Below are 72,089 nucleotides of genomic sequence, written 5' to 3'. Positions count from 1 at the left end.
AGATACAGGTGTTCAACATTAACAATTTACAAGACTGAGACTGGTTATAGCTGATAGCATGATAACTATTTCTGATTATGGGACTCATACAAATAACGGGTTATACACTGACTGAGACTCATGTGATAACAATGCATAAGTCTATAAAGATTACGTGTTGAGTTCATGATGTTCAAAGTGACAACCATGAACGAATTCTGTAACTGCAACCCTATAAGATAATAGTTCTATATCATATCATGAAACTAGGGCTAAACTATATTCTGAGCCAAATTGCTGACAAGTATGAAGAATGATACGGAGAATCATGAATATTCCCTAACGTAGATAGTTAGCCTCACATACCTTAATTCCTGCCTTTGAGCGTAATACAATGTTCGTCAACCCTTTCAACTTTGATCTATATCAATACAAGTCAAAGGGATTCTATATTAGCAATAATATTCATGCTTTGGTCATCTAAGCATTTTATCAAACACTTAGTGGGCATAAAGCTCCACAATCTCCATTAATGGTGTTTCTTCACCCAATTCTCATTCTATTACTTCTAGGTGATTCTACAATCTCAATTAGGTGTAATTAACATCATTCTCAATTACGCATATCATTATAACAATTTCAAGTCAACAATCCAAAACCTTACTATAGTTCGTGTAATTCTCTTTACTAAACCTATTTACTATTCTCCCAAGAACTCATCAATTCACTATTATGAATGATTAGAGTGTAGAAGCATTACCCTTTTGACGTCCAATCCTCTTGAATACGAGGTCTAGGGTTTCCACGCCCAACAATAATGTTCCACTCACAACTCTATTAATTAGAAGGGTTTACTCAAGTTAGAAAGAGATTAGGGACTTGAATTCAACCTAGAAACATGATAAAAGTTACCTTGGAGGGTTCTTAAGGCTTGGGACTTGTTCCCTCTGACTTTAGGGTGATTTTTCGTGACTAGGGGTGTTAGGGAAATAAACCCCAAGCTTAAATATAATCAAAAACGCGAAATCCCGACTTTTGACCCGAAACCCGACCTGCTACGCGATGGTTCCGCGATGCACATGCATCACACGACATTCTGCAGGTCGATACTCAGATTTGCGTGATCGATCCGCGATGTGGGTCCATCGCACGCGCCCCCACGCATCCAGAAAAACGGCGTGTGTCGGTTCTACGCAGTGTTCGGTAAAATGGTCATAACCACTTGTACAGAGCTCTGTTTAGGATCCACAATATACCGTTGGAAAACTATTTCAAAGGGATACATCTTTCATGTTTTAAGTTTCTCAAATTACCAATGGATTTTCACGAAATTTGACTGGAAGGCAGACGTATCGAAAACTTAGCCGATTCTATAGAATTTTAAGTGCCTTACTATTAGCCATATTGAGGCGATCATATCTCCTTGATCCAATCTCTCATTGGACTGGTACTTATATCGTTAGAAAGGTATTTCTACGTACTACAACTTTCCTTAAGGGTACTTTCCCAAATTCCCAACTAATCAAGGAGTTATCGCTGCCCGAAGTAGGCCTATCAGCCATTTTCGCAAAAACGTTCCAACCTTCAGTTTTTCCACTAAAACTCTAATGATATGAGTCTAAACTTAATTCTAAGATATGGGGTGTTACAACAACTGCTTGCATATGCACAAGATGTGAAACTTTTGGTGCAACCTGCGACTGGCAGGTTATGCTACACCAGATGCGATTAGCATCAGACGCGCAGGGGCATTTTTGTCCAGAAATTATTCCCGTTTTGGCAAGTCTATAAATAAAATTCTAGGGTGTTGGATTCATTATTCTACGTTTTCTGAAGTTTTCTTTTTATGGAGCTTATTTATTATTGGAGGTTGAAGCTTTTAAGGAGATTCTTTATTTTTGTCATCTTCTCCATTTAATACTTTTGTAAGCTTTATGAATACTCTTTATGTTATTACTTTAATTTTAATGAATATTAGTGGCTAAACCCAATAGTTAAGGTTGTGGGACCAAATGTGTTAGTTATGTGATTGGGTTTCATATCCATACTCCATTTATATGTCAAAGGTGTTTTTTATTAACTCTTCAAGCTTTAATGTCTTGTGATGGTGTACAACATTACTTGTGCCTAAATACCATTACTTTGCTTGGAAAAGAAACTAGAGGTTAGGAAAAGATTTAATAGCAACGATTTGGGTCATTACATCCATCTAATAGCTTGAGCTAGGAATATAAAAGCTAGTTGAGATTAAATGGGTGTTCTCATATAAAACATTCTAAGGCTTGGAAAAGCTTAGAATGAAATTTTCTAATTTGGTTGGAAATGTTTTGGCAAGAATTAAGTGACCCTTGGTCTAATACATTTATGCATATGAATGAGTTGAAGTGATACCCAAGTGCATTACTTTCCATTGGAACCACAACCTTAGTTCAACTTCCAAATAGTTAAATCTCATATTAACAAAACATAGGCATAATGGTCAAAGACAAAAATCAAACATTGTTATACTCCCCTTCCCTCGAAATATAGATTAAGAGTCAAGCGTTACACTCAACAAGTATATGTCTTCATTGTATTCTCTGTAGGATTCGACCCCAACCGCTTAGTCCTACTATTAAAAGTGTAATTTGGGCGTATCACATATCTATGAATCACAACAACAACAACAACATCCACAAGTTAAATACCTAGAATTCCATCCACCATTATTCAAGAACACTCTCCCAAAACAGTCTATAAACCAACAATAGCTCCAACATGATTTCTAGCTCTCTTTCCACAATTTCTCCATTCAAAAAGTTGATTAAAGGCTAAAAAAAGTCAAGAATATGTAGACGAGATGTAATCTTACCTCAAACACACAAGAACAACTTCAACTCCAAGTTGTTTCACCTTGAAGGAAACTTTAACTTCAACACAATAAGATCAATCCAACTCTAGCAAAGGTTTCCTAGCTTCTTGATACACTTGTTAATTTTATTTGCCTTGACTTTCGTCTATTTTAGTAGGGAAACTTAGGGAGAGGGTTTTTAGGAGCTTAGGGTCTGTGTAAGTTGCGAAATGATCAAACAATGAAGCAAAATGAAATTTATAAGCTTCACTTAAATCTGACCGACTAAAAGTACAGCCACCATGTACGGGCCGTACATTCATGTATGGTCTGTACTTGGGATGAAATTTCTTGGAGTTTCTATTTAAGAGGTACGTGACCCTTCACCAAAAGTATGGGCTGTACTTCCATGTATGGGCCGTACAAATCTGCCCCAAATTCGATTTCGTCGAAACATATTCTCTTCAATTCGTTTAACTCTAAACCTTCCGATACTTAATAAATATGGTTTTAAACTCTCATAGACTTAAGTTCAATCATGAATCCCTGCTCATAATCGCAAAAAATAATCACGCCCTCCGAGTCAAACTTGTGTGGCCTGTAATATTTTTTAGTTTGTGTTTTTGTCATTCAAACCATGCATTGATGGTTTTGCTCATTGTCGGCCAGTAATATCAATAGATGGCATACATGTGTACGGGATATACGACTTCAGGCTACTAATTGCAGTTGGAATAGATGCGAATGAATCTCTATTCCCTCTGGCTTTTGCAATTGCAGCTAATAAGAGCACATAGACATGAGTATATTTTTGACCTACTTGAGGCAACACCTTATTAAGGATCGATGGGTATATGCGTTATATCAGACAAAAATACTAGCATATTGAGAAATATGTGTGACTTGCATGGGTGGCAGCTGCCCTTTGCCCACCGTCGTTATTGTTTAAGGCATTTGAAGGAAAATTTTCAGAAGGCATATCGAAGCCCACCACTGAACAATTAGATGTGGTCGACTGCAATAGAGTATCGGGAGAAGAAGTTTCATATGCAAAATGGAGTTGATTAGGCGGGCGGATGAGGAAGCCTACCACTGGTTGAATAAAATCGATAAAACAAAATGAACATTACACAAAGATGAAGGTAGGAGATAGGGGGATGCTAACAACAAACAACTCTGAGTCATTCAATAGCTTGTTGAAATCTGCACGGGACTACCCGTTACTGCAATGGTGAGAATGACTTTTAAGCAAGTTGTGGAGTGGTTTGTGACTAGATCAAAAACGGCCAAAGGATTTGTGGCAGACAGTCTGAAATGGGTGCCAAAACCAACACAGCTATTTGAGTATCACAAATTTAATTGTCAGCAACACTCAATGACTTAGTACAACCCGGCACAACATATATTTGAACTCACAGCAAGTGTGAACCAAGGTCGTGGAGGTAACATTAATAAAATTTGTGAGATGTCAAGAACATGCACATGTGGAAATCATACCACATGCCATGTTCTCATGCCTTCAAGTTTTTTCACACAATTGGAAAGAACGTCTCGCAATATGCGGCTTCCGAATATATCATGGAAAATTATGCAAAAGCATATGTCGATCGATTTTATCCACTTGTTGATGATAGTTATTAGCTACCAGAGCCATTTTCCATGGTTGTTAACAAAGCATTTATCCGTAAATTGAGAAAGCGAGCACTCACTCATATTCCCAATGTTGGTCATGATAAGCTTAATTGTCCCTTGCAAAGTGGCGGTGGAAGTAATTCTCGTGGCGGAAGAAACTTTTACAGTGGCCGCACATCTCGTGGATGTGGTGGCGGAACATCTAGTCATGGGCATGAATTGATGAATCTATTTAAAATTATTTTCTTTGATGATATATTTTAAGTAGTTTCGGTTTGTTATTAATAATGTACTTTAAGTATTTTCAGATTGTTATGAATGATGCAATTTAATTATTTTGATATTGTTATGAATGATGCAATTAAAAAATAACTTATCTAAAAAAAAGGATAATGACATAACAATGATAAAGTCTCGTAAAATACAATGATTAAGTGTCGTCACTTTCTGGGACGACCTCATCATCATCATCATTTTCATCTTCCTCTTTACTCACTTTCTCTTCTTAATTGACTTCCCCTGCTTCATCTTCGTCATACTCATTGTAGTCTAGATCCTTACTATCATCATTAGGAGAACTTCCTTGGTTTACGCAACAACATGGCACTCCACAATCTCAGTATTGTGGTAAATATTTTGGAAGTCCTATCCATTCTTGAATAACTGGATAAGAAGAATCTCACTAAAGGTTTTTATTTTCTAACAGTTTTCAATGCTCTTCTTCATCCACTCCACGAAAGGTAAGATTGTCCAAAGCCTGACACATGTCTAATGTTTTTTGCATTTCTAAAATTTCTTTCATCAAGTGTTGGATGATTAGTATGTGGTTCATCCTTGAATTTGGAGGTTTGAAATGTAGCCGACAATACTTGTGGCAGGACCAAATTATGCCAATGACATAATACCTCATAATCACACCTTTTCGAATATAATTCAACCTATTGGAGCTTTTCACCCCAAATTCGAACTCCCTCGGATTTTGAGGAGTGTGCATCGCCCTCAATGATGTGTCCATCAACTTTTAAATTAAAATGGATACAAAGAGGTTGACTTTCAAAGGGACGAACAACACCATACCATTTTTCATCTGATAAATTTGTGTAACATCCTAATATATCTTTTTCAAAATAAGATTCAATTGTGTTTGTTTCTATCCTACCATGGGAATTCCTTGAGCTACCTTCGCCTCTTTGTCTATTTCTAAATCAACTATTTACTGTAATATTTCTAGGCATTCTGAAAATGTGGGTTTTTTTTACCTCAATGAATACAATTATTGTTGTGTTTATAATGTCATAAATCCACAATGCATAACACATGTAAAATCAACGTTATATAAGTGTGTCATATAAAGTGGTCAAACGCGTGCATTGTGTTGTCAATAAGTGTTTTCATTCAGAAACGTCATAAATCCACCATGCATAACGCATGTAAAATCAACGTTATATAAGTGTGTCATATAAAGTGGTCAAACGCGTGCATTGTGTTGTCAATCAGGGTTGTCATTCAGAAACGTCATAAATCCACCATGCATAACGCATGTTAAACCAGCGTTATATAAGTGTGTCATATAAAGTGGTCAAACACGTGCACTGTGTTGTCATTTAAAAACGTCATAAATCCACCATGCATAACGCATGCAAAATCAGCGTTATATAAGTGTTTCATATAAAGTGGTCAAACGTGCGCATTGTGTTGCCAGTCAGAGTTGTCCTTCAGAAAGGTCATAAATCCACCACGCGTAACGTATGTAAAATCAGCGTTATATCAATATGACTGCTAGCGAGTGTTATATATAGTAATTGACGAATAACTAGCAACCACACAAATTAAATCAAGTTATTATGTCATTCTTTAACCAATTTGAAAATATTAGTTGCATTACATTGTTCTTTCCAGGAGACATATTCGAAGTAATGGGTAGGACATATGAATTGGGTGAAAATTTTGAATACTCGAATAGCCCGAACGAGAGACACAATCAATGTTACAACAACACAATGACAGATGAGTGAAATTGGCGTGTTAGGGAGGCTGCAGCACTGGGACAAAACTAGAGAGCATTTGGACTTAAATGCCCAAAACGTTGTGCTATGTCAATGCCTCATGACACTCCATAAGAGTTGAATTTTGGTCTTAATCATTTTCACAAAGAGAACAGCCGAATGAAAATACGTTGCATTAAAACTGGATATAGTCAAAATGATTACGTCACATTCAAGTGGGACTTGGACTTTGAGATATTTGATGACGATGATTCCCCAGGATCTTATTAATATTTGTTTTAAATAGAGTAGGTGTTGTCATAGTCATGATCCCACGACCTAAAAATGGAAAGAAAAATACTAACCTAACTAAAACTAATCTGCTAGTAATTCAAAAAAAAAAAAAAACCATTCCCAATTCCCTTCAAATGCACGTCCCTCACCTCATACACACACAACTACACGTTTTTTTTTCTTTATTTTTCTTGAACCTATCCTAAACAAACAATATTTCCTTCCCTTAAAAATCTCCTCAAACAATGATCCCTAGATAGCCCTACTCCCTCACGTTCTCTCCTTTCAGTTTCACACATACATACGACCCTTCACCACATTACCCTATATAAACACACTACATACACGCACAGTAACACATTACAGAGAAACGTAAAACACAGCAAACAAATAAAAGAAGGGTTTTCTTGTTTTGAAAAATTAAGTTTGAGTTCGAGGTTTTTTTTTTGTGGTTTCGAGTTCGTGGACCTAAAAGTTAGATTTTGTTAACTTTGGAAATCAGTAGATTGTAGCTGTTTTCTTGTGGGGAATTAATCTTCACTAAAGGTAACATTCAATCCTCTTTTATATGGTTTAATTATCATGATTATATGAGACCTTATTCTAATGTTACGAAATTTTTCTCAGATTTCGCACATGTCTAACTGATTATTATTCTTCAACGGTATAAGATGAAGTATGTTGAATTTTTGTATCGTTAAATCTAGAGTAAAATTGGTAAAACGCATGATTATTTCTTGCATGTGTTTGGTCCATTCTTAAACTTTCTCTAATGTGAGCTTCTTGGTTATTTTAATTTGATGCTCACGTGTTATGATTCCATTTCATTAATATTATCTCCTTTATGTGTTTATCGATTGTGATTAAATGCATGCAGTAGTTTTAAAAATTGTCATTAGCTTTAGTTGGGTTTGGATCTGTCTTATTTTAATTTAATGCTTGATGATTTCGAATGCTTGAGGGTTAGGATTTCCGTTAGTTTATTTAGACAAAAATAGAGAATATGTTAAAGAATTAAGTGGCGGCCCATGTCGTGTTTAACAAATTTGTTTAGAAATAAAGTGTAACAAGATGACAAGAATGATAAATTAAATCTTAAGAGAAATATGAATTAAGGCATAATATAAAGCATTATAGTATAGTAGGGGACCTTTGTAGTTTATATTATTGCCTAACTCTAAATATCATCCTGTTCCAAATTACCAGAAATTTTGTCAATATTTTGTATATTAATTAATTATAATCAAGCATATTATAAAGTATTGTTTATACCGTACTTATACCATCAGACTACAATTAGACTTTTATTGTTATGGTGTCCTCAAAATCCATACGTAATTCATATTCCTAATTGAAATTAGGAAGAGAGAGATTAGCATGGAACTCCTAATCTAGTAGTGCAGAGGTGTAGTGGTGTTTTAACTTGGATATGCTATTGTATTGTTTGAAATGAAATGCTATATTTGTTACAAAAGCTGTTATTTTCACAACAATTAAGAAGTTTGTGCTCTTTTGTACATAAGTTACTAACAAATGTTCAACCGGGTAAAATTCTCCTTGATTAGTACATGAAATATGGTGTTATGCTATTGTGTAAATTAATTGAAACTTGACCGAGATCTTAATTTAAAAGGTTATGATAGTGCTTATGATTATCATGTTTATCTTGGATAGTATGTTAAACATTGACTGATAAGCTGCCGATTTCTCATTTTTGCATAAAGTAATTACCTTGACGAGTTTTTAATTTTGCAAAAGCTAATAAAAAATGAGACAGTTTTTTTTTTAATAATTTTAAAATAAATAAAGAGGCGGTAATTAGCATTCTTAAGCTCATAAGTATAATGTATCCCAAAATTAGGTTAGCCAAATATAAGTTGATAAAGCGACCGTGCTAGAACCACGAGATTCGAGGGGTGCCTCACACCTTCCCCTCAGTCAATAGAATTCCTTACCCAAAATAATAAATAGAGTCATTTCCTTTTGATTAGGGATTCAATAAGGTAACTTGGAACACTAAAACTCAATTCCAAGTGGCGACTCTGAATAAATAAAACAATCCCTTCTCAAAACGTCACTTTAATTGGAAAACCCCTTTTTAAAATAAATTCAAACTAAATTTAAAATTTATTTTTTGGTAAAAAAAAAAGAGGTGTGACAGATGGCGACTCCGCTGGGGAATAACCAGAATTTGAGCTTTATAGATTGACTTGCATTTGACTTTCTTTATTTCTGGGATATATTCTGTGTTTGTTGGCCTAATGTGCTATTTGTTGCTTATTTACCACTTTGATATTATGTGACTGCATGTATAAACTGTCTTATCTTGTGCACCTCTCCGAGTCTCCGAACACATTCACCATTGTTCATTGTGTGTGCGGGTACGCTCCACAAATTTTTCTGTCTGAATGAGCCTGTGGGCGGTTACGCTCTTGGTTTAGGATAATTAGCAGTCACACATGTTAGGCAGGGTTGGACCACCAGTGAAGCCAGAAAATCTCTACTACCTGCGTTCTGGCCTTTCCCAACTCGAGTTGTCCGCTCGGGTAAGCTAGTCTAGACACCTTCTCCTTTAGGATGTTAAACCTAGCAGAACAAGCCACTAGTAATGATTATCCCTAGTAGGCTACGCTTTATTAACATCACGTGCATTTGACTTAGTGGGACTCGACACAGGGGTTGGGTCCGTCTAAGACAGGTATCCATTTCAAAAGACCACCATGTTCATTTTATGTGTTGTATGAAAACATATTTATTTGGAAGGCTTTCGCATGTTGACCAGATTTTAGGGTGATTAGGAAGAATAAGAGAGAAATAATTATCCTCCATTTTTAAAAGAAAAAAAATCTTGTTTTGCAAAAAAGGTTGAAGATTGTTGGTGTAAAAAAAAAGTTTTTCAAGAGTCTAAGCTAGTTTCATGAACTACGCGTGTCTGATTCTCACCATTCAGTCTGATACGTAGGCAACCTCCCTATGGTTCGACCTCACCTTTTAAAAAAAAAAAGAAAAAAAAACTAATTTTAAGTCTTTTATGTTTTCGTCAAGATAACCACTTTGTCAATCTTGTCTCCTATTCGATCATTTCACCAATAAAGGTTGATTTTGCAAAAATGATTACTTTATTTGTTGTGTTCCTTCCTTCGTCTGTTTTTGCTAAGACAATTTTAAAACTCTCCTCGAAAGTATAAAAATATTGTATCTTGCAAAAATAGTCCCATTAGTCAGTTTTACCCTCCGTTTTATCGTTTCTTTAATTAGTCTTAAAACCTCCTATGAAGTCTGTCAGAGTTTGTTTCGGAAAAAAATTTATTTACTAAGGACCCATGTCTTGGCCAAATCTACTGTAAGTTTTAAAATTCCTCATTCTTTTAAGTGTTTTTTTTATGTACTCGAGAAATTGGGAATTTTGTGTCTTGGTAGGTTTCAATCTTGATATTCTTTCTTTCCCTTTTCCTAAAGGAACAATATGTGGCTACCAACTAGAGGAGTGTGTGACAAAAGGCCCAGGGTCGAAGGGATACCAAAGTTCATGATTGTCGATGAAATACCATTGAAACGGTGGCAATGGTGGAGAAACATGGAGGGATATGACCAAAGGCAAGTAAAAGTTCATTTGGGGCATCTGGTGCATATGGTGGAAATCAAACCTACGAGAGATGTGTTTGAGGCACTGATTCAGGTATGGGACCACAAGAACAATGTGTTTCGATTCTCGAACTGTGAAATGACACCGACCTAGAAGAAATTGCCGGCTTCATGGGGATAGGCTCTAAGCTCCAGGGTTCTGATCTTTGTAACAAAAGACCTATAGTTCCACAGCATGTGGATGGAACTATGTTTCTGAACTATTTAAAAATCAATAAAATGAAAGAAGCAAGTTTGGAAAGCGGTTGGTTTCTTTGATGTTTTTATACGAAAGGTACGGGCAAGAAGAAGTATTTGAGAAGTATTTGGGTCAACTTAACAATAAAGGGGAATTCGAGACATGGAAAACACATAGACGCTTTGCTTTCATGGTTGCGTTCCTAGGCTGTATTGTTTTCCCTGAGCGAGATAAACAAATTAATATTCGTCTGGCTGGAGTAGTATAGGCGTTGACTACGATGGATAACCCCACTCTCATACCCATGATTCTTGGGGACATCTTCCGACCACTGACCAAATGTAAAGAGGGTGCTATATATTCTGAGGGATGCAACATTCTTTTACAGATTTGGTTCCTCAAACACTTCTATCGTCATCATTTTGCACCAAAATTCAATGCTGATTGGGTGAACTACATGTCCGAGCATGAAGAAAGGGTCAAGAAATGTGATCTACCAATCGGTATCAAATCTTGGTAGGAAGAACTCTCTAAGTTGACTGCAGATAAGCTTATTTGGAATTAATACTGGTTCCTCACGCATGAAGTCATTTGTATGTCCTCACATCATCCTTTTCTTGTACTGATTGGGCTAAGGGGTGTCCAATCTTATGCCTCGCTTCGGGTTATGCGTCAGCTAGGTAGACTTAAAGAAATTCCTCGAGAGGGAAACATGTGTGTATTTATGTATGACACTCCTCCAGGCTTTATTTTTTATAGTGATGGAATACTGAACATTTGGTATGGAGACATAATCTCTGAATTGAGAGAAATGGTAGAGGATCACGACAGGGGAAGAGTAGTTCCTGGGTACCTTTCATGGTTGCGCAAGCCGTCCCTATCAGAAGAAGCATCTAAGAGGTCTAGGAAAAGAAAGTTGGACAGAGAATCAGAGGTCAGAACAAGAGTTTGGCAGGCCCGTCTGGAGGTTGAACATGAGTATCGAGCAAGATTAAATGAGCAACAGGTTGTATTTAGATGTGGAGAAAAATTATCAGTCCACTATACATGCTCTCGATAAAGAGCTAACAAATGCCAGAGAGTATTTGGCCCAGATGGAGGCAGAAGTGGATGCTAGAGTTTCGACAACCCAAAAAATAGTTGTGAGGAAACATCGCTCTATAATTCAGACCTTGTATAAGGACTTAGGCATTGTCACGCAAGCTGGAGATCAGTTACAGAGGGAGTTTGATGAGAAGCAAGACCTTTTTTATGCAGAGAAAGCGTGTTTTGAAGACGAGAAAGCTCAATTCTTGACCCTACAAGCTCGACAACAGGCTGAATTTGATAGAGAAAGAGTTCGGTTTGATGTATAAAGGAACCAATGAATGAATGACCGAGCAAGAATTTAAAACTAGCTTGAATTAGCATTGAATAGTGAGGCAGGTATAAGAGAGATACTCGCCAGCAACAAGTCCGAGACTTAAAGCGGAACTATCAAGATGTTAGAGAACATGTCTACCATTTAACTGTTCATACTGCTCAAAGTTTTCTGGACTGTCAGGGGATGGGTTATGATCAATTTCCTAGGGAGATACCTACTTCGCACGCCACTTCACAACAGAACTGAAGCAGATATACCGCATGTCAAGGGGTCAACCTGGGCCAGAAGCACCGTGAGAAGATATGCATTAGTTCACATCCAAGATCGAAGATTTCTCAAGATTGAATTTTAGTTATGATTATTAGGAGTTTTAGTGTAGCAGTTGCATTTTTCAAACTGACTCTTTCCGAGTCTTTGTTTTCAGTTTGTTTTTGGATATTCTAGTCTTGTTCTAGTCTTTTCGAGTCTAGGGTGCCTTTCTTTTGGTTATTTTTCTTTACGTCCTTGTATTGGAAAATAATAATTTGAAAGTCAATAAAACGATATTGTTTGTTCTAAAAAAATAAAAATAAAAATAAAAATGAAAAAAGAACCCAAATTTGTCCGTTATTTTTCATGAACTACGTAATGATCTAATTCATGTTTAACATGATACGTAGGCAAACCTTAAATGGGTTCGATCAAAATTCATTCAAAATCACTGAATGTGAGAAAAATAAGTAAACAATATAAATGAAGTGTTGAAATGAATTCACCCAAAAACCGGAATGAAACTGGAAAGCCTTCTGAAGCTTATATTAGATATGAAATAATTTAGGTACATGGCATACAACGTGTGATCAACATTTGCAAAATGCTAAACCCTAACTTGTTTGTTCTTGTCTTAAAGATAAGTTGAAAAGTGGTTGGTTTATGGTCGAACTGGCTCCTCACGAATACAACACAAGGTCAAAAGGAAAAAGGATAATGGCTCATAAAGATGGAAATGAGTCAGAAAGTGAAGAATCTCGAGGTCAGTTAGTTCAACATGAATAAGCATCAGCAGAGGAAGTAAGGATGTTGAGGCAACAAATGGTTGAAACGTACCAGGCCTGGATGAATAGACAAGCTTCACTATATTAAATTCCCGAATTTTCGGATGTGACTATGTCTATTCCCCCGAAAACCTAGACAAGTGATCCACCTTTCCCACCTGGGTTGGGTCCAAATGTTAACATATCCAACACTGCAGGAACTTTTACGGTGCGTCCTTCAAATTCATCCTTCAGAAATAACCCACTTTTCATTCCCGCTGTACGAACTACTATAGTCCCTCAACCAATGTTGGTACAGAAGTCCAACAATGAGTCTCAATCCAAAGTTCATCATGATCAATATTACTCTCCTGAATTAACTTTTAAAGTCCCAGACTCATATAACCCCTTTCATCAGAATAGTTTCCCCATCGAAGTTGAGAAAATGGCTAAGGACGAGGAACAAGAAGAAATGGCTAGGAAAACGAAGAGTCTAGATCAAAATGTGAGAAACATGCAAGGGCTGGGAGGTCAAAAAAGCATCTCATTCATAGATTTGTGCATGTTCATGTTGTATCCCGCATTTTGCGCATTCGGAAAATTTGAAATAATTGTGACAAGTAAGAGACAAGGCCAAACTTTATCTTATTCAATATGTAAGATGTTTATGAAAAATATTGATGTGGAGATGTCGAGGAAGGATAAGGGAAAAATTGAAATTTTGAAAATTTGTTTCATGAATTATAATAACATTGGGCTTGGAATAAAAAGAAGAGAGGAAAAAGGCCCAATTCTATGGGGTGGCCGGTTGGGCCAAGCCCATGTAGGGGCCAAAGTGTGTAATTAAAAAAGAGATAGGGGCCATTTGTTATTCATTAACTCAAGAAGCTTCAAGAAAAAGAAAGAGAGAGCAAGAACAAAATAAAAGAAGAGAGAAATAAAGGGGAGGCCATTCGGCCAACCCCATGGAAATTTGGCCATGGGAAATCTTTTTCCAAAAATTTGTTTCTTCATGTATTCCTACTAATTTGAAGGCCCTCTTTAACGTGGTATAGTTGTCTCGGAAGATAAGTCATCCGTTTTATCGTTTTTGCACTTTGGTCAAGTGAAGAGGTTGAAGAAAAAAAGGTAAGATTTGATTTCTTTTTATGATGTTATGAAGGCTTGTTTATGTTGTAGTATGTAGAAATGGGTAGAATTTATTGAAATATGGAAGTTTGCATGGTGGATGTGTATGCATATATGTGGCCGTGTGCCTATGTTGTTGTATAGGCAAGACAAAATCATTTTTATGTAATATTCTAGTTGTGGTTATTGTGGATTCTATATTGACAATGAAAGTGGATGAATTCATGAAGTTGTAGGTGTTGAAGTCTTGGCCGTGTGGTATGTATGCTGTGTAGGAAAAGTGAATAAATTTTTATGTAGCAACTTGATTGTTGTTGATATGTACTCTATGATGAAAATGAGAATTTGATGACTTAAATTAATGTTGGAAGTGGTTATGGGCTGATTTAGAAGCTAATGTGACTATAGTGTTATTTCTTGTATTTGTGCAAATAATGTAGTCAACATGCTAATTGCTAATGTGGTTCATGAATTTGGAAGATGAAAATGTGTTGTGAAAGTCCACGTTGGAAGTTGGAAGTTTTGGGTGGAATATGGTTTTGGTGGAAATGTTGGAATATTGTGTAGATTGTTTAAAATATTCTTGAATCATGTTTGAATGATCTTGAACTAGTAAATGAATATGTAAGCGTTGATATTGGGTTGAATGTACATAGTTGGATTGAAAGTTGATGTACTATGTAGAAAAGAAGATCACTTATGTTAGAATGAATTTTGAATAAATTATCGACGTTGGAGATGTGATTGTTGATATCGTTGTTGATAATATGGCCGAGTTCCATTCTCGGGTTTGTTGTTGTTAGATTAGCCGAGTTAAATTCTCGGGGATGGCGCATTTACAGGGGAAATGCTGACGAAATTTCTGTAGACAAATGTTAATTCAAGATTTAATTCCTAAGAGCTTCAAATTAATGTTTGGTAAATGTGACCATTTGTAGATTTTGGAGAGTTTGGAGCTTGAATCTGAAGTAGCGTAAGAAGCGGAAAAGGTATGTAAGGCTTTACTTTTCCTTCTTTGGCATGTCTTAGACCTATTAGGTTTGGATACGAGCCTCGGGGGCGATCCTATTCCTAGAAATCCGAGTTTGAATTTGACCCTTTTTCATTCAATAGAATTGAATCAAACTCTTCATGCCTTGTTGGAATAAGTGCTGAAATATCTATAACTTGCCCAAATGGAACCGAATGGCACTAAGACCTTCATAAGTGACTCTATGACGCTTAATGTATGAAATCTGTGTATGCCCTCTCGACTTGACCCGAGGTGGGCCCGTAATTCCCGAGACCTATTTGTGTTGTCTTATTTGATTCATTTCCGTACCATAATTAAGGAAAACTTTTGGCTATTGTTCCGAGCTTGTTGTGATTCGTATACATCCTCTGAAATAAGCATCTAGAAACTTCGATATAAGTATTCTGACACAAGTAATCGAATATAAGAATTCTGATATAAGCATTCTGTTAAACGTATCCTGATATGAACATTCTGATATGAGTATTTTCATATGAGTATCTATTAAGTAATTTGATATAAGTATTTTGAAATAAGTGCTCTGAAGTGAATATTCTGATATGGGTATGTAATTTGATATAAACAATCCGTTATGAGCATCCTGACACAAGAATTCTAACATAAGTATTCCGATACAAGTATCTGGACCCCAGTATTTTGATATAAGTATTCTGACATACGTATTCTGATATAAGTATTCTGACATAAGTATTTTGATATAAATATTTCGGTATAAGCATTCGGTTATAAGTAATCTGATATAAGTATTTTTATAGAAGTATTCTACTACAAGTATTATGACATAAGTATTTTGACACAAGTATTCTGACTCAAGTATTTTGATACAAGTATTCCGACATAAATATTCTGGTATAAGCATTCTGATATAAGCATTCCGTTTAAGTAATCCGTTACGAATATTCTGATGATGCGTCGGTTATTCCAGTGAGTCTTGATTTATGTGCATTTAGTTTCTCACTACTCTGCTCGTGCATATGTCATGGTTTCCTTCGCCAAGTCCCAGGCCGGTATGTATCGTGCGAATGGTTCGCCGAGCCCTTGTTCAGGGGTCGGGTTCCATAGATGCAATTTCAGAGTATGATGTATCCGATGCCGGGGTACTGTGGTATATGTCCGTCCCCGGTCACCGTGTATATAGAGTGGGATGTGTCCGGCTCCGGGGTACTGTGGTATATGTCCGTCCCCGGTTGCCGTGTATATGGAGTATGATGTGTTCGGTTCCGGAGTACTGTGGTATATGTCCGTCTCCGGTTACCGTGTACGGTTCTGGGGTACTGTGGTATATGTCCGTCCCCAGTTACCGTGTATATGAATTATGATGTGACTGGTCCCAGGGTTCTCGTGGTATCTGTCCAGTTCCCGGGGTACCGTGTATATATATATGGAGTATGATGTGACTGGTCCCCGAGTTCTCGTGGTATCTGTCCGGTTCTCGAGGTATCGTGGATCTGGTTCTCGGTTTCTCGTGGTATCTGTCCGGTTCCCGAGATACCGTGCATGTGTTATGATGTGTGACGGAGATGTTCGGAGATATGAAATCTTCTGGAGTATGATGTATTATGGCGTCAGAGACGGGAGTGGTGACCATGTTCCTGTGCCCTATGCATGACCTTGATATGCATCATTTGTGATTGAAAAGTAAGTATTCTGATATTCTGGATAAGCTACTTACTTTCTGTATTTCTTCTGATGTATGGTGTTATATGATTTACCGCATCCCTCACGGGAGGGCCGGGGCACGTTGCATGCATATGTGATACATGGTTCTGGCATGTATGATCTATGTTTGGAAAGTAAGTGTTTTGGTACTCTGAACGATTTTCCTTACTTTCTGCACTTCTTCTGGCGTACAACATCGGTATACATGATTTGCACTCTGAGCGATAAACACCCCGGTATTTTGACTAGTGTACACTCTCTTTACACTGTGATTCCGATTGTGATTCTGTCTGTTATACTTTGTACTTCTGATTCCGACTATGACTCTGTTTACTGTATTCTGCCTTACATACTCAGTACATATTCCGTACTGACCCCCTTTCTTCAGGGGCTGCGTTTCATGCCCTCACAGGTACTCCCAGATGAGTTGAAGACACTATAGAAGACGTTCCCGCGAAGATGGCAACTCCATTTGCTCCTGGAGGACTGCCGAGTCAGAAGAATATGTGATATGGTTTCTGGTTAATGTTAGAGACTTTGCAGATAGAATCGTGGGTATGGTATGTCGGTTTAGTAAGCGGCTCCATCAGTCGATGTGTCAGTTTGTATTATGATATGAATCCTTCTTAATTACAGATTTTGTTAGATTTGATAAACAAAGAAAAAAAAATATGTATATATAATTCTGTAAGTTCTACTATGTGTTACATCCTATTTGGTTTAAAAGTCCGAAAGCAGTATGTACGTAGTATGACTTCGTGGGTTCGCTCGGCTCCGGATATGGGGTCGGGTGCCCATCACGCCCTAGGGAAATCAGGGTGTGACAGTTCCCTAATGTTCATCTGCCTCTTGGGTTCAAAACTCCGAAATTTGAGAAGTAAGATAGTCATGGTGACCCCATTGCCCACTTGAAGATGTATTGCAATCAACTAAGGGGGCAGGGAGTTGCTTATGCCATATTTTTGAGAAAGTCTAGTGGGAATTGCCTCAGAATGATTCATCAACCAAGATATTTCTAATTGTCCTACATGGGATAACATGGCGTGAGGCTATAACATCGATATTGTGCCTGACCACACTTCTCTCGCCAGTATGAAGAAAAATCCTACTGAGAGTTTTAGGGAATATGCTATCAAGTAGAGAGAACAAGTTACCAGGGTCAAACCACCAATGAAGGAGTTAGAGATGATTGATGTTTTCCTCCAGGAGCAAGAACTTGATTACATCCACTACCTAGTTTCCGCAGTAGGAAAGACATTTGCTGAAGCAATTAAAGTTGGTGAAATGGTTGAAAATGGCATCAAGTCCAGCAAAATTATGAGTCAAGTAGCACTCAAGGATACCATCCAAGCAATTCAAAATGGGTCTGGTGGTTTGGGAATCGGAAAAAGGAAGAAGAGGGATCCATGATGACGTCAGGGTCCAATGCTGCTCAAAAGGGGGGACAAACCACCCTCATAACCTAGTCCAACAAGGACAATCCAACTCGCCTTAACATTTTTATCCGTATCAGGATCCCTATTACTCAGTTGCTCTGCCCCAATATGTGGTTTTCAATACCCAGGCATATACCCGACCTCCTCAACGTCAAAAATAGAGGGCACATGCCCCACAAGGCTTTCGTCCCCAACAACAGAATTGTCAAGAACCTTATAATCCACGTCCCAAGATCGATTATGTAAGAAAGCAAGGACAGAGGGACAACTTCACCCCAATTGGAGAATCATACACAAGCCTGCTGCAAAAATTGATACAATTGGGTTTGATTGAACCTATCATGCCATATAATGTGAACCCAAATGCAAGAGGTTTTGACCCCACTATCAGGTGCGAGTATCATTCTAACACTCAGGGTCATAGCACGAAAAATTGTTGGACTTTGAAGAGAGCCATTGAGAAGCTAATTGATGACAAAAGCAATTGTGATACATGACGAAGAGGCTCCGAATATCACCAACAACCCATTTCCTGCTCACAACAATGCTCATGTTGATGGGATGATTTGTGACAATAGGGAATACAAGAAAATAGGCAAAATAATAATGGAAATTGACACCTTAAAAGAAGGGTTAGGTATGGCGACAAAGTCCGCGCAAGAAGCACCATTGATTGTAAAAGGTGCAAGTTCTAATGCAAATCTCAGAGGCTCGGGGAAGCTGATATTGTATGTCCCTGGATCCACAAAAAAAAAAGATATCAGTCACTGGACCAAAATTATATGTTCCTAGTGGTTTTCCAAGGTGTGGTCAAAATCAGAATAGTTTAGGAAAGCTAATAGAGCCAATTGTGATAAAACAGAAGACACAACTTCTAGTGACAAACATGAATACTGTCCCATGGAACTATCACAAAACCCCTGTGACTTACAATGGCAGAGAGATCATTGAAGTAATAGATGAAACCGATGGCTTAACCCGTTCTGGAAGGTGTTATGCTCTAGAAGAATTAAGAAGGGCCAAACAAGCTAGGGATAGTCAATTTCCAGTGAAAAAGCCTGTTACTGAAGAAGAGGCTGAAGAGTTCATGAAGAAGATGAAAGTTCAGGATTACTCTATTATTGGCCAGTTAAGGAAAGCTCCTGCTCATATCTCATTACTATCTTTGCTCATACCTTCTAAAGAGCACCGTCAAACATTGATTAGAATTTTGAACGAAACATATTTTTCGGACAAAACAACCGTGAGTCACCTTGAAAAGATGGCTAACAAAATATTTGAGGTGAATAGAATCACTTTCACCGATAATGAGTTGCCTGTGGAAGGATCCAGGCATAACAAGGCTTTGCATTTTACTGTAAAATGTGAAGAACATTATGTGAAAAGAGTCATGATTGATGGAGGCTTGGGTGTGGACATATGCCTCCTTTCTACTTTGCAGAGTCTGAAAATCAACATAGACAGAATTTGCACTAACAATGTGGGCGTCAGAGCTTTTAATGGCGCAAATAGAGACACCATTGGTGAGATCGATCTTACTTTGACAATTGGACTTGTTGATTTTGGGATTATGTTTCAAGTTATAGACATGGATACCTCCTACAACTTGCTTTTAGGGAGGCCATGGATCCATGCAGCCAGGGTGGTTCCATCTACTTTACACCAAGTAGTCAAGTTTGAATATGAGAAACAAGAAATCATTGTTCACGGTGAAGATGATCTTTCAATATATAGAGACCCATCTGTCCCATGCATCGAGGACATGGAAGGTTGTGCATCCCTTGTATATCAGACCTTTGAGATAGTGGTTGCTGATCAGTTCATCGAAAGGAAGTCTATCCCAGAGCCTCGTCTCTTCTCTACTTCAGTCATGGTGGCCACACAAATGCTGCAAAAAGGTTATGAGCCAGGAAAAGGTTTGCGAGTGTCGTTGCAAGGAATTGTTGCCCCTATCTCTCCATTTGGTAATCAAGATACTTTTGGGTTGGGTTTTAGGCTAACTAAAGCTGACAGGAAATGGGTAAAAGAGCAGAGAAAGAAGGTTTGGAAACTGCTGAAACCAGTTCCTCACATTACCGAGTCCTTTTCTAGATCCCGACTTGAAGAGAACCATGATGTGTCTGTCCAAGGTGACATGGACAAAATGTGTCAAGGTCTCAGCGAATTGTTCTATGAGGTAAATTGATTCAGATTGGTGAAGGCCCTAGCCATGCAGATGTGCAACCTATTGGCCCAAATGTTAAGCTTAGTAACTGGGAAGCCACTCCTCTCCCTACAAGGAAGAAGTCTTGGTAGAATATTTTTCTGCTTTTTCTGTATTTGGATTATTCTCAGGGTGGTAATCCAGATAGTTTAGGTTCTTTGCTTTGATGTTAACCCTTCTATCCTTTCTAATTCAATAAAATGAAGTTTCAGTTTCTTAGTAAATTCCTTCTTCTCTTTTTCCCTAATTTTGTTATTTAATTTTTATTTCAGTTTCGTTAATACCAGCTTTAATAACATGACATGCATGCGAAGTTCACGTCCAGATCTTAAAGAGCTGTCTAATCTCGAAACAATAAATCAAGAGGTTGATGATTATGATGAAGAAGAGGCTTTTGAGGAAATAAAAAAGGAACTGGATCAATTTGAGAATAAGCCTAAGACTAATCTAAATGAAACCGAGGCAATTAATTTGGGAACTTCTGAAGAAACTAGAGAAACAAAGATAAGCATTCATGCCGAACAAAAGACCATAGATGACATAATCTAGGCTTTGTTTGAATATAAAGATGTGTTCGCTTGGTCTTATGATGACATGCCGGGTTTGAGCATTGATCTGGTAGTGCACAAACTTCCCACATACCCTGATTTCCCACCAGTCCAACAAAAGTAAAAAAAAATAAGAATGACGTGAGTGATAAGATTAAAGAGGAAATCATGAAGCAATTGAGTGCAAATGTGATCAGGGTAGTCCGATTTACTACATGGCTAGTAAATTTTGTGCCCGTACAAAAGAAGGATGGGAAGACCAGAGTTTGTGTTGACTATAGAGATTTGAACAAAGCAAGTCCAAAGGACAACTTTCCCTGCCCAACATCCACATTCTTGTTGACAATTGTACCAAACACGAGATTCAATCTTTCATGGATTGTTTGCCGGGTATCGCCAAATTTTGATGGATGAAGAGGACGCAGAAAAGACCGCCTTCACCCTCCCGTGGGGGAACTTACTATTACAGGGTCATGCCGTTTGGTTTAAAAAATGCGGGGGAAACTTTCATGAGAGCTATGACTACTATCTTGCATGATATGATGCATAAAGAAATCGAGGTATATGTCCATGATGTGATCATTAAGTCAGAAACTCAAGCTGACTATGTGCGTGATCTAAGAAAGTTCTTTGAAAGATTGTACAAGTATAACCTCAAGCTCAATCCAGCCAATGTATGTTCGGAGTTCCATCTGGGAAACTTTTGGGCTTTATAGTTAGCTGGCAAGGAATTGAATTAGACCCCTCCAAGATAAAGGCCATTCGGGAATTACCGCCCCTGAAGAACAGAACTGAAGTCATGATCCTTCTTGGTAGGTTGACCTACATTAGTAGGTTCATTGCTCAACTCACCACTACATGTGAGCCCATGTTCAAGCTATTGAAGAAGGATGCCGCCGTCAAGTGGACAGACGAGTGTCAAGATAATTTTGATAAGATTAAGGAATATTTATCGAACCCTCTGATGCTGGTCCCGCCAAAACTTGGTAGGCCTTTTTTTTGTATCTATCAGTGATGGATAATTCCTTTGGTTTTGTTCTAGGACAGCATGACACCACAGGCAAGAAAGAACAAGAGATCTATTATTTGAGCAAGAAGTTCACAAGCTATGAGGTAAAATACACGTTTTGAGAAAGGACATGTTGTGCCCTAACTTGGGGCACCCAAAAACTGAAGCACTATCTTTCATCCTGTACGACTCACCTTATTTCTCGAATGGATCGTTTGAAGTACATCTTTCAGAAACCCATACCGAGTGGAAAGTTGCCAAAGTAGCAGATTTTACTTACGGAGTTCCATATTGTCTATGTCACGCGCACCGCGATGAAAGCACAAGCTTTGGCCGATCATTTGGCAGAAAACCCAGTTGATGATGTGTAACGACCAGTTCGGTCGTTATTGCATTTTTGACCATTTGGCCCCTTTAACCTATCCCCAAGCCATATTGGTACCATTTTGACCTGCAAGGATAGTTGGAATGGTTCCTTAGGCTTTGGAGTGAGTTTTAGTGTGACTTCTGGAAAATTTGGCTTTTAAGTGAAAATCGTTTGACTCATAGTTAACTTTTGGGTAAATGGACCTTTTTCGAATATCCGTCAATTCTGAGAGGATAGTCGTTTATAAATTGTATGTATATTCAGTTCGGTTCCCAATGCAATTGGGTGCATTTTTGGGCTTGGGTTAGAAAGTTGATTTTACGCCATTAGGGATTTGACTTGAACCACGAGACATCCATTAGGAATTTCGAGGACACAAGTGAATTTGTAGCATATTTTTATGTATATCTGCATATTTGGTTTGTATCCGGAAGCTTCCGGGGTGGTTCTGGGTGTCGATTTCAAGTTTGGAAGACACCAAAATTTTCTGGTGTCTGGTGGGCTCTATAGCGGTGGGGTGACCGCTATAGCGGCCTGTTGACAGCCAAAATGGCCGACGAGCAGTGACTAGGTATTTAATGATATAAAACCCCGAGTCTTTTCATCAATTTATTATTCCGAAAGAGGTTCATCTTGGGAGCTTTTCTAGAGGTTTCTTAGGGTAAACTCTTAGAGGTAACTCATCTATTATCTCTACCTAATCATGATTCTTAATTTCACCTAGTTATCATTAATCTATGCTAAAATCTTCCAAAAGTTATGAGAACTAAATGGGTCTTGGGTTATCTTCTTCTAATAAACTTGTGAGTATAAAACATTGTTTCGTTAATGAAGTTAGCATGGGTAGCATGGAGTTGATGGGTAATGAATTTAGTAACTTGAATCTTCCATCTCTAAGGCTTAATTTGTGCATTGAAGGCTAGGGTTTATGCCCAAATTTGGGGGTTTTCTATATAATTTGAATTTTGAGTAATTGTTAGCTAGATTAGCTGATTGTTGTTGGGAATTGAACATCTAGAAAACTAATTCCATGATGAGAGACTTAGATCATTATTTTAACTTTATTAGTTTATGAATCCTAGTTTATGGGTTAGACTTTGGGGATTTAATAAGAGTTAAGTTTATTAGATGCCTTCTTCGTGTTTCTAATTCCGCATTCAAATATGGTAGACTTTGATTATTTTAAGGCTCAATGTAAAGAAAGGGAGCAAGTTTGACTTGAGATTGCTGCTAGGCCTGCCAGATAGGTTACGATATATCCCTATGGTGAGAGTTCAACTAGCGAAGCGTATATTTAGATTATATTGTCGGAGATTTCATATAAACCTTCGGGTATGAAGTTGGGTTGGATGTTTCCTTAGGGTTTGGTATTGCTTGTGACTTGTTTGATCGGGCTAGTGGTCTGTAGACTCCATAGGACCTTGTTTGGTACGTTGTGTATAAATTGGTGGATTATTTATGATTTGGGATTAAATCGAAATTGTGAAGTTACTTGATATTGATATTGGTACTTAGTTTACGCCTCAATATTAGTATAGCCATTATGAGATACTTGGCTCTTATTGTTATGGAAATTGGAAATTCATTATGATTACTGTGTGGATTACTTGTTGATAATATTGGTGCGCTGTGTGTGGTACAACTTGAACTTGATATTCTTCATTGTCTGTAATTGCATCGTTCCATATTCATTTCATATCATATTATTATACTGTGTGACTGGCACTATTGATGGAAATGAGAAAAGACATTGATGATTATGGAACATGGTAAGTCACCTCTAGGCTGTGTGCAGAGGGGCTGATTATGGACCATGGTAAGTCGCCTCTGAGTTGTGTATGGAGGGGCTGATATGGAACATTGATACTGCGACACTGGTTGATAATAGAGTCCTCTGAGCTGTGTGAGAAGTGATGGTTCATGGACTTCGCGAGTCCCTCATGGTATGTGCTGTTGAGGCGTAGATGTATTCCTCTTTTGGAGTACAAGAGTACAGACATTGCATTCATATCTCATATTGCATTGCTTGACTATCCTTTGTGGTTGCTTATGATTTGGATACTGTGTTGGTCATATTCTTAGACTGTATTGACATAGGCTACGTGCTGATTTGACTTGATAAGACTTGGTTTTCAGTATACTTGGATATCTGTTTCACTTGGGGCTAGATGTTACATTGAGGCATTGATTTTGTGAGTCGATTTCTTGTGAGAATGACTTGTACTCTATGGTTTGCTTGTTTTATTTTACCTTATTATCTTTTTATATGACAACTAGTCGTAGTCGGCCAATTATACCCACCAGTACTTGTTGTTTGTACTGACCTATACTTGCTGCATTCTTTTATGATGCATAATTCCAGGTGTGATTAACCTCTGTTTCTCGTGACTGATAGTCGTTCCGAGAGTTGTTGTTTAGAGTCTACAGGGTGAGCTTGAGGACGCCCGCTGCCTTGAAGATTCTTCTTTAATTTATGTCTTAATTGCTATTCCGAGACATTTCCGACTTTGATGTATTATAGATAATTCTAGACCTATAGATTCTAGTTAGTAGCTCTTGTATGGATTAGACTAGACCCTGGGTGTATTTCCTTATTTTCGCACTTTTTCTAAATTATTACCGTCTGACTTTCGTGGTTTATTCTCTTCTACTTATTTGATTTATTTATTTAAGTCTTTACGATCATTGGTTTGAGAGTTCGCTTACCGAGGTGGGAAAGGTGAGTGCCCGCATGGCTTAGCCAAATTGGGTCGTGACAAGTTGGTATCAGAGCCCTAGGTTACCCGGTTTATAATACAAGAGCGTGTCTAGTAAAGTCTCGTGGATCGGTACGATGAGCTCCGTACTTGTCTGCGAGAGGCTATAGGACATTTAGGAAATCTCACTTTCTTTCCTTCTTCCGTGCTACATTATTCTAATTAGTATCTTGAATAATCGAATTGGTATCTGACGCTTATCCCTTCTCCCTCACAAATGGTGAGGACTCGAACAATGACAGCCCGAGACAAGGTGCAGAGCCCACAACTACCACTAGATCTAGAGGGCGACAGACAACCAGAGGACGCGATAGAGCTAGAGGTCGCGGGGCTGCCCTAGCTAGGGATAAGGCTCTTGCGGTAGGGCCCTGTTATGTGATGGGGGTTAGCCATCCCGTTGTGTTGTGACTTATCTTGTTCTATTGTTATTAGCTTGATGCCACGTGGAAATAGTAGATATTGGAGACTATTGATATATCTTGATCATGACATTGTAGTATCTTACTTGTTGACGTTTGATACGAGGATAGTGTTCTGTTATGGCTTTTATTGTGATATTCTTGTGATATATTTATGATATACAGGTTCGTACTGAGTAATTAAGACTTGACACAATTGAGTTTAGATGCTAAACATAGGTGATGATATATACTTGGATCCTGGCACTCGCCGTATTTCTATTCCACCATATCGGATGGCACCGACCGAGTTGAGGGAGCTTAAGGGATAGTTACAAGATTTATTGAGCAAGGGGTTCTTTAGACCGAGTGTCTCCCCTTGGGGCGCTCATGTGTTTTTTGTGAATAAAAATGATGGATCCATAAGGATACTAGTAATAATGTTGTGTGATACGCCGGATTTAGAGAGCGTTCAGTTCAAAGTGGTAAGCGTTAAGGAAACCGCTAATGTGCAGAGTGTGTGGTATGATCCTATCTCCACGACTAATTCAGCTAGTTTGCAAGATTAATGATTATGTGGTATTCGATGGAGTGGATACAAGGATTATGATATCGATGATCATAAAGTGATTAGAAATTAACGAGTCGAAAATGGTATAGTTCAATGTGAATCAACAAGAAAAAGGTACATCCTCGATATTTCTTGGGCCAGTATGGATTGTGGTGTCGTTTTCTTACACATTCCAGTTGAGATATGATTGTTGCGTGAGCGTAAGAAGGAAATCTACAGTGAATGAGTTAACGTGCTTTAAGAGAAAGGATTATGGAACTCCTATCATGTGAGCCTAGAGTTATATTTTCAGGGAGGAACCTTACTCATGGTAATACAGGATGATTGCAAGTAATATTGACTGGACAGTTTAGGTAAGCGCTTGGGAACAATTGCGTGAGATTTAGACCGACAGTTGTAAGATTGGATACTTTCGAAGAATTTATGGGTATATCGAGGTAATACAATGAGAGGCTCAATGTTATGTAATTATTATAGAAGACTTCAGGATTTGCATCAAAAGGTTCAGAGTTGTATCGGTTTTGCGCATCGGGTAAAGGTGGAGAAACATGGAGATTTAAATCATAAGGTATAGTTCGTCAGTTGGATAGGACTCAACTTGTGGAATCAAGGGTGACAGTCAATATTTGTTATGCGTGGTATGACTGTGATTGGTTTCAAAATTCGGAGTCAATCTAATAATTATTGGTGATATTCGAGAGTTGTGCATTCATTCAGGGTCAGCGTTGTTCGAGTTAACCTTAGAGGTCTATGATTATCCTTCTAGAAAGATATCTAAGGATCTGAAGTGTTTCGGCTCAGATTTGAGGTGTGACAGATTTACCGTGCTTTGTTATGGTTTTCTAGTGAATTTGATGATACTTTCTGAGAACAATTATTTGAACGGAATAATGGTATACAATGAGGTTAGTACGGATTTAAGGAGGAACGGTTGTTCGAGAGGTCTTTATAGTGATCAGTTGGGTTCCGATGGACTTTGCTCGGCGAGGTATTCAGTGGTATGGTTCCTGTATTGTGATTCAAAGGTTTAAGAAGACTTGGAACTAGCCAAGTTGGCTGTGAATAAGATCAGTTTTGATAGAATTGTGTAAAGAACTCAGATGAATCAAGGATTCTTCTGGCGAGAGTAAGTTATGGTATCAGGTCTGTGGTGTGTGTGTTCTGGTGTTCTAAGAAATCGCGGTGCAGGAAATGGCTTTAGCAAGTGCGAAAGAAAGGTTAACAGGATAAGAATATCTTCCCGGTTCAGAATGGGCTATGGTTTGTGGTCATGTTTCAAAGGACTGCGTTGGTTTAGGAAAGTGTTTGTGGGGCCTATTAATCGCATTCAGAGTAGTGATTTTATCAAATCAAAGGATTCGAGCAAAATCAATTCATTTGTTCGAGGATCAGTTGCGAGGGAAATTTGAATACAGAGATATGAAAATTGGAGCTTGAGCTAAGTTTAGAGAGTTGTGATTGGTAAAGTGAGTGGTCAGGCTTTTCTGAATGTTACACCCAACAAGGGTATAATGCGATGTGGGAAGGAGGGAAAGTGAGCTCGAGGTGTGTTGGCCTATTTGAGACTATCTGTTGTATCGATCCTATGTGCTATGAGTTAGTTTTTCACCAGATCGGTCAGGTGTTCATCCAGTCTTCCATGTCTCTATGTTGAAGAAATGTCATTTTGATGGTTTCTATATCATTCGTTGGGGATTCAATTTTGTTCGATGAGAATCTTTCCTAATAAGAGAAGACTGATATGTGTTCGAGATACCCCCAGTTGTTGCGGGCTCAGGTATCTTTCCTCATTCCCTTTCTTATCGCTCGAGGACGAGCAATTGTTTAATTAGTATCTGATGTAACGACCTGTCGTTATTGTGTTTTGGACTAGTTTTCCTCGTTAACTCGTCCCCCAGCTTTATTAGTACCATTTTGACCCGCGGGGACAGTTGGCATGGTTCCTTAGGCATTGGAGTGAGTTTTGATGTGACTTTTGAAAAATTTGGCTTTTAAGTGAAAATCGTTTGACTCATAGTTGACTTTTGGGTAAATGGACCTTTTTTGGATATCCGTCGATTTCGAGAGGTCCGGATAGTCGTTTAGAACTTGTAGGTATATTTGGTTTGGTTCCCAATGCGTTCGGGTGCATTTCGGGGCTTGGGTTGGAAAGTTGATTTTATGCCGCTGGGGAGTTGACTTGAAAAAGGAGACCTCCGTTGGGAATTTCGAGGCCACAAGTGCATTCGTAGCGCGTTTTTATGTATTTTTGCATATTTGGTTTGTGTCTAGAAGGTTCTGGGGTAGTTCCGGGTGTCGATTTCAAGTTTGGAAGACACTAGAATTTTCTGGTGTCTGGCGGGCGCTATAGTGGTGGGGTGACTGCTATAGCGTTTGGGTGACCGCTATAGTGGCCTGTTGACCGCCAAAGCGGCCGACAGGCAGTGACTAGGTATTTGATGATATAAAACCCCAAGTCTTTTCATTCATTTATTATTTCGAAAGAAGTTCATCTTAGGAACTTTTCTAGTGGTTTCTTGGGGCAAACTCTTAGGGTCGTTTGTGTATGGTATAAGCTGGGATATCCCAGCACTAATTTTTTGTACCATGTTTGGTAGAAGGTATAAATTTATCCTGGGATAAATTTATACCTTGTACCAAACAAGGTACAAAATGCATCTCATCCTAAAAGATGGGATATCCCTTCTTATCCCACTTATACTGGGAATATTTTATACCATCTTTTAGATGGTATAAAATAATCCCAATAGATGGGATAAATTAGTCCCGGGATTATAATCCCGGGATAATTTTGACTACCTACCAAACGACCCCTTAGAGGTAACTCATCTTTCATCTCTACCTAATCTTGATTCTTTATCTCACCTAGTTATCATTAATCCATGCTAGAATCTTCCTAAAGTTAAGAGAACTAAGTGGGTCTTGGGTTATCTTCCTCTAATAAACTTGTGAGTATAAAACCTTATTTTGTTAATAAAGTTAGCATGGGTAGCATGGAGTTGATGGGTAATGACTACAGTAACTTGAATCTTCCATCTCTAAGGCTTAATTTGTGAATTACAGGCTAGAGTTTATGTCCAAATTTGGGGGTTTTCTATATAATTCGAATTTTGAGTAATTGTTAGCTAAATTAGTTGATTGTTGATGGGAATTGAACATCTAGAACACTAATTCCATGATGAGAGCCTTAGATCGTTATTTTTACTTTATTAGTTTATGAACCCTAGTTTATGGGTTGGAATTTGGGGATTTGATAAGAGTTAAGTTTATTAAATGCCTTCTTCTTGTTTCTAATTCCGCATTCGAATATGGTAGACTTTGATTATCTTGAGGCTCAACATAAAGGAAGGGCGCAAGTTTGACTTGAGATTACTGCTCGGCCTACCAGGTAGGTTACGGTTTACCCCTGTGGTAAGACTTCGACTAGAGAAGTGTATATTTAGATGATATTGTCGTAGATTTCATGTAAACCTTCAAGTATGGAGTTGGGTTGGATGTTGCCCTAGGGTTTGGTATTGCTTGTGACTTGTTTGATCGGGCTAGTAGCCTGTAGACTCCTGTTTGGTACGTTGTGTATAAATTGGTGGATTGTTTGTGATTTGGGAGTAAATCGAAAATTTGAAATTACTTGATATTGATATTGGTACTTTGTTTACGCCTCGTTATTGGTATAGCCATTGTGAGATAGTTGGCTCTTATTGTTATGGAAATTGGTAATTCATTATGCTTACTGTGTGGATTACTTGTTGATGATATTAGTGCGATGTGTGTGGAACAACTTTAACTTGATATTCTTTATTGTATATACTTGCATCGTTTCATATTCATTTCATATCATCTTATTATACTGTGTGACTGGAACTATTGATGGAAATGAGAAGGGACATTGATGATTATGGAACATGGTAAGTCACCTCTGAGCTATGTGCGCAGGGGATGATTATGGAACATGGTAAGTCACCTCTGAGCTGTGTGCGGAGTGACGGTGCTTGGACTTCGTGGGTCCCTTATGGGTTGTCTGCCGAGGCGTGGAGGTATTCCGCTTTTGTAGTACAAGAGTACAGGAATTGCATTGCATTGCATTCATATCTCATATTGCATTGCTTGACTATCCTTTGTGGTTGCTTATGATTTGGATACTGTATTGGTCATATTCTTAGACTGTATTGATATGGGATACATGCGGATTTGACATGATGAGACTTGGTTTTCGTTATACTTGGATATCTTTTTCACTTGGGGCTAGATGCTGCATCGAGGCATTGACTTTATGAGTCGATTTCTTGTGAGCATGACTTGTACTCTATGGTTTGCTTTTTTTCTTTTACCTTATTGTCTTTTTATATGTCAACTAGTCTTAGTCGGCCTATGATACCTACCAGTACTTGTTGTTTGTACTGACTGCACTTGCTGCATTCTTTTATGAATGCAGAATTCCAGGTGTGATTGACCTTTGTTTCTCGTGGCTGATAGCCATTTCGAGAGTTGTTGTTTAGAGTCTACAGGGTGAGCTCAAGGACGCCCGCCGCTTTGAAGATCTTAATTGCTATTCCGAGACATATTCAGACTTTGATGTATTATGGATAATTCAGACTTATAGATTCTAGTAGGGGTGGGCGTTCGGTTCTTTGGTTTGGTTTTTTCAAACTTCGGTTCGGCTATTTCAGTTTCGGTGTTTTAAAGGTGGACACTGAACACTGAACCAAACTATTTCGGTTCGGTTCTTTCGGTTTTGATATTTTGAAGTTTGGTTCGGTTCGGTTTCGGTTTTTTCAATTTGGTTTTTTTATATGCATGACGGATCCTCAAGGTCTACCCGATCTTAGCTTAGTCCAGTTGATGAACATGCAAAAAAACCAACGGTATGTTTTACCCTTTCCTATGAACATTGAATCATAAACAAAAATTCAAGGACAATAGTGATGGCAAAAATCCACATAATATTCAAGGCCCTTGTGTCCACATTTTGTTACAGAGAGGGAAGAAAAAGAAGATGATGAAACTAAAGAATAATCTAAATGGAATGTGCAGGAGGTAATTTGGCCTATCCCTTTTAGGAAAAATCAAGGGAACTGGAATGACCCTCTAATTTCAGTAGCACCAGCAGGGGGGTTGATCGTAACCCACAGAAGCGAAATGGTAATGGCGATAATCCAGCCAGGACATTAGGCTCGAGCATGCTCAAAATTACATAAACCTGTAGCCATTTTTATGTTTGGTAGCACTAAACCAGTAGCCAAAACTAGCAGGTAGCACAAACAACATAAAACTGGCTGGATTACTACTAGCAAGTAGCACCAACAACATATAACTTGATCAACCATACATTTAATTAATTGAAAAAGATGCCTTCAAACACACAAAAGGAGATAAAAAGGACATACACTGTATTCTAATTCTCTAAAGATTTAGATTACAAAATCAAATGGTGAAGCAGCAAAATGATTTTTTCCACCTCATGAATCTTTCACAACCATTACATTCCATCATAAATAGATCTATTAGAAGGATAAGAGAAAAGAATAAGCAAAACTACAAGGTACATACTTTAAAAACCCATCTGCAAGTACAATGAAGACATTTGCTATAAAAAAAAAAGTACATAAAATCAGATCTTTTTATCACCAAAAGAATCTTTCAAACAAATTTCTATCAAGGGACAGTCAATTCTCAAATAGACACATAAAATGACTAATAGAACTGCAAAATCAAAACATTTCATCACCAAAATGTATCCCCAAATAAAAAGATTGGAAAGAGACATAACAGCACTAGCAGCACATCAAGATCCAAAACATTTTACAAAACATCATTAAGAAACTAGAAAAAAAATGAAGCTTTTTCACACATAAGGATTTACACACCAACACCTCGAAATTCACAGCAACTTAGCCATTTTTATGTTGCTGCTCAAATGAACACTAGCAGTTTAGCAGAGCAGGTATCAACAAAAACATAAAAACTTGTAGCATCCGCAAAAAAGAACCATTAATAGTAGCAAAATTTAAACCAGTAGAAGTAGCCAGCAGCAACAAACAACATACAAGACAAAAACGAGCAACACAAACAACATAAGGTTAAAATGACAGCAACCAAACGGCCAAACAACATAAATGTCCTAAATTTTAACTCCAAATACAAAACATAAGCTGTCACACTAAGTGTTAAATCCAGCGTCTCACATAACAATCATAATTAAGTCCGAAATTGACCAAATACAAAACATAAGCTTAAAGTTGAAGGCAAATCCGCCTCTCTTCAAGATATCTCTCAATATGCTTCATTAAGCAAGATGTGTCGTTTACTCTATGACAATTAAGTATCGCACCACATGTCAAGCACCTTGCTTTACGCCCTTCTTCATTGTCTTTAACCACTACAAAATGTTCCCAAAATTGTGAGCGAGCTCTAGAAGGCGTGGTTGTAATTGAAAATAACAAAAAACAGATAAAACCAAAAGTTAGAATATAACTTTCAAGATAAAAGAACAAAACTACAAAATAAAGTATTGAACTTACCACTAGTAACAAAGAAGCAAATTGCAATCATACATCAACATTGCAAGGATCTCTTCCACTATTTGCCATCTCTAAAGATAATTTAATCAAATCTGTCATACAACATAAAAAAGTATATTATTTTTTCACTAAAACACATAAAAAGTACAAAATCTATTAGTGTGGAAGAAATTTTGGATCATCTTGAGGAACTTGAATAAGAGATTGCACACATTTAGAATTAGGAGTCAATGAACTTCTAAACGAATCAAGTATACGACCACCAGTACCAAATGCACATTCCGATGCCACACTAGAAATCGAAATAGCCAATATATCACGAGCCAACTCTGAAAGAACAGGAAATCTAGGAGCATTAACTTTCCACCAACCTAAGATACTAAACTCAACGACGGTTTCACTTTCATCTATTGGCTCTTGTTCTTCAACAATGTATTTATCCAACTCAGATTTAGCACACCCACTTCCAAAATCTTCCTTTTGTTTCTTCAAGTGAAGCTTAGTTCTCAAAGCATTTGATTTCACACTTGAAGAGGATCTAGAACTAGAAGTTACATCAGATGTATCATGAGATGAAGTAGATACAAAAGGAGATGATTGATGATGAGATGCTATTGAATAATTTTTTAGATACTCTCCAAACAAATATTTCATATAATCGTACACTCCTTCACTTACTTTCTTTCCAACTTTTTCCCTAAATAGCTCTTCAAGCGCAAAGCTAACATACACAAACTTATTGCGAGGATCGAATACGGAAGAAATAAAAATCATTTTATTCATCTTTTCAGGATCACCCTAATACTTCCTAAACTTTCTCTCATCCGCTCAGCCATTTTACTCAAATTAAGATCTTCACTTGCTACACACACTTTCAAATATACATCAAGCTCACATATATCTTCAAAATGAACATTAGAAGTAACATAATGTGAACCTGAAGCCTTTAGCTCGTAAAATCTTTCAAGAAACTTTATCACCTTCCTTACATTCACCCAATCATCACATTCAAGTGTGCCTGCAACACTTCTATCTTCACAAACATGAGTAGCAAGTTTTAAAATTCTCATCAAAAAAATCAAACCTATCAAATGCCTTCTCAAAATTTTGTGTCTTATTCAACATCGCGTAGGTGGAATTCCACCAAGTAGGCACATCTAGAAGTAATGTTTTAGCATATCCCACCTTTGAACTTCACAACATTTCTTAAAGCTTCTTGTTCTTGCCGAAGATCCTCTAACATACCTTACCATTTGCCTAACACGTTTGACAGAAGCATCAATTTCCTTCAAACCTTCTTGTATAATTAGATTAAGTATGTGAGCCATACACCTCACGTAAAGATTCTTACCATCTATTATATTAGTTCCCCACATATTTAACTGTTTAGACAATTCTCTAACTGTAACATCATTTGAAGAAGCATTATCAACATAACAGTAAATACCTTGTCCAAGTTCCAATGAAGCAAGCAATTACTAATACTCTCTGCCATGTGCTCACCCTTATGACTAGTGATAAGGCAAAATTTCAGTATTCTTTTATGCAACTTCCAATCTCTATCAATAAAGTGAGCTGTCAAACACATATAATTAATTTTTTGCAATGTGGTCCATGTGTCTGTGGTAAGGTAAACTTTTGAATGTGCTTCTCTAAAAGACTTCTTCAAATTTTGTCTCAGTTCATTGTAACATTCATAACAATCCCTTGTTATTGTTCTATGGGAAGGAATTTAAAACAGAGGTTGTGTTTGACTCATAAACATCTTGAAGCCTTCCTTTTCTACAAAGCTAAATGGTAGTTCATCAATAATTATCATCTCAGCTAAAGCCCTCCTAATTACTTGTTGATCAAATTCCCAATGCTCCTCTAGCTCATGCTTATCCTTAGATGGAAAATGTATCTTTTTATGAGTGGGAGGTTTAATAAGGGATTTATATGCAACACACCTCCCTAAATGTTGTCTCAATCCCGTTGTCCCATTTGCAATTGCAGCAGCAAGATCTTTTTTACAATACTTACACTTCGCTTTGTCAATACCCTGTACAACAACCTTCACATAATGATCCCAAACAACATATCTAGATTGCATTTCTTTTCTATTCTTTGTTACCTAGGTGTCAAGTGAGTTATCATTGCTATCAGTATCATCTGTATTAGGTATGCTATCAGTTGAATCGACAATACTTAATTTAGTTTCATCCGCCGTCTACGAAAAATTAAAGAGAAAATATAAGGCATTGTAGGGCAGCTCGTTAAAAACCAAAAGCTCAATGAAAAACAATAGCACAACCACCAATTATGATAAAAGTCTTTTTCTTTTTTCCGAATACATAGAGATCAAAGAACTACCATTTAATTACAATGAATTCACAACCACCAGATAATTATCATGTTACAGCAATCAAAACAGTAGCAAGAAACTCACATCAACAAGTTAATAACACAAAACAGTGAAACACAATAAATTCACCATAGACGACATAACAAGCAACACAAAAGATACCAAAAAACACCATAAATTCACAACTAAAAGAGGAAAATAATAACGACCTAATTGACAACAAGCAGAGACTTAAAAAGCACCACCAAAAGATATAGCTTGCTAATACATCAAAACCAAAACACAACAGCACAACAAGAAAGAACAGATGAAGTCGAACTCGAACTCGAACTCGATAAAGTCGATTAGGAGAAGAGTGAGAGAGAGAGAGAGAAGTTGCTGCCAAAAGTGAGGACTGAGGATTGGGAGAAGTAAGAGAGAGAAATACTTAATATGTTACCGGAAGTGAGGATTAAGAGATGAAGTCACCGCCGGAACTCGGAAGAGATGAAATCGTCGCTATGAAGTGTGAAGTTTGAACTCTCTAAAGTCTGAAAATTAGGGATACGTTTATACAAAAGACTGAAAGAGGGCTTGGGTTCCTTTTTTTTTGGGCTAAAATTTAATGGGAATGGGCCTAGACTATTTAATATTTTTTGGCTAATATATAAAACTTTGGTTTAAATTGAAAACCCAAAAAACCAAACACTAAACCCTGAACACCAAACCAAACATCGAAATTTCTGAAAACCAAAATCGAAAACGAACCGAAAACCTAAAAACCCGAAAAATCGAAGAAAAATTGAATTAATTCGGTTCGGTCTGATTTTTTCAGTTTTCGATATTTATGTCCAGCTCTAGATTCTAGTTAGATGCTCTTGTATGGATTAAACCAGACCCTGGGTATATTTCCTTATTTTCGCACTTTTTCTAAATTGTTACCGTCTGACTTACGTGATTTATTCTCTTCCTCTTATTTGATTTATTAATTTACCTCTTTACGATCGTTGGGTTGAGGGTTAACTTATCGAGGTGGAAAAGGTAAGTACCCACACGGCTTAGCCAAATTGGGCCGTGACATGATGAGTGTGAGCCTTTAAACATTTATTTCCCTGACAAAGAGATTAATTCGGTTGACAAGAAGTTCGGGACGACAGTCACGTTTGGAAATTATACTTTGATGGGGTGGTCAACATTAAAGGTGTTGAGATTGAGGAAACTCTCATTTCACCAATCGGGCATAATTATCTCGCCACAGTACAACTTCATTTCTTTTGTACCAATAGTATAGCGGAATGTGAAGCTTGCACTATGGGTTTAAACGTGGCAATATGTTTGGATGTACATGAGTTAATAGTTTTGGGAGATTCTGACTTACTCATTAGACAGGCTCAGGGTGAATGGGAAACTCGAGACATTAAGCTCATTCTATACAAATATTGTTTGGAGGACCTTAGCAAAAGGTTCAAGTCAATCGAGTTCAGATACATTCCAATATTTCATAATGAGATGGCTAATGCTCTGGCCACCTTAGCCTTAATGCTTCCATACCCAGGAAATGCTTACATTGACCCGTTGGAAATTCATATTAGGGATCAACACGTTTATTGCAATACAATCGAATTAGATCCAGATAGTGAGCCATGGTATCATGATATCAAAAGATTCCTAAAAATAAAAGAATATCCAATAAGTGTCGATAGAGACCAAAAGAGAACTATTAGGCGACTTGCCAATGGTTTCTTTTTGAGTGGGGAGATCTTATACAAAAAGACCCCAGATTTGATGTGTGAATACCCGAGAAGCTGAAATGATCATGAATGAAGTGCATTTGGTAGTATCTGGCCCGCACATGAATGGTTATATTCTAGCAAAGAATATTCTTCGGGCAGGATACTATTGGTTTACCATAGAGCGAGATTGTTTCCGCTTTGTTCATAAGTGTCATCAGTGCCAAATTCACAGTGACCTGATTCATTTGCCCCCTTCAGAATTGCACCCTATGTCTTCTACTTGGCCTTTCATTTCTTGGGGGATAGGCGTTATTAGGCCAATTGAGCCAAGGGCTTCTAATGGGCACAGATTCATTCTAGTTGCCATTGACTACTTCACCAAATGGGTAAAAGTTGTTACGTTCAAATCAGTTACCAAGAAAGTAATGGCAAACTTTGTTCATTCCAACATCATATGTCGTTTTAGTATATCGAAGACCATTATTACAGAAAATGCAGCCAATCTTAATAGTCATCTCATGAATGAGGTATGTGAGCAATTTAAAATTGTGCATCACAATTCTACCCCTTATCGGCCGAAATCCAATGGAGCTGTTGAAGTTGCAACAAAAATATCAAAAAGATTCTCAGGAAGATGGTACAAGGATCAAGGCAGTGGCACGAGAAATTGCCTTTTGCTCATTTAGGGTACCGCACAACTATCCGCACGTCTGTTGGCACAACTCCTTACTTATTGGTTTATGAAACTGAGGCGGTCATACCAGCAGAAGTAGAGATCCCCTCTTTTTGAATCATTGTTGAAGCAGAGATTGATGACACTAAATTGGTCAAGTATAGACTAGAACAATTGTCGTTAATCGGTGAAAAGCGGTTAACAGCGGGTTGCTTTAGCCAATTATACCAGCAAAGGATGGCTCGCACTTACAACAAGAAGGTGTGTCCAAGACATTTTGAGGTTGGCCAACTTGTTGTGAAACGCATCCTTCCTCACCAAGAAGAGGCGAGGGTAAAATTCGCCCAAAATTGGCAAGGCCCTGATGTCATCAAACAAGTGTTATCAAAGGGAGCTTTACAGTTGTCCGATATAGAAGGAAAGGTGGCTAACATAGCCATTAATGCAGACTCAGTCAAAATATATTATGTGTCACGACCCAAACCGATGGGTCATGACCAGTGCCCGAACCGGATACACGTGTACGAACCTGCTCGATATTATTAGACCGAAATTGGAAACAATATGGCAATCTATAACAGCACGTTGTGGCCTTTGTTGTGATTTGTATATGTATGGCACAGTTGACAGGGGGTGACGCTATGGCCTTCGTTGTAATATTTCTATGGATATATGTGTTTCTTTGATATAGATGTACTGATGCATTTATTTTGCCCATTCATTGACATGTCTCAAATGTTTTCTAGGATTTTATGTACATGTTGATTTCATGCCTTACATACTCAATACACTATTTGTACTGACCCCCTTTATTCAGGGGCTGCGTTTCATGCCCGCAAGTATAGACACTCAGTTTGGTGATCCTCCGGTTTAGGACTTCAGCTCAGCTGCTTGGAGGGCTCTAGTGTTCCGGAACTCGAGTCGTTTGGTATAGATCCTTTGACATAGGATTTGTTATACTCTTAGAGGTCTGTAGACATATGTGGGTTGCGTATATACGGTTTGATCAACTAAGCATGGATATTCCCGTGCATAGTGGCATCCTTATTGTCTTGCATATTTTGTTATGTTTGGTTAGCTGTGGCTTCTCAGGAGACAGGTTCTTTTTTATGTATGATATGATGAGTTTACAGCGTGCTGTTACAAATTGCCATATTATTTCAAGTTTCGATCTGTTCATATCGAGCAGGTTTGTGCATGGGTGTCCAGTTCGGGCACTGGTCATGGCCCGTCGGTTTGGGTCGAGACAAAGTGGTATCAGAGCAGTTTGTCCAAGGGATTGTCTACAGACCATGTCTGGTAGAGTCCTGTTTATGGGTGTGAAGCCGGCCACACTTATAAACAGAAGGCTGTAGGGCATTTAGGAATCATTAACCTTTCTTTCTATATTAGATTGTGCGATAGAGCCAGAGTCTAGGAAAGATCGCTTCTGATCCTTTTTTTCTGAAGGTAAATGTAGACTGACGAGAGATGAAGAGATCAGCTTCAGATAGTGGGGGTGCTAAGAAGGCCCCTAGAGTAGATCCAGAACCCCAGGCTCCAAGACCGAGTCGAAAGAGCCTCAGTTATTCCATTGAGACGGATCCCTCGGGTGACCCAGCGATGATTCCTCTAGAGTTTTTGACATCCAGAGAGGAGGACCCCCCCAGGGGACAGTTATGACACAGATCCGTCTGAGTATTCGTCTGGGACACTAGAGGAGGAGATCCCCGAGGTCGTACCAGCTGCTCCTATGGCAGAGTATGACGTCAGACCAGCTACCCCGATGAGCGTTACGGATTACTCTAGCCCGCTATCTTGGCCGTCGGTAAACCAGGAGTTGCCCGATTATCCATATCCCTCAGACTCGGAGGAAAGAGATGACGAAGGACAAATGAGCGGATGGTGGGTAGACGATGACGAGGAGCACACTTCACCTTATAGATCACCAGATCAGACTAGAGACCGATCTACTACAGGTATATGAGACTTTATTGGAATTTCCTATGTATGTTCATTTGCTGTAGATTATTACCTAACAGCAGCGAGCGGAACTCAAAAGGGGCTGACAACCAAGTATTTATAAGTAACGGCGACCAAGGTGTTTTCGTCACCAGGGGGAATCTTGAAATCTAGGATGGAAAGTAATCATACCTACAGGTGAAAGTTGGATATTGAGGATTAAAAAGGCTAAGGTAGTAATTGTGTAGTCGGAAGAATAAGAGATTCTTTCGAATTCGGAGGGAGATGTGTTACAAGAATGTTTTGAATCTGTTAAGACCTCAACTTGCCCGAGATTAGGTGATGAAGGTCATGCAGTAAGGTGGGTGCAATTATATCAGCACTAACACACCAGATTTTATCAGAGTTTCAAGGTTAAGCGTGCTAGGGTAAGAGAAATACTAGGATGGGTGACCCCTTGGGAAGCGTACTAAAAGTTCTATAAATTCAGACATAAGAGACAAATGAGAAACTAGAGTAGCCTAAGGGAAAATGGAGTATGCGGAGTGGTTGGAAAATAGAGTATGGGCTGTTTTATGGTACATATTGGTGTTGGAAATATGTTATTGATGTTAGTATTGTTGTTGTTGTTGTTGGTTGTTGAATTGAGATTCCAGGCTAGGTATATAAACAAGGCATATGCTGCCCGATTTTCAGCAGGATATAAAATAGTTTGACTTGAAAGCTTAGCACAAATATACTACGATGAGTCTAACGATTGTGTGAATCCTCTTAAATGTAGACTTGCGAGCTCGAACGAAAAAGTGTAGATAATTGGAGGCTGAACAGGTATGTTAAGGCTCGTCCCTTTCTTTCAAAGGCATGATTCCTATGGTATGAGTCCATAAGTGTTTCCATAACCTCCTTGATTTCAAAAGCTAGAAATTTATGACTCTTAAAGTTTTTTATGATGTTAAAAATGAGAATGTTTATGAGGATTACGTTGAGGATGATTTTATGCTTAAAGGTCTGAAATATGATTTCAAAGATGATGTAAAAATGTTAAGCTATTTCATAATTTTCTCGATTAATTTCATTATTGTTGATCTCACCTTATAAATTGTTCCTTCAAAGTGGGATAGAGGGATAGTTTTTAGTTGAAATCCTATGCATGGCATGAGTATAATATATGTATATAGATATTTTGTGACATTACAGAGTTCTATTATTTCATTTTGATTATGCACTGCAGTCATTTTCATTCTTCATGTATACGTAAGGCACAGTTGACAGGGGGTGACGCTGTGACCTTTGTTGTATATATATGGCACAGTTGACAGGGGGTGACGCTGTGACCTTTGTTGTGTGTATATATGGCACAGTTGATAGGGGGTGACTCTATTGCCTTTGTTGTGATGTGTATATGTATGGCACAGTTGACAGCGGGTGACGTTGTGGCCTTTGTTGTGATGTGTATATGTATGGCACAGTTGACAAGGGGTGATGTTGTGGCCTTTGTTGTGATGTGTACATTTATCGCACAGTTGACAGGGGGTGACGCTGTGACCTTTGTTGTGGTGTGTATATACATGGCACAGTTGACAGGGGATGACGTTATGGCCTTCATTGTGATATTTATATGGATACATGTGTTTCTTTGATATAGTTGTACTGATGCATTTAATTTTCCCATTCATTGACATGTCTCAAATGTTTTCTAGGATTTTATGTACATGTTGATTTCATGTCTTACATACTCAGTACACTATTCATACTAACCCCTTTTCTTCGGGGGCTGCGTTTCATGCCCGCAGGTATATACACTCAGTTTGGTGATCCTCCGGTTTAGGACTTCAGCTCAGCTTCTTGGAGGGCTCTAGTGTTCCGGAGCTCAAGTCGTTTGGTATAGATCCTTCGACATAGGCTTTGTTATACTCTTAGAGGTCTGTAGACATATGTGGGTTGCGTATATACGATTTGATCAACTAAGCATATGTAGTTCGTTTTGGATATTCCCGTGCATAATGGCAACCTTATCGACTTGCATATTTTGTTATGTTTGGTTAGCTGTGGCTTCTCTAGAGACAGATTCTTTTTGATGTATGATATGATGAGTTTATAGCGTGTTGTTACAGATTACCATATTGTTTCCAGTTTCGGTCGGATCATATCGAGCAGGTTCGTACACGGGTGTCCAATTCGGGCACTGGTCATGGCCCATCGGTTTGGGTCGTGACATTATGTTTGACATGCTTTCGCTTCGGCGCTACCATACTTGGCATTTTCAGGTTGGGGAAACACCAGTCACCCCTTTCTGAGCTTTGTTTACGGTTTTTTTTGTTTTTCCCTCTTTGGAACTAATGTAGTAAAAAAAACAAAAAAAAAAATCAAATGTGTTTTTATTGAACTACGTTCGACCTGATTCCTAAAAGGATACGTAGACATCCATATTTCGGGTTTGGTCCCACCACTCAAAAGGAAAAAAATCATATTTCTCTAGTATTCGAAGAAACTGGGGCTTTTTTTAATTTTTTTGTTTTTTGGACAGATATTTCATAAAAAGGTTCCAAAGTTATAATTCAATATATGATTTTTTTTGCCTTTCCCCTTTAAGACCTTCTGATCGATCTTTGAGAATGCCAAGTTCAGCGTGCCCCGACTATAGTGCTATATACAACGCTTTATTTGAATGCAAAAGAGGAAAGAAAGATGAGAGAGTCTTATAGGTGAAAACCCTCACAGGCACTATAAGACGATTGTAAGTTGAGAGAAACAAAATGAGAGAGTCTTACTGGTCAAAACCCTTTTATGGGCACTATAAGGCGATAGTAAGTCAAGAGAAACAAAATGAGAGAGTCTCCTTGGTGAAAACCCTCACGGGCACTATAAGACGATTGTAAGTTGGGAGAAATAAAATAAGAGAGTCTTATTGGTGAAGACCCTCAAGGTCACTATAAGACTATTGTAAGTTGAGAGAAATAAAATGAGAGAGGTCAGTTGGTGAAGACCCGGAAAGGGAACCACTGATCGAATGGCTTTCTTCTATTCCGGCATGAACACGATCAAGATAGAAAGCTCGTTTTGGATTGAAGGGTACTATATTTAGACAGCTCAGACGGATCAAGCGTCCAGTCCAAAATGCATGTCATGATTCATCGAAGTTGGCATATACCTTCAGATGAGCTTCTTCCCTCTTTTCCCGAAAGGGGCACCTTTTGTTTAAACATAACCCCTTTTATTTTTATCACTTTCCTTTCCTTGTCTCTATTATATTCTTTGAGTCCCTTTCAGTATAATCTTGCTTCAAATGCAAAAGCAAAGAAAAGGCTGCAAAATTGACTACGGTTTTCTAGTAGTACAGAGCAAAGACTATTAGGTGCACAACATTGGCAAAGGCATAAAGCTATCTGTGATTTACCTTGCTAAGTGATATGACTGGAAACCAAACCATTATTTTGAGGTACCATGGGGAAGGATCAGCAAGGCGAGGATATGATTTTAGAATAAGATTGACCAGACCGTAGATATAAAATGGTACTGGGTACAAAATAGCCAAGGTGGGCATTGAAAGACAAATGCCTCTCGCAAGCAAAGACAGTCTTTAAGAAATTTGGTCAATCACTATCAGACTCGATTTTCTTGAAGTGGGGTGGACTCCAAGTCAATTTCCACAGCTAATCAAGGCCACAAACCGACCACCATTTTATAACTAACAAGTTTTCTTTGTTGAAAACAGGGGCAAAGAAATTTGAGAAAATAGTTCGTAAAAGGACGAACGCCATAAAGTGAAGTTCTCAAATTTTTGTTTTTCCTTTGATATGCATATAATCATATTATTATTGGTTCACATTTAGGGAACAAAAAATCCTACCTTTTTCATGACTTCACAGGGTATGACATTCCCTGGTTGCATTTTAGGGAACAAAAATCCCTGTGTTTTTTCATGCCTTCACAAGGTATGACAATCCCTGATTGCATTTGAGGAAACAAAAATCCCTACTTCTTTTCATGCCTTCACAGGGTACGGCAATCCCTAGTTGCATTTTAGGGAACAAATATCCCTATTTCTTTTCATGCCTTCACAGGGTACAGCAATCCTTGGCTGCATTTGAGGGCACAAAGATCCCTACTTCTTATTTCATGACTTCACAGGGTACGACATTCCTTGGTTGCATTTTAGGGAACAAAAACCCCTACTTTATTTTCATGCCTTCACAGGGTACTACATTCCCTTGTTGCATTTTAGGGAACAAAAAACCCTATTTCTTTTCATGCCTTTATAGGGTACGACAATCCCGAGTTGCATTTTAGGGCACAAAAACCCCTACTTCTTATTTCATGACTTCACAAGGTACGACATTCCATGGTTGCATTTTAGGGAAAAAAATCCCTACTTCTTTTCATGCCTTCACAGGGTACGACATTCCCTTGTTGCATTTTAGGGAACAAAAAATCCCTAAATCTTATTTTATGATTTCACAGGGTACGACAATCTCTGGTTACATTTTAAGGAACAAAAATCCCTATTTCTTTTCATTCCTTCACAGAGTGCAACAATCCTTGGTTGCATTTTAGGGCACAAAAATCCCTATTTCTTTTCATGCCTTCACCGGATACAACAATCCCTGGTTGCATTTTAGGGCACACTTCTTATTCCATGCCTTCACAGGGTACAGTAATCCCTGATTGAATTTTAGGGCACAAAATCCCTACTTTCTATTTCATGACTTCACAGGGTACAACGATCCCTGGTTACGTTATAAGGAACAAAAATCCCTACCTTTTTTCATGCTTTCACAGGGTACGACAACCCCTGGTTGCATTATAAGAAACAAAACCCCTACTTCTTTTCTTGCCTTCACAGGGTACAATATTCCCTGGTTGCATTTGATTTTATTTTTGTACTTTACTTATATTCTTACCATTGTTTTCTTTTAGTAGGTAGGTTCTAGTTTTTACTAATAACTCACAAAGTTTTCCTAGTGCAAACTGGGGCAGAAAAATTTTGTTCATTTTGTTCGTCTTTGATGGCTTGCAGGTTCCCCGCAAAGCATGGATTTGATGACAAATGGAGTTCCATCTCTTATCGGAGAAAAGAAGAATGTTCAATCTCGAAGAGAGCTAGAGTCAGCTTTGACACAAAAGGCGGCCCAACGTCTAAAGATACATCTTCTCATCTTCTAATCAAGAAACAAGAATCCAAGAATATTCTACGAACTATTATTTGAAAGAGCATCAACAACTCATTCCAAGTTGCAAGTTGAAGTCTCAAATTCTAACTTCAAGATCAAGGTACCCACTAAAAGAAGGCGAGGTGATAACTGAAGATCCAAGTGAAAGATTAAAGGAAGACTCAAGACAAGTAGAAGAGATAGGATATTGTATTTCCTTTCCTCTTTTGTTGTATTTTTCATTTTTTTTACGTAATAACAGGAACCACGGACCGAAACCTCGACGGAACCTCATTCGACTCTCCAACTCGTCATTTCATCCCTCAGTCTACTTGAACTGCACGTGACCCTATTCCCTTATAACTTGGGATATGTTGGATGTCCAAAACCAGGACTCGATCACATCTTTTTCTTTTTATTTCTTTCGCCTTTCAAATAATAGTCAGGTCAAAAATTAGACACAGTGTTCACTTCTTTGCCTAAAAACTCTTCATGTTTCCAAGCAAAGAGGGGCATTCTGTGAACACCTATTTTTTGACCGAATTTAAGTTTTTACAACAATTTAATGTTTAAATATTTATTTTAGGTCTAGATTAGATATTTTAATTTTTATTTCATTTTTCTTAAGTTTTACTTGAAAATTTTGAATAAACTACAAAAACTAGAGTCACATTTTAAGATAAATCTTGTCTTCATTTTCGACAAAAAGAAAAGAAAATTTACAAAAATATATTTTCTTTTAATTTAGGTTTTAGTAAATAAGCTAGTGTTTTAAGTATTTTCTTAGTTACATTTTATTTTGGACTAGTTGATTAATTTGATTTCTATTAAAGTGTAACAAGATGACAAGAATGATAAATTAAATCTTAAGAGAAATATGAATTAAGGCATAATATAAAGCATTATAGTAGATTAAAGAAGAAAATATTGGACCTTTGTAGTTTTATATTATTGCCTAACTCTAAATATCATCCTGTTCCAAATTACCAGAAATTTTGTATATTAATTAATTATAATCATGCATATTATAAAGTACTGCATGTTTATATTGTACTTATACCATTAGACTACAATTAGAATTTTATTTTTATGGTGTCCTCAAAATCCATACGTAATTCAGATTCCTAATTGAACTTACGAAGAGAGATTAGCATGGAACTCCTAATCTAGTAGTGCAGACGTGTAGTGGCGTTTTAACTTGGATATGCTATTGTATTGTTTGAAATTAAATGCTATATTTGTTACAAAAGCTGTTATTTTTACAACAATTAAGAAGTTTGTGCTCTTTTGTACATAAGTTACTAACAAATGTTCAACCAGGTAAAATTCTCCTTGATTAGTACATGAAATATGGTGTTATGCTATTTTGTAAATTAATTGAAATTTGAACGAGATCTTAATTTAAATGGTTATGATAGTGCTTATGATTATCATGTTTATCTTGGATACTATGTTAAACAATGACTGATAAGCTGTGGATTTCTCATTTTGGCATAAAGTAATTAACTTGATGAGTTTTTTAATTTAGCAAAAGCTAATAAAAAATGAGATAGTTTTTTTTAATAATTTTAAAATAAATAAAGATTTTTTTAATAATTTTAAAATAAATAAAGAGGCGGTAATTAGCATTCTTAAGCTCATAAGCATAATGTATCCCAAAATTAGGTTAGCCAAATATAAGTTGATAAAGCGACCGTGCTAGAACCACGGGACTCGAGGGGTGCCTCACACCTTCCCCTCAGTCAATAAAATTCATTACCCGGACTTTTGTTTTCACAGGCCAATAATAAATAGAGTCATTTCCTTTTGATTAGGGATTCAATAAGGTGACTTGGAACACTAAAACTCAATTCTAAGTGGTGTCTCTGAATAAATAAAATAATCTCTTCTCAAAACGTCACTTTAATTGGGAAACCCCCTTTTAAAATAAATTCAAACTAAATTTAAAATTTATTTTATGGTAAAAAAAGGGGTGTGACAGGTATAAGTGTATGTATATGTCTGTATATATTTGTATATTTTGGGCTATTTTTTGCAATGTAAGTTTTCAACTATTTTTTTGCAATGTAAGTGACCAACTTGTATATTTCTGAAATTTCCCCTTTTTAATTCTAGATTCGCCTAGGTTTACTTTAAACTTCGCCTAGGTTTACTTTAAACATTTAAAATTAAATTAGTAATATGCACGAATAGATTAAGTATTCTCAGTGCCCTATATATTGTACAATCTATACAAGTAATTTCTTAAAAGAATATAGCTGGAATTTCTGAGGAAAGTACAAATATAGCGGCTTGCTCAGCACTCTGTAGACAAACCAAGACAATACTTACGTACATCTTTCACCAATATAGCACTACCTGCTCGAGCCCACGACTTTTTAAGTATGGAAAAAAAAAAAAAACTAACACACACAAAAAAAAAAATGCATAACTAGGTTTCACGCACAGATTATGTGCATGAAAGGCTACTTTTTAAAATTAAAAAAAAAAACTATCAAAATCACGTTTTTTCCATACTTTAGGCAAAGATTAGTCATGTTTCAAAACCCCGAAATATAAATATTTTATATAGGACTTAATATCTTTTTTTGCGTACAATAATGTCGGCTCATTACATCAAGTATAACTAAACGTTTGGATCGTAGTTTTAGGGGTTCTAAAGTATCTCGAAGTAAGTTTTGTTTGTTTGAAAACTTATCTTCTTTAAGTTTAAGTGTCATATTTTATATGGTTTTGATCTAAGTGTTTTGTTATTTAGTCAAATCGAATGTACAAATAAAAATATTTTACTTAATAATAATTCATCCAATACAAGAGGTATATATTGATTCAAAAATAATTCATTCCATTAAATTATAGTACTAAATTACAGTAACAATACAATCTTCAAATTCTAGAGACTCTATTACTTCGAGACGTGCTTGTACCACCATAGCCTTATTGCCCACACGAACGCTTGTCATGGCGATATTACTTATATGAAGAGCACTTGCGAGAGTAAGTTCTTTCACTAACATCGATTTGATTGGGTCTACGACTCCATGAGTTAATGCCCAATTTCCTGATGTAATCCTTATTAGCAACCATCGAAAATGGCTCATTTGACCAATAAGCTTCATTACTGTCACAACCCAACCCGCCATGACTGGAACTCAACTAAATCCTAGTGGGCGAACCAACACAAAAGATCTCTATTCATTCAAGTCTGATTTTATGTTAAACAAGTCAAACGATTATACTCATTCACGCATCAAATAAACTGGGTAAGTCATGCCATAAAATACTAAAACAAGTGCGGAAGTCTAACTATTACAAATTCCCCAAAATCCGAAAGTCATCGTACAGGACACTAAGCCAAAAACACGTCTAAGAACTGAAATCTATCTAATAAATACCCATAATGTCCAGAATAAGAAAAGACATCATAAGGAGAAGATCTCCGGGAGGCCTGGCATGAGAAGGAGCTCACCCAAAATCTGTCAACAAATATCCTCCACGCTAGATGTGAGGACGAGTAGGGATCTCTATATCAAAATCTGCACTCAAGGAATGCAGCAAGGTAGTATCAGTACAAACACTATGTACCAATAAGCATCATAGGCCGACTAAGATTAGTATCATGAATATCATATGAAATCAATAAAATAAACAAGCCAGTCAATCATACACGAATATCAATTCATCACAACAAGTCAGCTACAGACATACACAACGGATCACCGAATTTCCAAGAATCACAAACACGTTAACTACAACGAAGATTTACACTATACCCCCACTCCCTGTACACATATGCTATCTGATGTCATAGCTCAGTAGTCATGACTTGCAGGGGACCCATGGTGTCCATGTACCACTCGTGCCAGAACATTCCTCGAACTCGAGCATAACCTCTGCTCCGGAGTGAATCTTGGACCACGAGCCCATAATCTAGGCCACATATGTGCCTTGTCATTCCTTTTACAGTACAATGTTTCTTACCTTCTCAATATCCATATTCACCTCATCATTTCATGTCACAATACCCTCGAGAAGACTATAGTAACTTCTCCTCACAATACAACCACTGCAGATTAAATCACACAGGAGTAATGGCATGAAGCCTACACGACATTCAATCACAACATACAAGAGCCCAACCATACAATATCATATAATGAACACTAAACACGTTTTCTCCTAATGAAATCACAAACATACGTTCAACTAACCAAAGTCTAACTCAAATAAACCGTAACCTACCTCAAAGCAGAGCTGGAACAATGCAAGTCACTCTGCTACAGCCTTTTCTTTCCTCAAAGCCTCAGAACGCTCAAAGTCTAGAAATAGAAGGCTCAATGAGTCATAATACTCAATCACAAGTTCCAACGCAAGAATACGCTTCCCGTACTCCATTCCAAGGGGTGGATGATTTTCTAGGTGATAAACAACCTATCTAGACCCTTAGTAATCATTACTCATCACTTTATAACAACATTCTATCAATATTCCCATTACAAGCGGTTTTCCATGGCAAGACACCATTTTTATAGAACCCTAGGTCTCCAATCACTTAGTTTATGTCTCTAAATGTTCAATTTATGACAATTAGCAACTAGCCAACGCATTTAGATGATAACTAAGCGATAATAACCATAACCCATCAAGTTTAGAAGTTTCATTAATATTCTAGGGTTTCTAATTCAATTTCACCATTAAAGACCCATAGGGATGATTACAATAATGAAGAGGAAAGGAATGATAGAATGAAAGCATTGGAACTTACCTCACAAGATTGTCTTGCCCTAGCTTGAAAATTATCTCTAAGTGTTTGGTGGGAAGTGTGTTGGGGTGTTATGAATGAGAAAATAAAACTAAGGCATTCAAAACCCGGTTACTGCCTCCCATCGACCGCTGCAGCGGTCGCTACGGCGCTGCAACGGTCCCTTTTTGCCTAACCGCTATGGCGGTCGGTTCACCGCTTGCAGCGGTTGAGTCACCGCTATAGTTGTACCGCTGCAGCGGTGGTCCAATTTGGGCAATAAGGTCGGTTTCTGTCCAGTTTTTTCCCCTATCACCCCATATTTCATCCAAGGCCTCAAAGCACAATACGAAACATGCATACATACAAAACGACGCCCTATGAATCCACCCGCGGCCTCGGAATTCCCAATGGAGTCCTAAATTTCCATAACGACCGGAAGGGTCGTTACACCAGATACCAATTAAGACATTGTTCGTCCCCGAACGGACAAAGATGAGAAACTAGAGAGGAGTTACCTGATTCGGCGAAAAGCTGAGGGTATTTACTACACATATCTGCCTCTGTTTCCCAAGTGGCTTCTTCCACTGGTTGATTCTTCCACTGAACTTTTACAGAGGCTATTTCCTTGGACCTCAACTTGCGGACATCCCTATCTAAGATAGCAATGGGCTCTTCTTCATATGACAGATTTTCATCTAACAATACCGAATCCCAATGCATGATATAGGAACCATCACCGTAGTACCTCTTCAACATCGACACATGGAACACCGAATGAATGCCCGATAACCCCAGAGGTAAAGCCAACTTGTAAGCCACCTCCCCCACACATTTGAGAATTTCAAACGGACCAATGAACCTCGGGCTAAGCTTGCCCTTTTTCCCAAACCTCATCACACCCTTCATGGGTGAGACCTTCAATAGCACTTGATCCCCTTCCTCAAACTCAAGACCCCGGACCTTGCGGTCTGCATACTCTTTCTGCCTATTCTGCGCTGCCAATAGCTTGGCTTGAATCACCTTCACCTTCTCTAGGGACTCTCTCAGAAGAACAGTGCCCCAATGCCTCACCGCAAGCGCATCGAACCATCCCATAGGCGACCTACCCTTCCTCTTATACAACGCCTCAAACAGAGCCATATCAATACTCGAGTGATAGCTATTATTGTAGGCAAATTCGGTTAAGGGCAAGAACTGATCCCAATGCCCACCGAAATCTATCACGCACGCACGAAGCATATCCTCTAGAACCTGAATAGTCCGATCAGACTGCCTGTCAGTCTGAGGATGGAAGGCGGTGCTAAGATCTAACCTCGTACCCAACTCTTTATGCAAGCACTCCCAAAACCTGGATGTGAACGTAGTGCCCCTGTCGGACACGATGGAGATAGGAACCCCGTGGAGTCTAAGTACATCCCGAATGTAAACCTTAGCCAACTTCTCTACATCATAAGTTATCTTCACCGGAATAAAGTAGGCAGACTTAGTCAACCTATCAACAATAACCCAGACGGAGTCAAACTTCCCTAACGTCTTCGGAAGACCCACTACGAAATCCATGGCTATTCTTTCCAGTCTCATAACACTGTTAGCCAAAGTCTGCACCTCTCTAGCCAAAGGACGCTCAGAAGAAATTAAACAAGCCAGACTTCCCATACTAGCCAACTTCCGGCTCAATGCATCAGCTACCACATTCGCCTTACCAGGGTGATACAAAATGGTGATGTCATAGTCCTTCAACAGTTCCATCCACCTCCGCTGCCTAGAGTTCAGATCTTTCTGAGTGAACACATGCTGCAAACTGTGATGGTCTGTGTACACTTCGCAATGGAAACCATACAAGTAGTGCCTCCAGATTTTTAATGCAAACACCACCGCTGCCAACTCTAGATCATGAGTAGGATAGTTCTTCTCATGCACCTTCAACTGCCGAGAAGCATAAGCAATCACCTTTTTTTCCTGCATTAAAACAGCACCCAAACCAGAACGTGAAGCATCACAATAAATAACAAAATCTTTGCCCTCAACGGGCAATGCTAGAATCGGTGCGATAGTCAACAATGTTTTGACCTTTTGAAAGCTCTCCTCACACTCATCGGACCACTGAAACGGTACCTCCTTCTGAGTTAAACGGGTCATATGAGAAGCAATAGCAACAAACCCTTTCACAAACCGACGATAGTAGCTAGCTAGACCCACAAAACTACCGATCTCAGTCACTGATGTAGGCCTAGCACATTCCTTAACTTCCTGCATTTTTTTAGGATCCAGCCTAATACCCTCCTTCGAAATCACATGCCCCAAGAAAGTCATAAAAGACAACCAAAATTCACACTTGGAGAATTTAGCATACAATTCCTTCTCCCGCAATACTCTAAGAGCAATTCTTAAATGTTTCTCATGCTCTTCCTTACTCCTAGAGAACACCAGGATATCATCAATGAACACTATAACGAATAAGTCTATGTAGGGTATGAACACACTGTTCATCAAATCCATGAACGCAACTGGGGCATTTGTAAGCCCAAAAGACATAACCAAGAATTCGTAGTGCCTATACCTGGTCCGAAAATCATTTTTTGGAACATCCTCTGCCCGAATCTTCAACTGATGGTACCCTGACCTTAGGTCGATTTTCTAGAATACCGAAGCTCCTTGTAATTGATCAAGCAAGTCATGAATACGGGGGATGGGATACTTGTTTCGGACAGTAACCTTATTCCGCTATCGGTAATCAATACACATAAGCATAAACCCATCCTTCTTCTTAACAAAAAACAGGGGAGCACCCCACGAAGAGGCACTCGGGCAAATAAAACAATCTTGCAACTGCTCTTTTAGTTCCCTGAGTTCTGCTGGTGTCATCCTATGAGGTGGAATAGAGATAGGACGAGTCCCTGGGTCTAAGTCAATCCTGAAGTCAATATCACGATCTGGTGGCATACCAGGCAAGTCCGCGAGGAACACATCCACAAACTCACGTACCATTGGAACCGAATCAAGGGATGGAGTATCTGCACTGGTATCACATATATGTGCCAGATAAGCTAAACACCCCTTCTATACCAGCTTCCTAGCACAAACAAAGGATATTACTTTCTTATGGAGGGGACTAAGGTTATCCTTCCACTCGAGTCTAGGGGCCCCGGACATGGCTAGTGTAACAGTCTTAGAGTAGCAATCAAGTATAGAATAATGTGGAGACAACCGACTCATACCCAAAATAACATCGAAATCTACCATGTCTAAAATCATCAAATCCGCCCAAGTACTATACCCTATAAAATAAATTACACACACAGGGTAGATGTTATCCACTACCACAGAATCCCCAACAGGAGTAGACACAAAAATAGAGGTATTAAGAGTATTACACATCATATCTAGACCCATAGCAAAATAGGTAGATACATAGGAAAAGGTAGAACCAGGATCAAACAAAACAGAAGTTATACGGTCATAAACGGAGATAGTACCTGTGATAAATACATTGGAGGCCTCAGCCTCGGGTCTACCTGGGAAGGCGTACAAATGGTCGCTCCCTCTTGTCACCTGCGTACCCCTGCGATTACCGCTACCAATCCGAGCCCCGCCCCTATCGGGTTGTTGTCCGCCTCTACCTGCTTGAGAATCGGCTCGGTTAGGCTGGGTACCATCCCTACCCATGGTGTGGCCGCCTCGCCCTGTCGGTGCGCGATCCTTACCCACTCGATTTGGTGCATATGGAGCTCGAGGAGCCTAATACTGAGTCATCTGCCCACTCTGTCTAAGTCTAGGGCAATATCTCTTAATATGCCCTATCTCACCACACTCGAAGCATTCACGATCCAGTGTAGGCCACTGAACAGATGCCGATGAAGCAATGTAGCCCCCATGCTGACCGGAATCAAGTAGCACGAAAGAAGAAAGAAAAGAGAGTTTTCCTAGTGTCCGGCAACCTCTCGAAGATAAGTACAGACATCTCCGTACCGATCTACAAGCCTCTGCTAGACATGTCCTGGTACGATGAGATCGACGAACCTAAAGCTCTGATACCAACTTTCTCACGACCCAACCCGCCATGACTGGCACCCAACTAAATCCTAGTGGGCGAACCAGCAAACAAGTTCTCTATTCATTCAAGTCTGATTTTATATTAAACAAGTCAAACGATTATACTCATTCACGCATCAAATAAATTGGGTAAGTCATGCCATAAAATACTAAAACAAGTGCGGAAGTCTAACTATTACAAATTCCCCAAAATCCAAAAGTCATCGTACAGGACTCTAAGCCAAAAACACGTCTAAGAACTAAAATCTATCTAATAAATATCCATAATGTCCATAATAAGAAAAGACATCATAAGTAGAAGATCTTCGGGCGGCCTGGCATGAGAAGCAGCTCACCCCAAAATCTATCAGCAAATATCCTCCACGCTAGATGTGAGGACGAGTAGCGATCTCTATATCAAAATCTGCTCTCAAGAAATGCAACGCAACAAGATAGTATCAGTACAAATACTATGTACCGGTAAGCATCATAGGCCGACTAAGATTAGTATTATGCATATCATATAAAATAACTAAACTAAACAAGCCGGTCAATCATACACGAATATCAATTCATCACAACAAGTCAGCCACAGATAAACACAACAGATCATCGAATTTCCAAGAATTACAAACAAGTTAACTACAACGAAGATAAAAGTACACTATACCCCCACTTCCTGTACACACATGCTATGTGATGTCATAGCTCAGTAGTCATGACCTGCATAGGACCTATGGTGTCCATGTATCACTCGTTTCGGAACACTCGTCGGACCCGAGCACAACCTCCGCTCCGGAATGAACATCGGAATCAGGATATAACAATAAACCTCTCATTTTCGGAACAAACCTCGGACCATGAGCCCATAATCTAGGCCACATATGTCCCTTGTCATTCCTTTTACAGAACAGTTTTTCTTACCTTCTCAATATCCATATTCACCTCATCATTTCATGTCACAATACCCTCAAGAAGACTATAGTAACTTCTCCTCACAATACAACCACTGTAGATTAAATCACACAGGAGTAATGGCATGAAGCCTACACGGCATTCAATCACAACATATAGGAGCTCAACCATACAATATCATATAATGCATACTAAACATGTTTTCTCTTAATGAAATCACAAACATACATTCAACTAACAAAAGTCTAACTCAACTAAACCATAATCTACCTCAAAGCAGAGCTGGAACATGATTGACAATTTCTAGAAGCATTCACATTAAAACGAGTTATCATGTCATTCTACACCCAATTTGGTAATCTTGATTCTATTACATGTTTTACCCCAGGAAACATTTTCAAAGCAATGGGTAGGACATGGGAACTAGATGATGATTTTCAATACTCAAATAACCTTAACAGCAATTTCAATCGAGAATACAATAATAAAATTAGAGTGGAGTGCGATTGGCGTGTTAGAGAGGGTGCAGCACTAGAGCAAACGTTAAGAATCAATAGGACTTAAACACCCAAAAAAATGTGCTATGTCAATGCCTCGTGGAACTCCACAAGAGTTTAATTTTGCTCTTAACTGTTTTCGCGAAGAGAACAATCGGATGCAAATACGTTACCTTAGGGTAGAATACGGTGTACATGGTAGCACAAGATTTAGATCCAAGTGGAATTCGGACTGTGAGATGTCCGATGAAGATTAATATTTTCTTATATAAAGTAAGTAGGTAGGGTCATAAAGACCACCCCCTTCCCAACTAGGGGTACATGGGGGTTTGCAACTATATAAGTAGCCCTTTCTTTTGTTATTAGACTACAACGGAGTAAATATTCAAAATACCCCCCAACGTTTGACCAAAATCCCAACTACACACCTAACCTTTGCGGGGGTCCTATTACCCCCCTGGACAAAAAATTTCAATAGCAAAATGACCCTTTTTTGCTGATGTGGCAGAGAGCGTGAATGCACCGCCCAGTGGCGCGTGATAGCCTTTAAAAAGCATCATCAGAGGTGTTTTTGAGCGCCAACTCAGCTACCACATAGATGCCACATAGATTAATTTTGAACTCCCTCCATTTTTAGGCTACTTCATCTTCTTCTTCACCCTATTTAATACTCACCTCCATTTTTTTGTCAAAATAATACCCATTATAAATTCATAAAACATAAAAAATAATACCCACCCCCCCCCCCCCCCCCCACGAAAATCTAATCTTGTTAAACAAAAAACGAAAATCTGAAGGAAAAAAAAAACGAAAAATCTGAAGAAAAAAAAAATGAAAAATCTAGAAAAAAAAAACAAGGTTGAAAAATCTAATCTGTTAAAGAAAATCTGATTGGAAGTTACTTGTTTGGAGTTGCTACTTGTTGCTTGGTTGGAGTTGTTTAAGCACTAATTCTTTGAGTTGATTTGGGGAGAAAATTAAACTCCATTGCTAGGAATTTGGAGAAAGCTATGAAGAACACCAAATGGGTTTCTTTAAATTCTTGATTGTTTGATCAAATTAATGGATGAACTTTGTTCTATTTGGTGTTAGGAAGCTTCCTTTCACATTTGGGTTTGTTTGGATTAGATTTGAGGAAGTTGGTGTGATTTTTTTTTCAACTCATAATGAAGATGATGATAATGTTGATGATGATGAAGGAGAATTGGGTATGGATTTTCGGATCCTTACTAAAAATGGAGTATGGAAAATTGAGAGATTTTTTTTTTGAGTTGATTTGGTGTGATTTTTTTTTTCAACTCCTAATGAAGACGATGATGACGTGGCACGTCGGCCAGGCGCTTGTAGACAAGCGCCTGTAAATAATTGGGAGTTGTCATATTGGACTGCCACATCAGCAAAAAAGGGTCATTTTGATACTGAAAAAAATTATCCAGGGGGGTAATGGGACCGCAAAGGTTAGGTGTGTAGTTGGGATTTTGGTCAAACGTTGGGGGGTATTTTGAGTATTTTCTCGACTACAACGTATTCAATGTTGAGTAGTAGAAACGCAGCTTGGTCTTTACTCCTTCCAAAAGAACCAAATAGCAGTGATGATAAGAGTTCAAATCATAGCAATTTTATGAGTGATAACAGTGATTTCAAACTAGACAAGCTAAATCTCCGCTTTCTTATAGAGCGTAATGATGATTTCTGCAGTGTGAAATATTCAGATCCGCGAGAATACTATTGCGGTTTACACCGGGAATGGTTACATCTCCTTGCCGAATCAAAACGTCTTGTTCGTGAGTTAGAAAATCTCGACGCTCCAATCCCAACAAGGTACTCAATAACCATTCCTCGAGTAGGTCCAGAAACTTGTGAGCTTGTAGTACAAAGGATTAGAATAGAAAACAACAGAATGCTGGTAAGACGTTGTAGATTTTACATGCTAAAGTTTGCCAAAGAACAAGCATCATCAATCGGTAGAGAACTAACATCTACTGAAAAAAGATGTGTCTTAAGAAACCGCCAATATTTTTCTGAGGACGATATTGAGGACTTCTATTCTGATGAAGATTAGGGGTTATTTAAGTTCTTTTAAATTTCTGACTCATGTGGTTAATTTGTATTGTTAGTTTATGATGAAGTCATCAATAAGAAAAAAATTAGTAAGTTTTTAATTTGCTTTGATTGTTTAAGTCTATTATTAATTTCTAGAGTTAATAATCCATAAAAAATTCAACAATAATAACCGCATTCACAAACATCGGATTATATAGCAAAGTGTGTTGAAGGGGTGAAAACGAAGGAAATGAAGGAGAAGAGTTTGCTGAGAAATGGCAAAGTGGGGAAGAGAAGGCACTCCATTTTTTTACATGGAAGTTGGTTTGAACTCTTCAGCCTCTTGGTTAAGTGGTTTTTAGCTAAAATTGTTGTTGTCATTGCTAAAATAAGAACAAGAAGAGAAAAAGAAAGAGAAAGGGTGTTGTATGGTATCAAAGGTTTAATTAATATTAATGGTTTTGTTAACTCGTGCTCGAATTTTCTATGTGACACGGATGAATATCTTTCGGTTGTTTTCTCTCCTCCGAGGAACGGTGCATCTAGCTTGGCAAAGCCAATACCTATTAGCAAACTGACTCTACGTCATCCGGTTCCTCCGTCCCCTCCTTCGCCCAATGATGATTAATTAGAATCTTTGTTGCTATATAAGTTGAACCAAAATAACAATAACAAGTTTCCAAACAAAGAAAACTTACTTTGGGGCACTTTAGAACCCCTAAAACGATGATCCAAACGTTTAGGTGTACTTAATGTAATGAGCCGACATTATTGTACGCAAAAAAAGACATTAAGTTTTATATAAAATATTGATATTCTGACATTTTGAAACATAACTAAATTTCAGTCAAAGTACGAAAAAAAGGTCAATTTTTAAAAAAATTGGCCAAAGAACAAAGGGGGTAGATTTTGTTGCCCTCTTTCATGCACGAAATTCGTGCGTGAAACCTAATTATGTATTTTATTTTATTTTTGTGTTAGTTTTTTTTTTCATACTAAAAAAGTCGTGGACTCCTACCTGCTCACGGAAACCAAAAAAAGGACTGCAATACGATCCACTGCAACACTCTCAAGAAAAAAACAAACACAGTCAACGAACTAAAAGAATCTTGAACATATAGTATGTTGGTCTCCGAGGAATAAATTACTTAACATTCTTTGCATTTCCCTAATCTTCACCACCTTCTTATTTTTTCCAACATGATGGAGATAGCTAGAATAGAAAAAAAGTCAAACCACGTGTTTGATAGGAAACATAGTTTCAGACAAAATTGTTGATAGAAGATACGTCGAGTGCATCACTCAAAAAATGTGGCACTGTAAAGTCAGAGTAACAGAAATCAAAGGTAACATTTTCGTATTTTATTTTAACAAAGGAGATGATTGTTACAGAGTTCTTCAAAATACTCCATGGACATTTCAAACTGGAAGTCTTCTCATTCTTTCTCCATTGTTTTCTAGTAACATAATGCATTCTGAGCTACCCTTTTGTTAATCATCTTTTTGGGTTCAGGCTTATGGATTACCAAATTACTCTTTAACAGAACTTAATGCTTTCAAGATTGGTCAATATTTAGGGGAGTATTTGTATGTTGACAAAAGTACTGTTTGGAACAAGTTTTTGAGGATTCGGGTGAGGTTGGATATTAGAAATCCATGGGTTAGTGGATTTTGGGTTAGTCTTCATATCTGGATTGGTTTCAAGTATGAAAAATTGGGATTTTTTTGCTACAAATGTGGACGTATTGTAAATCACCAAAAAACATGTAAATTCCCACCTGGAAATGAAAGATTTGGTCCTTGGTTACGTGTTGAATGCTCCAGTAATAGGCTTACAGGGTCCATTAGAATGGAGAACTCTATGGTCAAGAAACATTCAGAAAAATTCACACTGATTCCTTCACCAATTCTCCTGGCATGGCCAAAAATGGAAGCTGATCAACACTTAGACAATCTTGAAAATACCCCACAAACGTATGCTTTTAACTTGTTCTGTTTTTCTAAGCTAGCGTTTGGACATAGATTTAGTCGAAACTTGAAAAAAAGAGTTTTTGTAGTTGTGTCGAAAATAGTTTTTAGAAGTTGAAGTTCTGCTTTTACTTGAAAAAGTTGAAGTTTTGTTAGTGGAAGAAAAGATTTTCACCCACAAAACTGGCCCAAACTAGTTTTTGGAACTTGAGAATTTTTCTTCAAAAACTGACCAAATTCTATGGATAAACACTGTTTACAAATTGTTGTTTGGAAAAAAAAAATCTATGTCCAAAAGGGAGCTAAGTCAATTTAAAATTATACTTAGTTATGTTTAAGGTAGCAATATACTTAGTTATGTTTAAGGTAATGATTTTGTGTAAGTGGGTAAGGTTGATGATCAACGGGGTAGATTTGATGATCATGATGGTGAACTGTGCAATTTTAACGTGCCAAGTAGCAGAGGCTAATGAAGTTAAAGGATATGAGTGGTTGATTCTCATGATGGTTGCTTATTTCTTCTACTTGGTGATCAAATTCAACGTTGTAGTCCGGCAATCTTGCTTCTTCTAGAAATTTAATGCAGGAAACTCCATGACAGAGTATAGTCCAGTTGCTCACCTGAAGGACGTGCTTTTCTTACTCATGTTTTGTGTTATGTTTCTTCTGTCTTGTTGATTAGGAGCTTAGTGTAGTGCTCTTTTGGCAAACTTAAAGGGCCTAAATTGTTCAATGCTTACTTAAGGACTACTTTGAACCTAGCCGCAAACGGAAGGGACCATTTTTGTCACTTTCTCCTGCAATAGCCTTGAGTAGATGTTTTGCCAGATAATTGATTAGACAAGTAGGCTGCTTGGATGGTTATGTCCTGTTTGAATAATCCTTGAAAGACTCCTTTTTTCGTTAAGGACTAGGTATAATTCTACTGTTGTTATCTTCTTTTGGTTTTTAATAGAAGTATGTATTGTTGATTTCATATTTCTCTAGACAGTTTTTATCGGTCTTCTACTTAGTACTACATGAAAATAAATTAAGGGAGCATGAATAGTGAACCAAACTTTGAAATAAAAGAAAATTAAAGAGACTAAAGTGTCCTCTGTATATCTATGGAAAATATAGCACTTGAATTTCTACTGTAAGCTTTACGTGTAGCACAAAACGACATAAACTAGGAATCTTTTATTATTGCTTTCAATGGAAAGTACTAAACAGAAGTCTTAAATCTACAAGGAGAATAAACTTCATATTCTTAAGCATATAGTCCCGAATCAGCACATCTTCTTTATGTTTGAGCCCTTCGATCGGATGCCAGGAATCCTTTATTACGAATTGGATAATAGGAAAGACGAGGGAATTTGGATACAACTTTATTCTCATAAGTTGAACTATAGATATACGATTCATTCCTAGCATTAGGCAAGAACACAGGGCAAAGGAATCAAGAACAAATTATTTTTCCTTTCAAGAGCATTTCCAAATTTCTCAGTCATGTCCAATTCATGAGGGTTCATTCCATTTGGAAGCTTCCAATCAAAATGGTATAGCAACAGTGCAATACTAAGCTCAACAGTAGCCATTGAAAATGATAATCCTGGACAAATTCTTCTTCCTGTGCCAAACGGCGTAAACTCGAAATGAGCTCCAGTAAAATCAAGGTGACTTTCATTAAATCTCTCAGGATCAAATGTTTCAGGATTTTGCCAATAATTTGGATCCCTTGAAATTGCCCAAAAGTTCACAAGGGCCATTGTGCCTTTGGGTATAACATAGCCATTAATCTCACACTCTTCCCTGGATTCTCTTGGAGCTAATAATGGAGCTAAAGGATGAAACCTTACAGTCTCCTTAACTACCATTTTTAGGTATTTGAGTTTTTGAATATCAGTTTGATCAATTCCATTTTCCTTTCCTTTGAATACTTCTCTCACTTCATCCTGTGCTTTCTTCATTATTTTGGGATTTTTCATTAGTTCAGAGAAAACCCATTCCATTGTTGATGCTGAAGTTGTAGATCCTCCTGCAAACAAGTCCTGCATATCAACCTTAACTAATTAAGAACTATAGAGATTTTACTAGACTACATTTCATTAGAAAATTTAGGAACTATAAGGCTCAACGGTCAACAAAGTGGGTAAAAACTATGTAAGACTAAAGTTTAAATTTCAGCTGAGTCAAAAAATGCTAGGTGATCCCATCCCTTCTGTCAAAGTTGTGTGTTGGTTGAATATAACAAGTATCTAGTGAAATAATTGAGGTGTGTGTAAGATTGTCATACACCACCGTCTTAAATACACATATATATAAGAGAACTATAAGGCTCAACTTCTTGATCTCTTTTACTTTTTTCTTTATGATTTTGGTTTCTTGTGAAAAATCTAAACTAGGCTTTAAAAAACTTAAGTAAGCAAAAATAAGTAGAAAAATTACAAAGCAAACGGAAAGAAGTTAAAGAGATAAAAGAGCTGCTACTTACAATGATTATAGCTTTGATATTATCCCTTGTGATAGGAATTGAAAAATCTTGGCTCTTTTGAAGCCTTAGGAGAACATCAACTATATCTTCTTTGTCAGGCTCACTAATTTGGAATTCATGTTCATTGATAATTTCTTCTAAAAGAACATCAACCTCGTCGTGCATTTTACGCAGTTTGTATTTTAATCCACTCATCAAATGAATTATCTTCACCGAGGGAAAAAGATCCGCAAGATCAAACACTCCAGCTGCACCTGCCACTGTTCTCATGATTTCAATTAAAGACCCCTGATTTTTACAAGCCCTACCTACACTTGCTTTGCAAATAACCGAATTCGTGTACAAAGATAACGTTTCGGTCATGTTGATTGGACCTCCCTCAGAAGCAGAATTTTTAATTGAGCTAACAAGATAGGTTATCTCATTTAGCATCTTGGGATAAAACGACAAGATATTTTTATGACTAAGGAGTTCTTGAACACAAATTTTACGCATTTGTCTCCAGAAATCACCGTAGTTACAAAATCCCATGTCGGCATGGTCATAAAACATTTCCATCCCAACCAAAAGCACCGGTCGATTAGAGAAATTAAGATCATGTTTTCTCATTACTTCTCTAACCATTAGAGGTGACGACACAACAATGGCTGAACGTTCGCCGAGTTTCATGTGCATCAAAGGTCCATGTTTTGAGGCTAATTTAGCAAGAGTACGATGGGGCAGCAACTCAGATGATTGCGCGTCAACAAGTTGGTGTAAATTTCCTATGAATGGGAGTTTCCAAGGGCCTGGAGGCAATTTTTTGTTACTATTACACTCTTTGTACCACTTAGGGACAAGTAAGGACAAAAGAAGAAATAGAGTGCCAAGAAGAAAAGATAGCTCCATTTCCATTGTGTATTGAAAGAATCTTAGCTGAACTTGGGTGTGTTTATAGGATATAATTTGTCACCTATTTATACAAGTGTAATCTATCGTGATTGAATGGAACTCTTAAAGGATCTTCAAATAAATCATTCAGCATGGATATTTTTTCTAATTTGATACTGTAGAAGCCCGTCACATTGGACATTATGCCCCGGTATGCGGCCAACCTGGTAGTTGTTGGTCAAGTTCATTGTTAGATTTGAAACTAGATGATGAAAGCACGACCCAACACAAAAAATAGTATTACGCATTTCTTTTTAGTTTGTCTAAAAAAAAATGATATATTTTTATGTTTAGAAATCATTTAATTTGAAATTTTCCCTTTTACCTTTAATGAAATGATTTAAATCCACATAAATATCTATGACTTGTTTTAGACCACAAGTTTCAAAGATCTTTTTTTTTAAAACTTCGTGCCGAGTCAAATTATGTCACATAAATTAGGACAGAGAGAGTACCTTTTAGTAATATAATTCTGAAATTTTTATTATAGAAAGTATTATAATTCAATTAATTGAAAATATCAATAAATTATTTTACTTAGTCTGCTTCTCCCATATATGACTTTCTTGGTTTGGTTCTCCAATTGAAAGATTTGAAATACACCATCTCCTACCGAGTTTCATGTCATCATCTCTTTCTACTCAACAACACTGAAAAGCGCTTTCATGTGTTAGGATCTGTTGTAGCCTTAAATTTTTAAGCATAGACCAACTTCATCATTTTAAGAAAATATGTGTATACGTTTCTTGACTGTTTATATTTCGTCTTCTTGATGTTATTTCTCATTATTTGTGTGAGACGTATGTGTCTAAAATTAGTGCATTTTTATCCTTACCCAAAGGTTTAAGTTTTAAATCTTTTAGTTTTATGACTTCTTTAGCGTTTTTTGCGTTCAATTGAAATCGTTATTTCTTTTTTCCTGAATTTTACTTCTTTAAATTTTCTCTAAGTGTACCTTTACCATTTTCTAAACTTATTATCATTATTTAAATGTCCTTTTTTTCTTTTTCTTTTTTTTTTTGCAATTGTCTCCTACTTCTTCACGTGGACCCCACTTTAATTTTTTTTCCAATTGTCTCCTAATTCTTCATGTGGACCCACCTTAATTTTTTTTATTATTATTTTAATTAACTATATTAGAAGAGTGGGTGGTTGATGACCAAACCCACTCTTCTAATATAGTAGAAATATACTAGAATTAAGTAGGCTGCTTAAGTGTCCAATCAAAGCAAACGATATGCTTACTATTAGTTTGGCGATTCAATATTTGCAAATATTTACGGTCAGGGGCGGAGCCAGGTAAAAGCAAGGGGGTTCATTCGAACCTTCTTTCGGCGGAAAATTATACCGTATATACAAGATTAAAATTATTTTTATGTATATATTGTTTAATTATTTTTTATGTATATATTGATTACCCTTAAAATGGATAACAATTAAATTTGTATGCGGTGCGAAGGATATACGGTTTGATTTAATACGAATGACTATTAAACAATAAATGGTAAAGCAAGTGCGAGTAAAAACAAGCAGCAAACCACTGCAAAATAACGATGGGTCTTCAAAGCGTTCGATCTAAGGGCTCGGATCTAGGGAACCGAGCTCGTACTACAGTGAATAGATGATGAACAATGATTGAACACTTGGGAAGATGGATGAACACTTAGAATAAAATAATTGTATCGCTTTGTATGTTGTGCGTGTATGAAAAACTGGGCAAAAATAAAGGGGTCCTCCTCTTTATATAGTAGAGGAGTCCTAACCCTAATACAAGTCTAAATGAGGTACAACATATTCAGTTAATGACGAGCGAGATTGGTGCCGCCATATCCAGTTGATGGCGGATATTTCGGACTCTTCCTTATTGTGGTTTACCGCCTTCACATCATACCTCGGTATTTAGTCCCAACCGGACTTCAACGACCCGGGACCAAGTGCGCTTGGTCTAGCTATGACCCAACATTTGACTTTCACTTTTACCTCATCCGTATCTCGTCCATTCCAATCAATGATCACCATAAACTTAACCTCTATGTTGGGAAATCGAGGATACCCTTATCCTCGATTTTACTCGTATACAGATAGTCCCCTAGTACTGGAGGCCGAGGTATAAGGGTTCGAGCACTATTAGCCCGATCCGGTTCCTTCCTTTGTAAGCTTCAGGCAAGTTGATAAGTCCAAACGTCGCGTCAGTCACATCGTTCTGACACGGGACACCGTCAAGCCTTGATAGGCTACCTTGACGGTTTCAGAATGTGAACCATCTCGGATCCACTATATAAAAGTGCAAAATTTTTCACTTTCATTTTCACTTTTTTACTATTGTTTTCAAGCTTTTTTTGTTTTATCATCGTAGTGCAATCCCTTACCAAAAATCTTCAAATCTTCATACATTCATCCTTTCAGCCCAGGTTTTCTTTGCATCTTCATTAAGCCTCCCTCATATCTTCATATCTTCATCTTCCAACCTCCAATTCTTGTTATTTTCTACAAAAATGGCGAAGACTTCAAAAACTGACCCTCAAGATGTAGCTATGGCCTCGATTACCGAGGGAACCTTCTCGATTGCTAAACTGGAACCGCCCATGTTGGATTTTATTCCCGGCTCCTACTTATCGGACAATGACTTTAAAGTTGAAAACCCTCGACACAAGGAGATCGGGGTGAAGAGGCGTGGAAATATCTCTGCACCGTTACCCCAGACAAGCTCGAAAGGGTCCAGGAAGACTATGGCTGGAAAGGGAAAGATGTCGTCATTCCCGGCCCCGAGAAGGATATCACTATGTATGTGGAAGGGTATCTAAGTGTTTACACTTATCCTTTCACGTTTGTCCCCCTCGATTCGGTGGTCGTAGATTTTGCAAGAGGTATGACCTATGCCTTGGTCAAATTCACCTTTTTGTTTTTGGAGAATCGTGATACTTCTGCACTATTTCACGGTCGAGGCGAAATAACCTTTCACCGTTAACCATCTTATCTGATTATATAGTCCCTGAGTGTTTCGAGGCGGGTTAATTAAGCTCACCTGGTAATCCAAGAAGGCCCCCTTCTTGTGCATCGACAAAGATAGGGATCGAGAGTGGCAAGGCAGGTTCGTCCGTGTGAGGACCGAGGATCTCATCCCCTCCGATCAACTTCCATTTCCCGAGAGGTGGAACCCAAAGCGTAAGTGTAACTTCCTCCAAGTAAATGCAAACCTTTCTAGCATTGTGCTTCTAAGACCGTGAATCTTGCTTTTATTTGCAGCCGTTCCTCAAGTTCTTAATGTAGTTCCAAAATGGAACCTTTGGATCGAGAGCTTATATAGCCAGCTTACTTATGCCGAGTGCAAGTAGTGGATAGTTTCAAAAATCGATGGGAGGCTCTTCATCACGGTGAGTACATTAGGCCGATATTCCTCTTACTTCTTTGTTCGATGTATCGTTACTAATCGGGCACCTCTTCCTTCTTTTTTCTCTCAAATTCTTCTTTATTTTTTTTTGGCAGGCCTACCAAAAACCACTGTACTTCGGAGAAGAGCCGATACTGAGGCATTGGGCTTATCTTCCGAGGGAGAAGCTGCTACCGAAGAGCAAAAACTTACAAAGAGGAGAAGATGGTCTCCCGGTCCTTCCGACGATCCTGCTGAGGGCACAAAGAGAAGGAAGATGGTGGTTAAGGTCAAAAGAAGCACCCTTCAAAAGACCACTAAGAGCAAGCTCAAGGACGAGGATATTCCGTTATCTTCTGTGGTCCTACCACTGCGATCCTCGAAAGATGTCAATCCGGGCCTCCAAGATTTGGAAAACACCAACCAAGAGCTGAAAGGCTCGAAGGACCCTACTCCATTGTCTGTAATTATGGAAACTGCTAACCAAGAAATGGGAGTCTCCGAGGACCCTGTTACCATTCTCTTCCCCACTCGGGGCTTCGGGGAAGGTTCTACTGTTGTTATTCTGGAGGATGCCCTTCATACCCTGGCCCAATTCTCGTACGAGGAAGATTTACTACAACCCTCCGGGGATGTACCCATATCAGCCCAGGCAACGACGCGCAAATTGGAGTTGTCAGCCCGCCAAACGCCTGCCCATTCTGAAGAGGTAGGTGCAGAAGTGAGACCGACGCATCTGTCCCAGTCTTTCAACCAAACCCTCGACCACCTATTCAGCATCGAGGAAACCGGTGCTGTAGAGGACTATTCTGGGTTCGGGCAGTTGACAATCCTAAGGAGGGCCGCTCCATTCGGGGTCACCCCTGGACCTCTGCTAGAGAGGCAGTTCCCTTCCCCAAGTGTAGATCCTAACCATGTGAAGAAGGTTACGTTTCTAGTGCCGGCAGATGTGAACATGCTGTCCGGTCCAGTCGGAGTGGCCAGTTATCTACGTGTTTTGGCGTCCGAGGCAGATCAGCATAAGATGAAAGAGGTCGATGAGTCGTGCCTCTTTAACGAGGCTCGGCAGGCTATTAACCGGGTATGTCTCATCTCATTTCTATTTTCACGCTACGTTTTCTTATCATATTTTTTTTATCTTGACTTCTTCTCTTACTCTAGGCCTCCGTGCTTCATCATGAAATCTTCCTTCGATTCAGGATAGATGTGGATCGTCTCGAGGCCAAACTCCGGGAGTAGACCCAACAGGCGGAGTTGTTCAAACGACTCTACGAGCAACGGAAAGAGTATATTAGTGACATGCTTGACCCTTCCATCCTTCAATCAGATTTGGAGAAAGCTCGAGAAGAGCGTAACCTCTTGGCCGAGAAGGTAAGGATTTTCGACGCTTACAACAATCAGTTAATAGCTGAAACTAATGCCATTACTTCTCAGGCCCAGGAGAGAGTAAACATGATCGACTAGCTCCGGTCCGAGCTTGACATCCTCAAGGCTGAACGTGAAGCCTTCAAAAGCAAGACGGACAAACTTGCCTTGGAGAGAGATGCCCTTAAGGAGGATTTGGCCTCGAATAAAGAGAAGCTTCGGGTGGCAGAGGATAAGGACTGTAAATGGTATACACTTAATAGTGAACTTCGTTCGCAGCTTGCTTCGGCCGAGGTAGATCGTGACACTCTTAACCGTGAAAATGTCAAGTTGAAGCTCAAGCTTGACCCAGACTCCGAAAAACTCTCCGATGTTGATGAGATGTTGGCTCAGTATAAGGCCGATGTCGAATTGACCGAGGCTCGGAGCAGTGCCCGTGCTGAATATATGCGAAGCTTATCTCGGAGGGAGACACTGGAAGAAGTTCAAGCCGGGGAGCAGACATGACAACCATGATCGAGGAGGCTAAGATGCTTGAGAAAGAGGAGAAGCCTAAGTACCAGCCCGAGAAGTCGAGCAGTGATACTGACCCGATCGGAGGTTCCGGTGGATCGGACGGAGAACAGGCTTAAAAGCCTTAAGCTCCTCCCTTTTTTTTATTTTTCCTATATGTAGTTGTTTGGGCCCCTTTAAGCTCGAGGCCATTTTTCGAGCCTTTGTAAATATTTTGGATGTATATACAAAAGTTTTGTTTCGGCTTTATTCGACATCTTTCCTTGTTTGATATCCATTTATCCCATCTACTTAGGATTTAGAATAATCAATCATTTGGTTTCGATTCAGACTGATGCAAAATGTTGCCTAGGCAAAAGGTTTTAGAAATAACTCTGAGATCGGTGGTTTCTTGGTTTTGACCGGTGACAGTTTGTTGAATATGTACGAGCTTTTATTTTCGTGTTTGCATTCTCGGACGTCTCCGAGTTGCATTGTATGTTTAAATCGTAAAGTCTCTAAGGCCTCGGATCTTGTTCGGCCATAGTCTGTGGCATTTTATGCCGCAACTTTTACTAATTTTTCCCCTAATCTTTAATGATTTGGATCGTAGTCTTTAATAATTTAGACTGTAGTCTTCAAGACTTTTAGACCGTAGCCTTCAATACTTTTAGACCATAATCTTTAAGTTTTTTAGGTTGTAGCCGTTAATGATTAACCTTTGGTTTCACTACATCGGTTTAGACCGTAGTCTTCAAGACTTTTAGACCGTAATCTTTAAGTCTTTTAGGTTGTAGCTATTATTTATTAACCATTGGTTTCACTACATCAGCGTCTTGGGGGGTCCGATAAAATGTAATTTAGTTCAAAAGGAATAGTAACAACTACTTTGAGAAATTTCCTTTATTGATTGAATAGTAGACAAGGTTACAATAGTAGCCGCGGCGAGAACAAACTAATCGGGCACGATTCGATCGATCATTTGGCCCTTACAAAAGGAATCCTATCGCTCAAGCCTTGGCTTTGAACAGGTGTCGATTTTCCCAACTTGCCCAGGGTATGATGGTCCCCTAGTATATGATGGTCCCCTAGTACTGGGGCCCGAGTCTGAGGGGTTAAGTACTATTGATCCGGCGTGGCCAGTCCTAAGTCCCCAGTTCTTGTCTTCTTAGTTTTAGTAGCACGCTATACGGCGCTGCCTCATTAAAACCCTTGCCGGAAAACCCATTCGAGACAAAATCGGTCGAAGGAAAAAAGAGTGCAGCACGTGCTTTCAGTCCCAAGTTTATGACTTCCCGACTTCCATTATGCTGCTTCCGATGTTTACTTCGACGTATACCTGCATAGTTAATTTAAAAGAATGGAAAGGCAAAGATTGTTCATACCTTAGAAATAGTATCGCTTTAGGTGCACCACATTCCAGTTGTTTGGAAATTATTTTCATTTTCAGATTCGAGCTGATAGGAGCCTTTCCCGGTTATGCCAGTGACTCTATATTGTCCTTCCCAATTAGGGCCTAATTTTCCGTCATTGGGGTTCTTAGTGTGGAGTGTGACCTTTCGCAGGACCAAGTCTCCAACTTGAAAATGCCTAAGATTGGTCCTCCAGTATAGTATCTTTGCATCCTTTTCTTTTGAGCTGCTAATCAGACATAGGCAGCTTCTCTTTTTTCATCTACAAGGTTCAGACTCGTGGCCATCGCTTCGTGGTTTGATGCTTCTGTAGTGTGCTGAAATCATAAGGTTGGTCCACCGACCTCGACAGGTATTAGTGCCTCGACTCCATATACTAGGGAGAACGGTGTTCCCCAGTGCTGGATCTCACCGTTGTACGATATGCCCGTAAGACCTCGGGTAGAATATCCTTCTAGCTGTGCTTGGACCCGGTCAATCTTTTCTTCAGGTTCTATAATACGGTTTTGTTTGTTGACTCAGCCTGACCATTTTCACTTGGATGATACGGGGTCGACAAGATCTTTTTGATCTTGTATTCTTCAAAGAACTTGCTGACTTTACTCCCTCTGAATTGCTTCCCGTTATCGCATGCAATTTCTACTAGTATTCCGAATCGACAGATTATATGGTCATATATGAAGTCAATGACTTCCTTTTCCTTAACTTTCTCGAATGCATGTGCTTTGACCCGTTTAGAGAAATAATCAGTCATAAGTAAAATATAGTGCGCCTTACTCGGAGCCCAGGGCAAAGGTCCTACTATGTCTATTCCCCATTTCATGAAAATCCATAGAGAAAGAATCGGATGAAGTTTCTCTCCCGATTGATGTATCGAAGGAGGGTAACTTTGGCACTCGTTACATTTTTGGACGAAGGCTTTTGCGTCTTTCTCCATCTCGTTCCAATAGTAACCGGCCCTGATCAGCTTGCGTATTAGTGAATCGGCTCCCTAGTGATTTCCACAAGTCCCCTCGTGAACCTCTCTCATGACGTAGTCGGTCTCTCCAAGCCCCAAACACCTTGCCATAGGACCGTGAAATGACCTTCGGTATAACTAGCTATTGACCAAGATAAATCTAGTTGCCTTGGTTCGAACGACCCTTGATTCTTTAGGATCGGACGGCAGCTTCCCCGTCTCAAGATAATCTATATACTTGTTTCTCCAATCCTAAGTTAAGCCTGTTGAATTTATTTTGGCGTGATCGGTTTCTATCACCGAACTCATCACCTGCACCACCTCTCCTGAATTGAATCCTTCAGATTCTATCGACGAGCCTAGGTTTGCCAAGGCATCAGCCTCATTATTCTGTTCCCAAGGTATATGCTCCAACGTCCACTCTTTGAATCGATGTAGTACCACCTATAATTTTTCTAAGTATCTCCGTATCCGGTCGTCCTTGACTTCGAACATTCCGTTTACTTGATTGATCACTAGGAGGGAATCACATTTGGCTTTAATGACTTCGGCTCCCAAGCTTTTAGCTAGTTCCAGACCTGCAATCATATCCTCATACTCGGCGTTGTTGTTAGTCAAATTAACAGATCTAATAGATTGTCTTATTATATCACTAGTGGGTGGTTTAAGGACGATCCCTAATCCAGACCCCTTCACATTGGAAGCTCCGTTTGTGAATAAGGTCCAGACCCCCAAACTAGTCTCGTAGGTAAGGAGTAACTCTTTATCGACCTCGGGGATCATGGTCGGTGTAAAGTCGGCCACGAAGTCTGCTAGTATTTGGGATTTGATAGCAGTTCGAGGTTTATATTCAATATCATACCCACTAATTTCGATAGCCCATTTCGCTAATCGGCCTGATAGTTCGGGCTTATGCATAACATTCCTTAAGGGGTATGATGTTATGATGCATATGAGATGACAGTGAAAGTAAGGTTTTAATTTCCTAGATGCACTCAATAAAGCGAGCACTAATTTTTCTAAGTGTAGGTACCTGGTTTTAGTGTCACCCAAAGTTCTGCTCACATAATAAACCGGGTATTGCGTACCTTCCTCTTCTCGAATTAGGACACCGCTTACCGCTATTTCGGACACTGCCAAGTATAGTTACAACTGCTCGTTTGCCTTTGGTGTGTGTATCAAAGGCGGGCTCGATAAATACCTTTTGAGCTCTCCCAAAGCCTTTTGACATTCAGGGGTCCAGGCAAAAACGTTTTTTTTCTTCAGCAATAAGAAGATCTAATGGCTTTTATCCGAGTACCTAGAGATGAAACGGCTTAGTGCAGCTATTCGCCCGATCAACCTTTGCAACCCCTTGATGTCGTCTATTATGATGATATCTTTTATTGCCTTTATCTTGTCCGGGTTGATCTCGATCCCTCGACTCAACACTATGAATCCAAGAAACTTACCTGATCCGACGCCGAAGGCACATTTTTTTGGGTTCTGCTTCATGTTGTATTTCTTTAATACGTCGAAAGTTTCCTGCAAATACTTTAAATGGTCCTCTAGTCGCAGGGACTTAACAACCATGTCATCTATATAAACTTCCATTGATTTTCCTATTTGGTGTTCAAACATGCGGTTGACTAGGCGTTGATAAGTGGCACCGATATTTTTTCTAAGCCAAAGGCATTATATTATAACAATATGTGCCAAACCTACTTACAAAGGAAGTTTTTTCTCGGTCCTCCGGGTCCATCTGTATCTGGTTATACCTGGAGCAGGCATCGAGAAAACGTAGCATCTCATGCCCTGCCGTGGCGTTAATCATTCGATCGATGCTGGGCAAAGGAAATGAATTCTTCGGACATGCCTTATTTAAATCTTTATAATCTACGCACATTCTAAACTTGTCTCTTTTTTTAGGTACGACCACTACATTAGCTAACCAGTCTGGGTATTTAATTTCCCTAATGGTTCCTATTTTAAGGAGTTTAGTTACCTCGTCTTTGATGAATGCATGCTTTACCTCGGGTTGTGGCCTTTTTTTTTTGTTTAACTGGAGGAAAATTTGTGTCCAGACTCAACTTATGAGTTATCACCTCCGGTGGGATACCTGTCATATCCGATTGGGACCAAGAAAAGCAATCAGCGTTAATTCTAAGAAACTCAATAAAAAATTTCCTGAGCTCGGAGGTTAACCCCGTGCTCAGGTATACCTTCCTGTCTGGTGGATGAACGAACAGTATAACTTGCTTAAGTTCTTCGACCGTTGACTTAGTAGCGTCTGAATCATCAGGTACCACGAATGATCTCGGGACTCCATAGTCGGTGTCTTCATCTGGTGCATTCCTTCCCTGATCCTCCATGAACAGGGGGATCGGAACCTGTGATTGCTATTTGGTATCTTCCCCTTTGCTCAACTTCTCATATATCGGCTCCCCATCTTTCAGTATTAGAAGTTTAGAGACAGGGGGCATTTTCTCAACCGCAAACATCTCTTTCGCAGCCTGTTGCTCACCGCAGACCGTCTTAATTCCCTC

At 38.5% G+C, this 72,089-nt stretch overlaps 3 protein-coding genes across 3 annotated transcripts; 2 read left to right on the top strand and 1 right to left on the bottom strand.

The window, feature by feature from the left end:
* The first annotated feature begins 18,646 nt into the window (after positions 1–18,646).
* LOC132611787 (uncharacterized) lies at positions 18,647–20,545 on the top strand. The gene is made up of 3 exons (XM_060326160.1): positions 18,647–18,903; positions 18,980–20,351; positions 20,510–20,545. The coding sequence occupies exons 1-3, from the start codon at positions 18,647–18,649 to the stop codon at positions 20,543–20,545; spliced, it is 1,665 nt and encodes a 554-aa protein (XP_060182143.1).
* A 15,634-nt stretch (positions 20,546–36,179) lies between these two features.
* LOC132608876 (uncharacterized) lies at positions 36,180–36,677 on the top strand. Its single transcript, XM_060322653.1, has one exon. The coding sequence runs from the start codon at positions 36,180–36,182 to the stop codon at positions 36,675–36,677; it is 498 nt and encodes a 165-aa protein (XP_060178636.1).
* A 22,932-nt stretch (positions 36,678–59,609) lies between these two features.
* On the bottom strand, positions 59,610–61,982 carry LOC132610909 (premnaspirodiene oxygenase-like). Its single transcript, XM_060325320.1, has 2 exons — positions 61,038–61,982; positions 59,610–60,594 (listed from the first exon to the last, which is right to left on the bottom strand). The coding sequence occupies exons 1-2, from the start codon at positions 61,929–61,931 to the stop codon at positions 59,977–59,979; spliced, it is 1,512 nt and encodes a 503-aa protein (XP_060181303.1). The 5' UTR covers positions 61,932–61,982; the 3' UTR covers positions 59,610–59,976.
* Between the last annotated feature and the right edge of the window lie 10,107 nt (positions 61,983–72,089).

Source organism: Lycium barbarum, chromosome 9 (assembly GCF_019175385.1).
Source record: "Lycium barbarum isolate Lr01 chromosome 9, ASM1917538v2, whole genome shotgun sequence".
NCBI classification, from domain to species: domain Eukaryota; kingdom Viridiplantae; phylum Streptophyta; class Magnoliopsida; order Solanales; family Solanaceae; genus Lycium; species Lycium barbarum.
This window is presented reverse-complemented; position numbering and strand designations above follow the sequence as displayed.

What these genes read in the sequence shown, in the direction of transcription:
- LOC132610909 (XM_060325320.1), bottom strand. Translation starts at nt 61,931, where the DNA reads ATGGAAATGGAGCTATCTTTTCTTCTTGGCACTCTATTTCTTCTTTTG. An exon ending in ATATCAAAGCTATAATCATT is followed by an intron (nt 60,595 to 61,037) that starts GTAAGTAGCAGC and finishes GTTGATATGCAG; the next exon opens with GACTTGTTTGCAGGAGGATC.
- LOC132608876 (XM_060322653.1), top strand. Translation starts at nt 36,180, where the DNA reads ATGGGTTTAAACGTGGCAATATGTTTGGATGTACATGAGTTAATAGTT.
- LOC132611787 (XM_060326160.1), top strand. Translation starts at nt 18,647, where the DNA reads ATGACAAAAGCAATTGTGATACATGACGAAGAGGCTCCGAATATCACC. An exon ending in GGCTCGGGGAAGCTGATATT is followed by an intron (nt 18,904 to 18,979) that starts GTATGTCCCTGG and finishes TGGTTTTCCAAG; the next exon opens with GTGTGGTCAAAATCAGAATA. An exon ending in TCAGCGAATTGTTCTATGAG is followed by an intron (nt 20,352 to 20,509) that starts GTAAATTGATTC and finishes GATTATTCTCAG; the next exon opens with GGTGGTAATCCAGATAGTTT.